General features: G+C 42.9%; 2 protein-coding genes across 6 annotated transcripts; one reads left to right on the plus strand and one right to left on the minus strand.

Moving 5' to 3' along the window:
- Positions 1–21,616: 21,616 nt before the first annotated feature.
- LOC137380822 (leucine-rich repeat and death domain-containing protein 1-like) lies at positions 21,617–23,236 on the minus strand. Its single transcript, XM_068053214.1, has one exon. It carries the CDS (start codon positions 23,234–23,236, stop codon positions 21,617–21,619), a length of 1,620 nt encoding a protein of 539 aa, XP_067909315.1.
- A 1,221-nt stretch (positions 23,237–24,457) lies between these two features.
- On the plus strand, positions 24,458–56,604 carry LOC137380016 (transcription termination factor 1, mitochondrial). 5 transcript variants are annotated; one of them, XM_068051506.1, is made up of 4 exons: positions 24,458–24,742; positions 28,609–28,694; positions 49,811–50,003; positions 55,136–56,604. In XM_068051506.1, the coding sequence occupies exon 4, from the start codon at positions 55,183–55,185 to the stop codon at positions 56,329–56,331; it is 1,149 nt and encodes a 382-aa protein (XP_067907607.1). In that variant the 5' UTR covers positions 24,458–24,742; positions 28,609–28,694; positions 49,811–50,003; positions 55,136–55,182; the 3' UTR covers positions 56,332–56,604. The 5 variants fall into 5 exon arrangements, with proteins under 5 accessions (XP_067907607.1, XP_067907597.1, XP_067907627.1 ...); XM_068051496.1 differs by lacking the exon at positions 49,811–50,003; XM_068051526.1 differs by lacking the exons at positions 24,458–24,742; positions 28,609–28,694 and adding an exon at positions 48,306–48,376.
- Positions 56,605–72,089: the final 15,485 nt, after the last annotated feature.

The raw sequence follows: 72,089 nt of genomic DNA on the forward strand, positions 1-72,089 counted from the left end.
AGGGTACATGACATTTCGGAAGGACAAGCAGCTAGGAAAAGGTGGAGGGGTGGCTCTATTAATTAATGGTGGTATTAGCACAATAGAGAGGGATGACCTAAATTCAGGAAAGCAGGATGTAGAAGCGGTTTGGGTGGAGATAGGAAATGGTAAAGACAAGAAGTCACTCATGGGAGTGGTGCACAGACCTCCTAAAAGTAACCACACAGTAGGATAGAGTACAAAGGAAACAATAATGGAATCTTATCAGAAGGTTATGGCGATAATTATGGGGGGTTTTAATCTACATATACACTGGAAAAATCAGATGGGCAAAAGTAGCCTAGATGAGGAGTTCATGAAATGTTTTCGGGATAGTTTCGTAGAACAGTACACTCTGGAGCCAGAGAGCAGGCTATATTAGACCTGGTATTGTGCAACGAGATATGATTAATTGATGACATCATAGTGAAGGCACCCTAGGTAGCAGTGACCATAACACTGGTACTTTACACTTAAATAAAGGCAATTATAACGGCATGAAAGCAGAGCTAGCTAAAGTGAACTGGCAAATTAGGTTAAGGGATAGGTCAATAGAGATGCGGTGGCAGACATTTAAGGGGATATTTCAGAATACACAGAATAGATACATTCCAACAAGAAAGAAAAATTCTAAGGGGAGGACCCACCATCTGTGGTTAATTCGAAAAGTTAAATGTAGTATCAAATATAAAGAAAAAGCATATAATTGCACAAAGGTGGGTGGCAGGTCAGAATATTGTACAGAATATAAAGAACAGCAAAGAATGACTAAAAGATTGATAAGGAGGGAAAAATTAGAGTACGGGAGAAAGCTTGCTAGAAATATAAAAACAGATAGTAAGTGTTTCTATAGATATTTAAAAAAGAAAAGAGTTAACAAAGTGAGTGTTAGTGAATCTGGAGAATTAATAAGGGAAAATAAGGAGATGACAGATGAATTGAACAGGTATTTTGCAACGGTCTTCACTATCGAGGATACAAACAACATTCCAGAAATAGCTGTAAATCAGGAAATGGAAGGAAGGGAGGAACTCAAGAAAATTACAATCACCAGGGAAGTGGTACTGAGCAAATTGTTGGAGCTGCGGGCTGACAAGTCCCAGGTCCTAATGAACTTCATCCTAGTGTCTTAAAAGAAGTGGCTAGTAAGATAGTTGATGCATTGGTTTTAATTTTCCAAAATTCCCTAGATTTGGGGAAGGTTCCATTAGATTGGAAAAATAGCGAATGTAATTCCTTTATTCAAAAAGGGAGACAGAAAGCAGGAAACTACAGGCCAGTTAGTTTTACATTTGTCATAGGGAAAATGTTGGAAGCTATTAATAAAGACGTTATAGCAGGACGCTTAGAAAAATTCCAGGTAATCAAGCAGAGTCAACATGGTTTTATGAAAGGGAAATCATGTTTAACCAATTTATTGGGGTTCTTTGAAGAAGTAACATGTGTTGTGGATAAAGGGGAACCGGTGGATGTAGTGTACAGAAGGCATTTGATAAGGTGCCACATCAAAGGTGTTACGACCGAGGCGGGAAGAGTGTATTGTTTCTTCTAGTCCCACTTCTCCACAGGTCACAACATATATTTAAATTTTCTCACTTAGCAATATGGTCAACCATATACTGTATTTTCCAAGAATAAAACACACCAACCAACTTTCTTTAATAAACAAAAAAATTATCAGTTTATTATAAACCAAGTCCTAACCAATAATGAAGTAAAACATACACATACAAATTGAAATATTAAAGCCCCTTATTTAGCTTAGCCCCTCACACACAAATCCACATGCACACACATACATACACCGGTTAACTGGAAAAATAAAAGGGATTTTTGTTTAGCGCTATTACAAAAAAAACACAAACAAAAAAAAAGGCAGAATACTTGTCCTTGATTTTGGTTTGGCATCCCAAATGTGTTTAGACGGCTGTCACTGGGATCTTCCGAGAACAGTTCTTTGCAGACGAGGATGAAAATCAGTTTGGGTAGGCTTTCCAAGAAATGCAGCTACAGAGGCTTCAGATAGGTCTTATAGCATAAGTGTGGCAGCAAGGTTTCAGTTTCCACACATTTGATACGCAGGGTTTCTTCAAACCCTGGAAATAGGAAACTGGCACACTAGAAATGCAGGATTTCTTTTCAAGAGCAGGAGATGAGCTGGGTCGTCTTCTGGCATGCAAAACCCAACTGTCTGTTGTAACAGTTCAAACTGTACCTCAAAGTATTCCAGAAGTCAAGCCTCCTGACCTCTATAAATCTTAGAAACATAGAAAATAGGAGCAGGAGTAGGCCATTTGGCCCTTCGAGCCTGCTCCGCCATTCATTATGATCATGGCTAATCATCCAACTCAGTAACATGTTCCTGCTTTCCCTCCCATATCCTTTGATCCCTTTCGCCCCAAGAGCTATATCTAACTCCTTCTTGAAAACACACAATGTTTTGGCCTCAACTGCTTTCTGTGTAAGTGAATTCCACAGGCTCACCACTCTCTCGGTGAAGTAATTTCTCCTTATCTGAGTTCCGAAAGGTTTACCCCGTATCCTTAGACTATGACCCCTGGTTCTGGACTCCCCCACCATCAAGAACGTCCTTCCTGCATCTACCCAGTCAAGTCCTGTTAGAATTTTATAGGTTTCTATGAGAACCACCCCCCCCCATTTCAGTCTTCTGAACTCCAGTGAATATAATCCTAACTGACTCAATCTCTTCTCATACGTCAGTCCCGCCATCCCAAGAATCAGTCTGGTAATCCTTCGCTGCACTCCCTCTATAGCAAGAACATCTTTCCTCAGATAAGGAGACCAAAACTGCACACAATGTTCCAGGTGTGGCCTCACCAAGACCCTGTATAATTGCAGCAAGACATCCCTGCTCCTGTACTCGAATCCTCTCGCTATGAAGGCCAACATACCATTTGCCTTTTTTACCGCCTGTTGCACCTGCATGCTTACCTTCAGCGACTGCTGAACGAGAACATCCAGGTCTTGTTGCATATTCCCCTCTCTCAGTTTATAGCCGTTCTGATAATAATCTGCCTCCCTGTTAATGCTACCAAAGTGGATAACCTCACATTTATCTACATTATATTGCATCTGCCTTGCATTTGCCCACTCACTCAACTTGTCCAAATCACCCTGAAGCCTCTCTGCATCCTCCTCACAACTCACCCTCCCACCCAGTTTTGTGTCATCTGCAAATTTTGAGATATTACATTTAGTTCCCTCATCTAAATCATGAATATATATTGTGAATAGCTGGGGTCCTAGCACCAATCCCTGTGGTACCCCACTAGTCACTGCCTGCCATTTGGAAAAAGACCCATTTATTCCTACTCTTTGTTTCCTGTCTGCCAACCAATTTTCTATCTATCGCAATACACTGCCCCAATCCCATGCGCCTTAATTTTACATGCTAACCTCTTATGTGGGACTTTTGTTGAAAACCTTCCAAAAGTCCAAAGAAACCACATCCACTGGCTCCCCTTCATCAACTCTACTCGTTACATCCTTGAAGAATTCTAGTAGATTTGTCAAGTGTGATTTCCCTTTCGTAAATCCATGCTGACTCTGTCCGATTCTACCACTGTTCTCCAAGTGCTCTGCTATAAAATCTTTGATAATGGACTCTAGAATTTTCCCCACTTCCCACTACGTTAGACTGACTGGTCTATAATTCCCTTTTTTCTCTCTACCTCCCTTTTTAAATAGTGGGGTTACATTAGCTACCCTCCAATCTGTAGGAACTGTTCCAAAGTCTATAGAATCTTGAAAGATGACCACCAATGCATCCACTATTTCTAGGGCCACTTCCTTAAGTACTCTGGGATGTAGATTATCAGGCTCTGGGAATTTATCGGCCTTCAATCGTATCAATTTCCCCAACACCATTTCTCTACTAATACTGATTTCCTTCAGTTCCTCCCTCTCACTAAACCCAGTGTTCCCCAACATTTCTGGTATGTTATTAGTCTCCTTCTTTGTGAAGACAGAACCAAAGTATGCATTTAGTTGGTCAGCCATTTCTTTGTTCCCCATAATAAATTCCCTTGTTTCTGACTGTAACGGACCTAATTTGGCTTCACCAATCTTTTTCTCTTCACATACCTATATAAGCTTTTACAGTCAGTTTTTATGTTCTTGACCCGTCACTTCTTCGTAAACATCTCCCCAAGTCAAAAACAAGCCCTGCTGGGTGATTATTCCACATTACCTTCCAGTAAAACTTGATTACAAACCAAATCCAGGAACCTTCTAGTGACTTACTTTTAAAAAACACAAAGTTCGGCATCTCTTCAAGATTCTAGATGTCCATAATTCAAAAATAAGTCCTTAAAAATATATTTTGCAAAATAGAAAGCACTCACGTAACAAAGGTTATTGCAGAAAATTATAGCTCATGGTGTAGGGGGTAACACATTGGCATGAATAGAAAATTGGATAGCTAACAGGAAACAAACAGTGAGTATAAATGGATAATTTTCTGGTTGGCAAGATGTAACAAGTGGTGTGCCACAGGGATCAGTGCTGTGGCCTCAACTTTTTACAATTTATATAAATGACTTGGATGAAGTGACCAAAGGTATGGTTGCTAAATTTACTGATGACACAAAGATGGGTACAAAAGTAAGTTGTGAAGAGTCTACAAAGGAATATAGATAGGTTAAGTGAGTGGGTAAAGATCTGACAAATGGAGTATAATGTGGGAAAGTGTGAAATTGTCCATTTGGCAGGATGAATAAAAAAGCATATTATCTATAAGGTGAGAGATTGCAGAGCTCTGCGATGCAGAGGATCTGGGTGTCCCAATGTATTAATCGCAAAAGTTTAGTACGCAGGTTCAGCAAGTAATTGGGACAGCTAATAGAATGTTATTGTTTATTGTGAGGGGAATTGAACACAAAAGTTGGGAGGTTATGCTTCAGTTATACAGGGCATTGGCGAGACCACATCTGGAGTACTGTGTACAGTATTGGTCTCCTTATTTAAGGAAAGATGTAAATGTGTTGGAAGAAGTTCAGAGAAGGTTTACTATACTCATACTTGCATTGGGCGGGTTGTCTTATGAGGATAGGTTGGACAGGTTAGGCTTGTATTCGCTGGAGTTTAGGAGAGTAAGAGGTGACTTGATGGAAACATAAAATTCTGAGGGGTCTTGACAGGGTGATGTGGAAATGATGTTTCCCCTTGTGGGAGAATCTAGAACTAGGGGTCCCTATTTCAAAATAAGGAGTGGCCCATTTAAGACGGAGATGAAGAGAAAGTTGTTTCGTTCAGAAGGTCGTGAGTCTTTGGAACTCTTTTCCTCAAAAGGCAGTGGAAGCAGTGTCTTTAAATGTTTTGAAGGCAGAGGTAGATAGATTCTTGATATGCAAGGGGGTGAAAGGTTATTGGGGGTAGGCAGGAATGTGGAGTCCAGGTTAAAGTCAGATTAGCCATGATCTTATTGAATGGCGCAGCAGGCTCAAGGGGCCGAGTGGCCTAATCCTGCTTCAAATTCGTATGTTCATATGTTCGTATGTAACCTGCTGGAAAGCCCCGAACCTGTTCGAAGTTTGGAAACCGGCGTGTCCGCTCTCAGCACTGTCAGGACAGATTCGGGATTTTCTGGAGATTATTTTTTTAAAGCCCACTGGAAAAGCATGAATCTGTCCAAAGTTCAGAAACCACTGTTCCTGCTCTCAGCAACAGTCAGAAAGAGAGAAGAGGGCAGAGAGGGAGAGGGGGGACAGAGAGAGAGAGAATAGGGCAGAGAGAGAGGGAAAATGATACACAGAGAGGGGGAATGATACACAGAGAGGGGGAATGATACACGGTGTGGGGGGGCAAGCAAAACACAGAGGTGGGATGACACATGGTGGGGGGAATGACACATGGCAGTAGCGACACACGGGGGGGGGGGCAGAACAATACATGGGGGGAACGACACACAGAGGGGAGGGAACAATACAGAGGTGGGGATGACACAGAGGCGGGGTACGACATAGAGGTTGGGAACACAGAGAAGGGGGACACAGAGAAGGAGGGAGAAAGAGACAGACAGAGAGAGAGAGGAGGGAGAGAGAGCGATCAAAATCACTCCTGACAGACGGACATCTATCCAGAATACTCTGCATCGCTACAAGAAGTGTGCGGGCAGACACTGACGACCTGTGCAAGCAGAAAAAAAAAATCCCAGGTATCTCACTAAATCAGCGTCAAATCCAACATAGTGAAAAGAAAGTAAGTCAATAAATTTGTCTTCTCATTTAAAGCTTCTGCAATAAAATGCACATTTTTTGTAGTTTTGATTAATAAGATACATTTTTAATGTCTTTATCTTTCCAAAATTGTCTCACCGGCCCCCTATGTAAGATAAAAATTGCAATGTGGCCCTGCACCCCCCCACATGAATAGGTTGATCACCCCTGATCTAACCTGTCACTCTCTGAACTTGCTGCACTCTGTTCTCTCAGGTCCAACCCTATCATTGTCATCAAGGACATGACCCCACTGCTGAACATCAAGCCGTTGTCTCCAGGACTGCACTGATCTCATCTCCTCTGAAAATCTTCCCTCCACGCCTCCTACTCAGTAGCCCCCCCAACCCCAAAAAGTCTACTTCTACTTCCTTCTCAAGTTACACAAATAATTCTGTCCTGGTTTACCCATCGTTTTAGCCTGTTCTTGTCCCACTGTACTGACCTCTTCCTATTTCCACTCTATTTCTTCTCCCTGTTATGAACGCTGGACTTTGTAATGATTAAGTTTTAAAATTGTGACTTTTACAAGTTCAAGATGGAGTCTGGAGGGCCAGGTGACCTCACCTCCACTCATCGAAAGGTTACCAGTACAACAGAGAACACAGATCAAAGACTTACTTCTGAAAAACAGAGACTACAGCCGCTAACACCTGAAGAACAATGGGTTTTGCCCGCCCAGCCTTTTGGGTGATAAAACAAGGAGTCACTAATTGGGAAGATATAAAAGTACCAAAGCAGGAGTTAACACCTGGGAATAATGGAAAGGTCCATGTGGCTTTGTGAGCCCATACTTCTGGTGTCTGCATTTTGGAGCAGAGCAATAAGCTCAACAATAATCTGAGTCCAGATAAATTTAACAGACTTTGTGAAAGAAAACAGGCTGTAAGAAGGGAACCCATTGGGGTGCGGCCTCAAGGGAAGCTGTAAGTAAAGTTATCCAGTGGTGGCAGCTGGATAGATAGAGACAGAGAGAACGCCTGCCCTCTGAAGATATACAGCAAAAGACTGTTGAGATTCGAACATGTTTTGCGAGTCGAAGCTTGTGGAGGAGTAAAGGCCCCACGAGATCATCGGAAATCACATTATTCATGGATGTCCAGGTCAGAAGTGCTCGGCAAAGTGAGTGAAGAGAATATTGATTTTTTAAAGTCTGGGAAAGCCAACCCTTTGCAACTGGAAGAAGTTTGGGACTTTTAACTGCAAAGGATTTCATCATCAAAAGTACTGTGTAATGTGTAAGTATGCTGTGAGATTTTCAAGTGTTTGAATAAGCAAAGAAAATACCTTTATTTGTAATTTGGGGGATCAGCTACTTACAAAGTACTATTTAGTTAATTGGGGATTTCTTTTAGTTGAGTTGCTATAATAAAGATCTTAAAATGTGAAGTCTTGTCATGTAATTTGTTAAATTGGTCTGGGGGTTCATATGTCATATTTTTCACTTTAGCCATCTCGGAGTTCATAAGACTCCCTTCATCCAGTCTCTTCCTGCCCATATCTGGGACTCTTCCGATGCCCTCCGTCACTTTAACAGTTTGCAATTTCCTGGCCCTGTCTCCTCTTCACCATGGATGTCCAATCTCTAGATCTCCATGCCTCACCAGGATGGGCTGAGGGCTCTCAATGCTTCCCTGAATGGGGGCCAAACCAATCTCCATCGACCTCCTCCACCTGGCTAAACTTGTTATCACATTGAACAAATTCTCCTTTAACTCCACTCATTCCCGTTAGAAAAGTGCTGTTTTGGATACCTGCATGGGTCCTAGCTACACCTGCCTTTTTGTGGGATATGTGGAACATTCCTTGTTCCAGTCCTTCTTGGGTGCCCTCCCTCACCTCTTTTTCCAGTACATTGATGACTGAATCGGTACTATTTCCTACTGTTACCCTGAACTTGAACATTTCATCAACTTTGCTTCCAATTTCCACCCTTCTCTCACATGATGTATCTCTCTTTCTTTCCCTTCTTCAAATTCTGTCTCCATTTCTGAGGATAAGCTGTCTACAAATATTCACTATAAGCCCAATGAATCCCACAGCTACCTCGACTACATTTCCTCACACCCTGCTTCCTGTAAGGACTCTTTTCCATTCTCCTAATTTCTCCCTCTCCATTGTATCTGTTCTGATGGTGCAACCTTCTATACCAACACTTCTGATATGTCTTCCTTATTCCTCAACTGAAGTTGACAGGGACCTTGACTGTGTCCATCCCATTTTCCACACTTCTGCTCTCACACTTCCCTTTCCTCCCAGAATCGTGATCGAGTGCCCTTTGTCCTCACCTTCCATCCCACCAGCTCCGTATTCAATGAATCATCCTGCGCTATTTCCACTACTTCCAGCGTGACACTACCACCAAACACAGCTACCCCTCCCCTTCCCTTTCAGCAGTCTGAAGGGACCATTCCCTGTGTGGCATCTTGCTCCACTCGTCAATCACCCCCAACAAGCCCTTCCCTTCCCATGGCACCTTTCCAAGGTTAGGACATAGGTGGAAATAGGAGCAGGAGGAGGTCATTTGACTCATTAAGCCTGCTCTGTCATTCAAACAGATTATGGCTGATCATTTACCTCCACGTTATTTTTCCCCACTGTCCTCATATCCCTTGATGTCATTAGTATCCAGAAATCTATCGATTTTTGTCTTCAACATGCTCAATGATTGAGCGTCCACTGCCCTCTTGGGTAGAGAATTCCACAGATTCACTACCCTCTGAGTAACGATATTCCTCCTCATCCCAGTCTTAAATGGCCTTCCCTTTATTCTGAGACTCTGTCCCCTGGTTCTAGACTCACCAGCCAGAGGAAACATCCTAACCACATTTACCTTGTCATGTCCTGTAAGAATTTTGTAAGTTTCAATGAGATCACCTTGAAACTTTACAGAATATTGGCCCAGTTTCTGCAATCTCTCCTCATAAGACAATCCCACCATCCCAGGCTTTAGTCTGGTGAACCTCCATTGCATTCCCTCTATGGCAATTATATCCTTCCTCAGATAAGGAGACCAAAACTGTACACAATACTCCAGGTGCAGTTTCACCAAGGCTTAGCAAGACATCTTTACTCCTGTACCCAAATCCCCCTTGCAATGAAGGCCAACCTACTATTTGCCTTCTGAATTGCTTGCTGCACCTGCACACTAGCTTTCAGTGACTCAAGGACACCCTGGTCCATTAGGACATCAACACTTCCTAACCTCTCACCATTTAAGAAATTCTCTGCCTTTCAGTTTTTTCTATCAAATTGGATCACTTCACACTTATTCACATTATATTCCATCTGCCATGTTCTTGCCCATTCATTTCACCTGTCCAAATCTGCTTGAAGCCTCCTTGCATCCTCCTCACAACTTACATTCCCACCTAGTTTTGTGTCATTAGCAAATTTGGAAATATTACATTTGGTCTCCACATTCAAATCATTTATATAGATTGTGAACAGCTGTGGCCCCAGCGTGATCCTTGTGGTACCCCATTAGTAACAACCTGACATCCTGAGAATGACTCAATTATTCCTACACTCTGCTTTCTGTCTGTTAACCAATTCTCAATCCATTGCAGTATATTGCCCCCAATCCCATGTGCTCTAATTTTGTTTACTAACCTGTTTGGGACCTATCAAAAGCCTTCTGAAAATACAAATAGACTACATCCACTGGCTTGCCTTTATCTATGCTACACATAACATTCTTAAAAAACTCAAAAAACATGATTTCCCTTCATAAATCCATGTTGCCTCTGCCCAATCATATCATTATTTTCTAAGTGTCCAGTTACCACTTCCTTTATAATAGATTCTAACATTTTCCCTACTACTGACGTCAAAGTACCAAGTTTGTAGTTCCCCATTTGCTCTCTCACTCCCTTCTTAAATAGTGGGGTTACTTTTGCTACTTTAGAGTCTGCAGGGAACCCTTCCAGAATCTACAGAACTTTGAAAGATAATCACCAATGCATCCACTATCTCTATCGCCACTTCCTTCAATACACTGGGATGTAGGTCATCTGGTCCAGGGGACTTATCAACTTTCAATCCAATTATTTTTTCTAGTACTACCTCTTTATTGATACTAATTTCTTTCAGTCCCTCATTTTTACAAGTCCCTTGGTTCCCTAGTATTTCTGCAAGATTTTCTGTGTCTTCCTCTGTGAAGACAGACACTAAGTTATTGTTTAGACTCTCCGTCATTTCCCCATTCTCTGCCACAAATTCTCCTGTCTCCACCTGTAATGGACCCACATTGTCCTTGCTAATCTTTTCCTTGCTAATCTTTTCCTTTTCACATACCTAAAGAAGCTTTTACAATCTGCCTTTATGTTTCTTGCTAGCTTGCATTCATATTCTCTTTTCCCTTTCTTTATCAGTTTCTTGATCCTCTATTGCTGGATTCTAAATTGCTCCCAATCCTCGGGCTTACCTGATGCAACACCTGCCTTTTTACCTCCTCTCTCCTCACTGTCCAACGCTCCAAACACTGCTTGCTGGTGAAAGAATGATTTACATGTACTTCTTGCAATTTAGTATACTGTATTTGCTGCTCACAATGCAGTCTGCCCTACACTGGGGACACCAAATGCAGATTGGGTGATCGCTTTGTTGGACGCCTCCATTCAGCCCGCAAGCATGACCTGAGGTTCTGGTGGCCTGTCATTTTTATTCTCCAACTTGCTCTCACGTTGACCTCACTGTCCTCAGCCTCCTGAAGCTCAACGTACGCTTGAGGAACAGCACCTGATCTTTCAATTAGATACTTTACAGCCATCCAGACTCAACATTGAGTTCAGCAATTTCAGACTGTAATCTCTGCCCCCATTTTGTTTCCTATATCTTTGCGGTTAGGTGAGGAAGGGTCAAAGGGCTTCCCCCATTTCCCTCTCCTTGTTTGACCACAACAGGTTTAATTCTTTCTTAAAGTGGATGTACTGGCCAATTCAGTAGGTGTTTGAATACTTACTTGCTATCATCATAACAAGAACCAACCAGACAGGATATCTTGTGTTTTACAAAGAAAGAAGATAGCTTGATTGTACCTAAACTGAACTAATAAAAATAATAAATTACACACCGACTTTCACTCACACACACATATACTAGAGGTTTACACACAGACAAATAGAAAAAGGGGTATACAGTCTGTGGGATTTGGTGATTCGGCTGGTTTCTAGCTGAATTTGTTGATCCTGAGGCTTTTATTTTGAAGAGGTAGATGACTGGTTCAGTGGGTCTCTTGGAGACAGCGATGCAGATGATTTCCTCCAATGGGGTTTCTGATTATGGCTGGAATATGCAAAGTTAACAGGCAGAGTTCGAAACTTGTAAACTGAAATGGAGAGACCCACTTGGGTCTGCACATATCAGAGTCCAGTTGCTTCTACTGTCTGCTGCAGTAACACACAAGCTTAAAACCACAGATGGGGAGGGGCTTGTCACATGACAGTCACTCAGTGATTCAAACATAGCAGTGATCAATATTTCTCTTCTTGCTAAAAAGAACAGGACTTCCTGGGTCTTGGTTCTTGCTGGGATATGAGCAGCCATTTTGTCTCCCTCCTCACAAGCCTTGCCATGTAGGATGCAGTGTTGGAAATTAGGTGGCCATCCTAAGCTGCCAACAAGAAGATAGCCAGGGAAAGAGTAGGGCCCATTAGGGACCAAAGGGGCAATCTGTGTGTGGGGCCAGAGAACACAGGTGAGGTTTTAAATGATAACTTTTCATGTGTGTTCACTATGGAGAAGGACGATATAGAAGTAGAGATTAGGGAAGGGGATTCTGATATACTTGAACATATTAGCACTGAAAGGGAGGAAGTATTAGCTGTTTTAGCAGGCTTAAAAGTGGATAAATCCCCAGGCCCAGATGAGATGTATCCCAGGCTGTAATGTGAGGCAAGGGAGGAGATTGCAGGGGCTCCGGCATAAATTTTCAAATCCTCTCTGGCCACAAGAGAGGTACCAGAGGATTGGAGGACAGCGAATGTGGTACCATTATTTAAGAAGGGTATCAGGGATAAACCAGGTAATTATGGGCCTGTGAGTCCAACACCAGTGGTAGGGAAACTATTGGAAAACATTCTGAGGGGCAGGATTAATCTCCACTTGGAGAAGCAGGGATTAATCAGGGATAGTCAGCATGGCTTTGTCAGGGGGAGATTGTGTCTAACTAACTTCATTGACTTTTTCGAGGCAGTGACCAGATGTGTAGATGATGTAGCAGTTGATGTAGTCTACATGGACTTCAGTAAGGCTTTTGATAACCAATCTCCCATGTGGGACCTTAACAAGGTAAAAGCCCATGGGATCCAGGGCAATTTGGCAAATCGGATCCAAAATTGGCTTAGTGACAGGAGGCAGAGGGTGATGGTCGAGGGTTGTTTTTGCGAGTGGAAGCCTGTGACCAGTGGTGTGCTGCAGGGATCAGTGCTGGGACCCTTGCTGTTTGTAGTGTACATTAATGATTTAGATATGAATTTAGGAGGTATGATCAGTACGTTCGCAGATGACACGAAAATTGGTGGTGGCATAAATAGTGAGGAGGAAAGCCTTAGATTACAGGACGATATAGATTGGCTGGTAAGATGGGTACAGCAGCGGCAAATGGAATTTAATCCTGAGAAGTGTGAGGTGATCCATTTTGGGAGGACTAACAAGGCATGGGAATATACAATGGATGGTAGGACACTAGGAAGTACAGAGGGTCAGAGGGACCTTTGTGTACTTGTCCATAGATCACTTAAGGCAGCAGCACAGGTAGATAAGGTGGTTAGGAAGGCATATGGGATACTTGCCTTTATTAGCCGAGGCATAGAATATAAGAGCAGGGAGTTTATGATGGAGCTTTATAAAATGCTAGTTAGGCCACAGCTGGAGTACTGTGTACAGTTCTGGGCACCACACTATAGGAAGGATGTGATTGCACTGGAGAGAGTGCAGAGGAGATTCACCAGGATGTTGCCTGGGCTGCAGCATTTCAGCTATGAAGAGAGACTGGAAAGGCCAGGGCTGTTTTCCTTAGAGCAGAGAAGGCTGAGGGGGGACCTGATTGAGGTATACAAAATTATGACGGGCATTGTTAGGTTAGATAGGAAGAAACTTTTTCCCTTAGCGGAAGGGTCAATAACTAGGGAGCATAGATTTAAGGTAAGGGGCAGGAGGTTTAGAGGGGATTTGAGGACATATTTTTTCACCCAGAAGGTAGCTGGAATCTGGAATGCACTACCTTAAGAGGTGGTAGAGGCAGGAACCCTCACAACATTTAAGAAGTATTTAGATGAGCACTTGAAAAGCCATAGCATACAAGGTTATGGGCAAAGTGCAGGAAAATGAGATTAGAATAGTTAGGTGCATTATGGCCGGCACAGACACGATTGGCCTGTTTCTGTGCTGTATAACTCTCTGACAAAGTCATTTTAATTATGCTCTTTTTAAAATTTCTTCAAAAAAGTATAAATTCAGATCTCCAGTCAGGGGATTAAAGAAAATTATTATGCAACAAAGCATATTAGTTTAGAGATACAGCACTGAAACAGGTCCTTCGGCCCACCGAGTCTGTGCCGACCATCAACACCCATTTATACTAATCCTACACTTATCCCATAATCCTACCACATCCCCACCTGTCCCTATATTTCCCTACCACCTACCTCTACTAGTGGCAATTTATAATGGCCAATTTACCTACCAACCTGTAAGTCTTTTGGCGTGACACCTCTCCACCACGCGAAATGAAATGTGACAATAGGAACATTTCATTATGAGGTCACAAATTAAAAAAAATTGTACACATGTACTCATCAGTCTCACTGTCATAGCTATGCTCTGGTTTAGATTTTTTTTTAAAATCTGGGAATGGGCATGAGCAAACTGGGGAACTCCAACTGCTTTGACTGGGCTCAATCAGCTTGTGCTCCAGCATACACTGAATTTCCTCATGTATTTCTACAATACCTTCCTTTTCCAGTTTCTCTATATCAGTGAACTCAACTCTGGATTCAAAGTTGTTCATAACTTTGTGAAGACCATCCGTGCTTTTTGTGGCTTTTCCTTTGGCCATTAGGCCAACAGCTTACTTTGCAGAGCACTTTGCAAACCAATTATCACCGAGTAAAATGGTGTTACAACCAGGTGAGAAAGGTGTCTCGGGGTCTCTTTCAGCCTTCACCTGATCTTATTGTTACAGGATTTAATTTTTTTAAACAGACTGTGTTTTGAGCTCCCCGTTCTTGAATCCTTGTTCACCACTTTTCAACTATAAGGCAAAGAAATGAGCACTAACAGGCCTTCTTAGGTTTAAAGAAGAAAAGTGAATATGCGCCCAGGATAGCATTTATAGTCATCTCATAATCTGATGAACTCTCATCAGGCAACAGTAAATAAACCTCATGGGCTTTTCCTGTTAGTTTGCTTTGCAATAACAGTATCCAGCTGTCTACTGGCCACTTCCAACTGTTTTGCAAGCTTTTCAAAAGATAGAGATGTGTTGTCAAAGCTTTTCGTCTTGCACTCATCAGGACCATCCGCAAGAATACAAATGTAAGAGAAAACCACAACTTTATCCAGTATATCGAACCCGGGTTGCTGGAGCTGTGAGGCTGCGGTGCTAACCACTGCGCCACTTATGCCGTGCACTAGACTGCGCTTGGTCTGATGTGCACAAATTTCTTTCCTTTTTCAATTTGAAACATTTCGCCTGTTTCAGATAAACAAAATAAGTGACAGCCATTTGCTGGTTCATTCCTCAGGGCAATGCCTTGACCAGAGTCAAGCTCAAGTTTAAATTGCAAACAAAGCTTGGTAGTTAACTGTCAGTCACTGTAAACTGGTGCATTTTCCATGGCAATGCCTCTACCAATCAGAGTTCACTTGCCAACCAATCAGCACTCTCTTCTCATAAAGTTGTGTTTCCCTTACATTAGTATTCTTGTGGATGGTCCTGATGAGTGCAAGATGAAAAGCTTTGACAACATATCTCAATTTTCTACAACACTTAAGTTCTGTACTAACAAACAACTTTTGAAAAGAGATGAACTTTGCTATCAACTGTGTTATGACCGAGGCAGGAGCAATGCACTGTCAATTCAGTACCATCACTACACAGGTTGCAGCATATTATTAAAGTTTTCCCACCCAACCAGAAAACAGCCAAATTTAACACGCTAGTAACCCCCAGAATAAAACAGATCAAACCAGGTATCTTTAGACAACAACAAATTAACTATTTATTAAAACTAAATCTTAAACACTATTAAGATAAACCTATGTCTAAAGACCTTATAACTTATTTTAATCTAACTCTCCCATTAACACACATACACAGTCAAAAATCAATGGTTAACCGGTTTAAAAAACCGATGTTTTAAAAAATTAGCTGTTTCTTAAGAATAAATAAATAACTGGGTTGTTAGTCTTTGTGAGTTATGTTCCTGATGGGTGAGATATCTTAATGTAAAAATAATCAGATGTCACTCGAAGTCTCCACGCGGATTTGATGAAAGTCTTTTCTTGATGGGCATTCAAAGCACTGCGGCTGCAGCAGGCGTCAAACAGTTCTTTCCACACAGGGTATAATGACAGGTCTATTATTTGGATTTTTAAAATTGGTAGATTGCAGTCGAAGCTTTACTGCAAATTCCAGAAAACACAATCAGTCAAGAGAGTCAATCTTGAAGCAAAGACTGTTAGATTGGAAGTAAAGAAAAAGGAATTTTGCTACCTCCAGCAATATGAATGTTCTGTTCAAAAGGGTTTTTTCTCCTTAAGCTATTAACACAGCCTGCAGCTCTTTGTAGAATTTCTGCTGAGAGAATTCTCTTCCCTCAAGGCAAGCACGTTTTGCTGGTATCTCTCAAAATTGGTTTTAGCTGTTTTTTTTACACAGTTAAAAGTTACATTACACCATGTGACCACTCCACTCTCCTGCTGTTGCCTAGGTAGTAGGTGCAGCTGTGGCACACTGTGCCTCTTAGTTTTTAAAGGAACATTGTTTTTAAACAGAGTCTTAAAGGCACACCGTTTTTAATCAGAGGAGAAAAAAGGAACACTTCCGTGACAACTGGGAGACGTTTAAGAGCTCAGCACCCGGTCCTGAGCTAGGGGTAACTCCCTCACTAGTGCTGCATTCACTGATTGTATGGGGTCTTCCCCTATTTAGTTCGAACTGCCTTAATTGTCTTTCCTCTTTCTCTTTCTGGAAAGCTCTTGTTCCCTTTTCTCCCTTTCTTTATCCCTTTTCTGATACTCTTTCTCCTTTCTCTTTCTGGAAAGCTCTCTCTTTTTCTCTTTCCTGAAATTCTAATTCTAATCTCCTCTGTTCTAGTTGTACTTTAGCTAATGCTACTTTATCCATTTCAGATTCTATGCCTGTCTTCGGTTCTTCAGTGTCAATTTTAAAATGGTTGGCCACAAGTTTTAAGATTTTGGGTTTCCTAGCTTTTGGACGAATAGTAATCTCTAACTGCCTGGCTACATTCCTCAACTCTTCAACAGATAGGGCTTTTAACTTAGCCCAAGTTACTTTACTCTGTTCTAGGAAGTTATTGGCCTTGAATGTGGACATTTTAGTTATCTAGCACTGAAAACCACAAGAAAATCTGTATTGAAGTTTTTAAATTATTGCTAGGGATCAATTTGGTTTCCTGCTTCCAATTTCCCATTTGTCTTTGCGTTTGATCCCGAATGTGAGCCCCCAAATTTATTTTACGATAAGGTGAGGAGGGGTCGAAGGGCTTCCCTCTTTTCCCTCTCCTTGTTTGACCACAACAGGTTTAATTCTTTCTCAAGTTGAATGTACTGGCCAATTCAGTAGGTGTTTGATTACTTATTTGCTATTATCATAACAAGAATCAACCTGACAGGTTTTCTTGGGTTTAACAAAGATATTGTACCTAAACCGAACTAATATAAATAATAAACTATGCACCAACTTTCACACTCACACACACACAAATAGGTTATAGAGTGGGGAAAGATAAATTGGGTTGAGTTAGAGTCCATAGAGAAATGGGTATACAGTCTGTGGAGTTCGTTGATGCGGCTGGCTTCTCGCTGAATTTGATGGCCCTGAGGTTTTTATTTTTAAGAGGTAGATGACTGGTTCGGTGGGTCTCTCGGATACAGCGATGAGGATGATTTGCTTTAACGGGGTTTCTGATTGTAGCCGGATTATGCAAAAGTCAGTCAACAGGCAGAGTTCTAAGTTTGTAAGCTGAAATGGAGAAAGGGACACCCCCCCCCCCCCCCCCCCAAACTTGGGTCTGCACGTGTCAGAGTCCAGTTGCTTCTACTCTCTGCTGCAGAAAGACACAAGCTTAAAACCACAAATGGGGAGGGGGGGGCTTGGCACATGACAGTCACTCAGTGATTCAAACATAGCAGTTAGCAGTATTTCTCTTCTTGCTAAAAAGAACAGGTAGTTCCCTTAAACTTCCTGGGTCTTGTTTCTTGCTGGGATATGAGCAACCATTTTGTCTCCCTCCTCACAAGTCTTGTAATGTAGGATACAGTGTTGCAAATTAGGTGGTCATCCTAAGTGGCCAGCAAAGTCATTTTCGAACTGTTTTTTAAAAAAATTCTTCAAAAAATATAAATTCAGTGGAATAAAGAAAATGATCATTCAACAAAGCATTGGCGTGACAGCAGGTTTCGATTTTAGTCTTGTTTTTGATTTCAGATAGCAGTTGCTCATCAGTCTGCTATTCACACCTCCTCTAGACACCTTGTTATTTCTTTACTTGATCCGTTATCACTCCCTTTGACCCTCCATCACCACCTCTTTTGTCATTTAATCTCTCCTCTCCCACCCTATCCCAGACATTTCCTTTTGTTTTACCACCCGCACCCCCCCCCCCTTTCACTTGCCTAAGACCTGCTACATTTCTAACTTTTCCCAGTTCTGATGAAAGGTCATCGACCTGAAGTTTTAACTCTACTTCTCTCTCCAGCAGATCTGTCTGACCTGCTTCTGCAGTAATCCTAATGTGGCTTTCCTGGCACTTTGGTAGAACAAAACTAATCGCACTGTCACAATCTCTCCCCATAGCACTGTATATCTTTCCATTTCAAATATTTAAACATTTTTCATAGAATCATAGAAATTTACAGCACAGAGAAGCCACTTGGCCCATTGTGTCTGCACTGACCAACAAGGAATCATTCAATCTAGGTTATGGCACTTCAAGTGTATATCCAAGTACTTCTCAAAGGTCATGAGGGTTTCTGCCTCTACCATCCTTTTGCCAGTGAGTTCTAGATCCACACCACCCTCTGGGTGAAAAGATTTCCCCCCAAATCCTCTCTAAATCTCTTACATTTTGCCCTAAATCTATGCCCCTATTATGGACCCCTCATGTCTATAAAGTTATCAGTTAGGTCTCCCCTCAGCCTCCTCTGTTCCAAAGAAAACAATCCTAGCCTGTCCAATCTTTCCTCATAACTAAAATTCTCCAGTTCAGGCAACATCCTTGTAAATCTCCTCTGTACCCTCTCCAATGCAATCACATCTTTCCTATAGCGCGGTGACCAGAACTGCACGCACTACTCGTGGCCTAACTAGTGCTTTATACAGTTCCAGACAAACCTCCCTGCTCTTGAATATTCTACGCCTCGACTAATAAAGGTATGCCTTATCTAACTGTCCAGCCACCTTCAGGGATCTGTGGACATGCACTCCAAGGTGCCTGTTTCTCTATACATCTCAGTGTCCTACCATTTATTGTATATTCTCGCGGCTTGTTAGCATTCCCCAAATGCATTACTCACACTTTTCTGGATTGAACTCCATTTGCCATTGTTCCACCCACCTGACGACTACATTGATATCTTCCTGCATCTACAGCTTTCTTCTCAACAACCAGGTGGCTACATGGGTATTACCTGCAGACTTCTTAATCACACCCCTGACATTACATATAATTGCATGAAGTTGAGTGGCAGGTCAGATGATTGGTCAGAATATAAAGAATGGCAGCAAATGACGAAAAGGTTAATCAGGAGAAAGAAATTAGAGTATGAGAGGAAGCCAGCTGGAAATGTAAAAACGGATAGTAAGAGTTTCTACAGGTATTTAAAAATGGAAAGAGTAAGTAAAGTGAGTGTTGGTCTTCTAGAGAGTGAGAATGGGGAGCTAGTAGATAATAAGGAAATGGCAGATGAGATGAACAAATATTTTGCGTCTGTCTTCACTATAGAGGATACAAAAACATTCCAATAATGGCTATAAATCAGCAGGTTGAGAGGAACTTGATGATATTACAATCACCAGGGAAGTTCTACTGAGCAAACATACAGAGCTGCAGGCTGACAAGTCCCCAGGTCCTGATGGACTTCATCCTACTCTTGAAAGAGGTGGCTAATGAGGTAGTAAATGTGTTGGTGTTAATTTTTCATAATTCGCTAGATTCTGGAAAGGTTCCATCATACCAGAAAGTAGCAAATATAAACCCTCTATTCAAGAATGGAGGGAGGCAGAAAATAGGTAACTATAAGCCAGTTAGCTTGACGTATGTCGTGGGGAAGGTGTTAGAATCAATGATTAAGGAGGTTATAGCTGGGCACTGAGAAAAACTCAAGGTCATAGGGAATAGTCAGCATGGTTTTGTGAAGGGGAAAATCATGTTTAACTAATTTGTTGGGGTTCTTTGAAGGAGCGACATGCACTGTGGATAAAGGGGAGCCCGCTGATGTACTGTACTTGGATTCCCAGTAGGCAATTGACAAGGTGCCACATAAAGGTTACTGTGCAAAGTAGGAGCTCATCGTGTAGGGGGCAACATATTAGCATGGATAGAAGATTGGCTGGCTGGCAGAAAACAGAGAGTATGCATAAATGGGTCCTTTTCTGATTGGCAGGATGTGACGAGTGGAGTCCCGCAGAGGTCTGTGCTGGGGCCTCAACTTTTTACAAATTACATCAATGACTTAGATGAGGGGAGCGATGGCATGGTGGCTAAATTTTCAGATGACACAAAGATAGGTAGAAAAGATGTTGTGATGAGGACATAAGGAGGTTGCAGACCAATATAGATAGGTTGGATGAGTGGGCAAAAATCCGGCAGATGGAGTATAATGTGGGAAAATGTGAAGTTCACTTGGGCAGGAAGAATAAAAAAGCAGAGTATTACTTAAATGGAGAATGACTGCAGAATTCCAAGGTGCAGAGGGTGCTAGGTGTTCTACTGCATGAGTCACAAGACGTTAGTATGCAGGTGCAGCAAGAAATAAAGAAGGCTAATGGAATGCCATCCTTTATTATGAGAGGAATTGAAAATAAAAGGATGTTATGCTTCAGTTATACAGGGCATTGGTGAGACCACATCTCGAATACTGTGTGCAGTTTTGGTCTTCTTACTTAAGGAAGGATGAAAACACGTTGGAGGCGGTTCAGAGGTTTACTAGATTGATACCTGGAATGAGCGGGTTGTCTTATGAGGAAAGGTTGGACAGACGGAACTTGTTTTCACTGGAGTTTAGAACAGTGAGGGAGACTTGATTGAAGTATACAAGATCCTGAACGGTCTTGACAAGGCGGATGTGGAAAGGATATTTCCTCTTGTGGGTGAGTCCAGAACTAGGGGGCACTATTTTAAAATTAGGGGTCGTCCTTTTAGGACAGAGATGAGGAGATGTGTTTTTTCTCAGAGGGTTGGAACTCTCTGCCTCCGAAGGTGGTTGGGGGGGGGGCGGTCATTGAATATTTTTAAGGTGGAGATAGATAGATTCTTGTTAGGCAAGGGACTCAAAGGTTATCGGGGGTAGATGGGAGTGTGGAATTCGAAACACAGACAGATCAATCATGATCTTATTGAATGGCGGAGCAGGCTTGACAGGCCGAATAGCCTACGTCTGCTTCTAATTCGTATGTTCGCATTCAAGTCCAAATCATTGATATATAGTACAAAAGGCAAGGGACATAGTACTGAGCCCTACAGAACCCAATTGGAAACAGCCTTCCAGTCACAGAAACATCCATCGACCATTATCCTTTGCTTCCTGCCTTTGAGCTAATTTTGGATCCAGCTTGCCACTTTGCTTTGCATCGTATGGGCTTTTACTTTTGTGACCAGTCTGTCATGTGGGACCTCATCAAAAGCCTTGCTAAAATCCACATAGACTACAGCAAATGCACTACCCTTATCGATCCTCGTTACTTCCTCAAAAAATTCAATCACGTTAGTCAGTCACAACCTTCTCTTAACAAATCCATGCCGACGGTCTTTGATTAATCCATGTCTTTCTAAATGAAGATTAATCCTGTCCCTCAGAATTTTTCCAATAATTTTCCTACCACCAAGGTTTGGCTGACTGGCCAGTACTTACTCGGTTTATCCCCTACTCCCTTTTTAAACAATGGTACGACGTTACCCGTTTCCCTTAAAAAATAAAGCAGTAGCCTCTGCCTCAACCACTTCCTGTGGCAAACCATTCATGCTCCAGCAGCTCTCTGTAAAAATTATTTCAATTATTGTTGTAGAGGGCAGTGTCCTTACCTTAAAACCATTCAACTGACAGATTTGCAGTTTCCTCAATGTTGTTAAATGACATATTTGAATTGGAAATAAATCAAAATGATTATCAGAAAAATTAAGGTCCACAATATTCTGTAGGTTTAGGATATCCCATGGAAGATTTTCTATTTGGTTGCTAGATATATCAAGTCGCTTCAGATTGGTTAGTCTGCATAAATTATAGCAAAAGGTGTTAAATTGGTTATTTTGAAGATAAAGAACCTGAAGATTCAACAAAGCAGATATTTGTACTGGAATGCTTCCAATTCTATTTTTGCTCAAATCCAAATGATCCATGTTCCAAAGTTTGCATACATGAACAGGAAATGAAGTAAAGTTATTTGCACTTAGATTGAGGTTTTCCAGGTTCCTCATGCAGCACACATCAGCAAGTAGTTCAGACACATGATTGCCACTAAGATTCAAATACTTCAACTCAGTTATCAAGCATAACGCAGCTGGAAATTGCGAAAGATTGTTGTGACTGAAGTTGATGCTGGTGACTCTAAAACAGTTTTTGAGTTCAATAGGAATTTGTTCCACCATATTATAAGAAATATCTAAAATTGAAAGGTAAGTGACATGTGACAAACCCATTGGCAGAGTTTTCAGTTCATTTTTGCTAGCACAGAATTCTGTCATATTATACAGATTGCCTATCCTTGAAGGTAGGTCTGTGATCTGATTGCCATCGAGTAAAAGTTGTTTAATTCTTACACAATTGGAAAGTTCATTTGGGAGCTCTTGTAATTGATTATTCTTTAGTTGCAGAATCCGTAGTGCCTGCAGTTTCTCTATTTTCTCTGAAAGACTAGTCAATTGATTTCCAGACAATCTAAGTTCTTCAAGATTATCCAAATCAAAACACTGCAACGGCAAAAATGTTAACTTGTTATCATTCAGAGACAGTTCTCTTAAGTTCTTCAGCTCAGAAATTTCCATTGGTAGGCTTTGAAGAGAGTTTCCTGAAAGGCTAAGCTTCTTTAACTCTGGAAGCAGACATATGGCTCTTGGGAAAACAAATATCCTATTATAGTCTAGATTGAGAACACACAAATTCTTCAGCCTGGCTATAGTTTCTGGCAAAGTGGTCAGTTGGTTTATTTTCAAACTCAGCTTTTCTAACGTGATCAACTGTCCAATTGCTGTAGGTAGCTCTGAAATTTTATTTTTATTCAGTAAAAGCTGCCTTATTTGGCTAAATGCAGCAATTTTACTTGGAATAGATGTGATGCTGTTGTGGCTGATATCTAAAACTTTCAGATTTGTAAACTGATAAAGTTTTGATGGAATTGAGGTTAACTGCTTTCCTTTAAGTGACAACATCTCAGGAATAGCCACCACATTGCCATCAACTTCCAAATCATCATTCTCTGGAAATAGTAAATTTGTAGCATTTTCTAGTGAGGCAGAGTCAGATACTTCTGCCCTATCTTCTGAAGCCAAATTAATGCTATTATCGTCTTCATCCATATTTTCTTGACTAATATTTACTTTCGTTTCAAATTTGTTGAGACTGCATTGAGTTGCTTACTTTATCATTGGACAACACTAAAAATAGAAATAAAGTCAGACACTAATGTTCATGCAAGAGTATTACACTTTGTTTAATTTACATTTGACATAAAAACTAATCTGTATAAAACTGCAACATATTTTCAAAGGGTTTGTATAGAAACAACAGAGGCTCCCAGGTTTGTAAATGCCATTCTAAGGTTCCTATCAATATGTGTGAGCTATCTAACATTAACATTCTTTTGTTTTCCCTTCAGTTAGGAGAGTGCCTAGACACCACTTGGCTTCTGCTACCAGTGGGCACCAGAGGGACTGGAGTTTATTATCGAACTAAGTAATAACATTCATATTTAATGTACTATGTTTCCTTTTTTTTAATTTATGATTTGGGTGCAATTGTGTGCCCCTTAAAAATGGGGCACTTTTCTTAAATTCCATTTATTTTGATTGATGACACATGGCAACTCTCCATCCTTGTGGAAAAGTAAGCTGGTGCTGGAGACGTGGTATCACCTTGAGCAGTGGGCCTATTTGATGGATCGATAGGAAAATCAAACAAGAATCAACATAACAAATATCCTTTGGGCACTGAATTGGCCCATTACTTTATAATGGCCAGATTCCAAAAAGTAGTGGAGTTCAATCCTGCCTTGCTGTCATAAACCAGATGCCAACTGGAGAAGGCAGCCACTTCAATAGAATGAAAACCGGAAGTGCAATCCCTCTCATTTATATAAAAAAAATCGAGTGACCTCTCGTGAATTACTAAAAAGAAATCCCCCTTACACCCAACTAACATTTCTGCCAGAGTAAAAACTGAAGATAAATCCCGCTGTCAGCGTCGGAATAAGAATTTTAAAATACAAAAATATTTAAAACCATTGGCAAATTATACCAAGAAGACGAGAATGAACGGCTGGGCCTAGATCCACCGCACAATGGGCAGAGCAGGAATGGGCCAGGCCCGTAATTTACCAGAGATGGGATCCGTATTCCCGGACCGCCTCTCACACCACGTCTCTGAGCCGCCGAGAGACTGAATTTACCCGGTCTTTACCGGATGACGCAGTTAGCCTCGCGCTCCCCTCCCGGGGCGGGGCCTGGTTACCATAGCAACGGGTAAACTCACGCGCTTCGTGTTCACCCCTCCCCCGCCTCCTCCCGCGAGATTAGAGCAAGGCCCTGGAGCAGAGCCAGTTTAAAGATCCAACTGCTGTCTAAATGAAAAAGGCCGAGGACAGGTAGCAAGGGTTTGGTGGCTAAAAACTTTTGAGTGCCATTGTGTCCCCGTTAGGGCCAGCAGTAACGCTTGGCTGTGGCGACTCTGGCAGCTGTCTGTGGACAGCAGTCAGATGTGGTTCTGTTGACGGCCGCCACCACAGTGAGTGGATTTCTGCTCCTCTTTCGGTTGGATACTGTGTTTACGGTGTTGGGTCCAGGGTGATGACCTGAATTCAGACAGAGGTGAGTTGAGGTCGAATCATGTGAAAGAAAAACTTTTAATTGTTCAACTATTTTGTTCGTTGTAAATTTGTTCAGGGACATAGGAACAAAGAGTAGGTCATTAAGCCCCAGCAACCTCTTCAATGAGATTATGGTGTACCAGTAGATAAAGGCCAGAGATTGTAAAAATGGTAAAAAGACAGAGTTAAAGGTTCTGTATCTGAATGTGCCTAACATTTGTTACAAAATGGATGAATTGTTTGCACAGATGGAAATAAATATGTCTGACCCGATAGGCATAATGGAGACATGGTTTCAAGATGACCAAGGTTGGGACCTGAATGTTGAAGGGTATTTGACATTTTGGAAAGACAGGAAGCTAGGGAAAGGTGGTGGGATAGCTCTGTTAATTAGGATGACATTAGTACTGTAGTGATAGATGGCCTTTGCTGGAAAGAGCAAGATGTAGAATCATAAAAGCAAAATACTGCAGATGCTGGAAATCTGAAATAAAAAGAACAAAAGTGCTGGAAAGTACTCAGCAGTTCAGGCAGCATCTGTAGAGAGAGAGTTAGTATTTCAGGTCTGTGACCTTTCATTAGAACTGGCAAAGGTTAGAAAATAATTAGGTTTTAAGCAGGTGGGGTTTGTTGGGGAGGAAAACAAAAGGGAAGGTGTGTGATAGGGCAGAGGGCAGCAGAGATTAAATAACACTGATGTCATGGGGCAAAGGCAAAGAGTGTTAATACTAGTAACATTAATGCTCAAGGGTATCTACTTCAATATAGGGAGTATAGCAAATAAAGCAGATGAGCTGAGGGCACAGATAGATGTGTGGCAGTATGATAATCATAGCTATTGCAGAAACATGGCTTAAGGAGGGACAGGAATGGCAGCTTAATGTTCCTGGTTACAGGGTTTTCAGATGCGATAGAGAGAGAGATAAGAAAGGGGGAGTGGCAATTTTGGTCAAAGAAACAATTACGGCTGTGAAGAGAGATGATACATTGGAAGGTTCAAATGAGCCCATATGGATTGAGCTAAGAAACAAAAAAGGAGTAATAACGCTGCTGAGAGTGTACTATAGACCCCCAAACAGTCAGAGGGAGATAGAAAAGCAGATATGTAGGCAAATCTCTCAAGTGCAGAAACAATAGGGCAGTAATAGGGAATTTTAACTACCCCAATATTAACTGGGATACTTTGTGTGAAAGGAATTGAGGGAGCAGAATTCTTGAAATGTATTCAGGAGAACTTTTTTGCCCAGTATGTAGCAAGTCCAACAAGAGAGGGTGCAGTTTTAGACTTAGTTTTGGAAATGAAGATGGGCAGGTAGTGGCAGTGGGAGAGAATTTTGGTGTTAGTGATCATAATTCAGTCAGTTTTAACATAATTATGGAAAAGGACAAGGATAGAACTGGAGTTCGAATTCTCAATTGGGGTAAGGCTGTTTTTACTAAGCTGAAGATTGATTTATCGAAAGTGGCCTGGAAACAGCTACTTGAAGGTAAATCGGTGTCACAGCAGTGAGAAGCATTCAAAGGGGAGATTCAAGGGGTTCAAAGTAAACCATTCCCACAAAGGAAAAAGGTGGGATGGTCAAATCTAGAGCCCCATGGATGTCTAGGAGCTTACAGGATAAGATAAGGCAGAAAAGGAAAGCTTATGTCTGACACAGCTCAATACTACAGAAAGCAGAGAGGAGTATAGGAAGTGGAGGGGTGAAATCAAAATGGAAATTAGGAAAGCTAAGTGAGTGCATGAAATAATATTGGCAAGCAAAATCAAGGTGAACCCAACAATGTTTTATCAGTACATTAAGAGGATAACTCAGGAGAGAGTAGGACCCATAAAAGACCAAAAGGTAACCTATGTCTAGGGTGGAAGATGTTGGTATTTTTCTGATGAATACTTTGTCTGCCTTCACAAATGAGGCGGATGGTGCAGATATTGTAGTTGAGGAAGAGGGGTGTGACGTATTGGATATGATAAACATAGGGGGAGGGAGTATTAATGGGATTAGCATCCTTGAAAGCTGATAAATCACCAGGGCTGGATAAAATGTACTGCAGGCTGTTAAAAGAAGCAAGAGAGGAAATAGTGGAAGGTCTGACCATCATTTTCCAGTCCTCACTGGATACAGGTGTGGTGCCGGAGGATTGGAGGACTGTTAACATTGTACCTCTGTTTAAAAAGGGAGTGAGGGATAGACCAAATAATTACAGGCCAGTCAGTCTAACCTCAGTAGTGGGCAAATTATTGGAATTAATTCTGAGAGACAGGATAAACTGCCACTTAGAAAGGCATAGGTTAATCAATGATAGTCAACATGGATTTGTTAAGGGAAGATCTTGTTTGACCGACTTGATTGAATTTTTTGAAGAAGTAACAAGGAAGATTGATGAGAATAGTGAAGTTGATATGGTTTACATGGATTTTAGCAAGGCTTTTGACAAGGTCCCACATGACAGATTAGTTTTTTAAAAAAGCCCAAAGGATTCAGGGAAATGTAGCAGGCTGGATACAAAATTGGCTCAGTGGCAGGAAACAAAGGGTAATTGTTGCCGGGTGTTTTTGAGACTGGAGGGCTGTTTCCAGTGGTGTTCCGCAGGGCTCAGTACTAGTACCCCAACTTTTTGTTGTATATATTAATGATTTGGACGTAGGGGGCATGATCAAGAAGTTTGCAGATGCCACAAAGATTGGCCGTGTGGTAGATAGCAAGGAGGCTATCTTCCTGTAGGCGGCAGGAAGACATCGATGGACTGGGCAGGGCAGAAAAGTGGCAAATGGAATTCAACCCGGGGAAGTGAGGTGATGCATTTGGGGAGGTCAAACAATGCAAAGGAATACACAATTAATGGAAAAATACGGAGTGGTATAGAGGAAGTGAGGTACCTTGGTGTGAATGTTCACGGAACACTGAAGATAGCAGGACGGGTCAATAAGGTGGTTAAGAAGGCATATGGAATTCTTTCCTTTTATTAGCCAAGTGAGAGAACACCAGAGCAGGGAGATTATGCTGGAATGGATAACTCATTGGTTAGGCCACAACTTGAGTACTGTGTGCAGTTCTGGTCCCTTGTTACAGAAGAATGTAATTGCACTAGAGAGGGTACAGAGGAGATTTAAGAGGATATTGCCTGGACTGGAAAAATGCAGCTATGAGGAAAGATTGGATAGGCTGGTGGTGTTCTCCTTGGAACAGAGAAAGCTGAGAGGAGATCTGATTGAAATGCACAGAATTGTGAGGGGCCTGGATAGAGTAGATGTGAAGGGCCTAATTACATTAGTAGAGAGGTCAGTGTCTAGGGGACATAAATTTAAAGTGATTGGTAGAAAGATTAGAGGGGAGATGAGGACCTTTTTTTCACCCAGAGGGTGATGGGGGTCTGGAACTCATTGCCTGAAAGGATGGCAGAGGAAGAAACCCTCAACTCATTTAAAAGGTGTCTGGATAGGCCTCTCAAGTGCCGTAACCTGCAGGGCTAAGGACCGAATGCTGGAAGGTGGGATTAGACTGGGTGGTTTGTTTTTTTGGTTGGCGCAGACACAATGGGCCAAATGGCCTCTTTCTATGCTGTAAACTTTTTATGATTCTATTGTACAATTTTGTGAAGATTAATGGCAAGTTAGAGACTGGACAGAATTTAAGAACCAGCAAAGGATGACTTAAAACAAAAAATAGAGGGAGAAATTAGAGTATGAGAGAAACCTAGCTAGAAATATAAAAACAGATAGTAAGAGTTTCTATAAGTGTTTAAAAAGGAAAAGAGTAACTAAAGCGAGTGTTGGTCCACTAGAGAGTAAGTCTGGGGAATTAATAATGGAAAACAAGGAAATAGCAGAAATGTTGAACAGGTATTTTGTCTCCGTCTTCACTGTAGAATTCATGGAAAACTTCTCAAAGAAATTTGAAAATCAAGAGGTGAAAGGCTGCGAGGAACTTGAAGCAATCACCAACAGGGAAAAGGTACTGTGAAAACTATTAGACCTTAAGGCTGACAAGTCCCCAAGACTTGATGGCTTGCATCCTAGGGTCTTAAAAGAAGTGGTTGCAAAGGCATTGGTTATGATCTTCCAAAATTCCTTAGATTCTGGAAGGGTCTTAGTGGATTGGAAAATTGGAAATGTAACATCTTTATTCAAGAAAGGAGGGAGACAGAAAGCAGGAAACTAAAGTCCAATTAGCCTAACATCTATCATAGGAAAAATGCTAGAATCCATTATTAAGGAGTTTATAGCAGGATTCTTAGAAAATCATGATGGGATCAGGCAGAGTCAACATGGTTTTGTGAAAGGGAGATCATATTTAACTAATTTATTAGAGTTCTTTGAAGTTGTTACAAGCAAGGGGAACCTGTAGATGTGGTGTACTTGGATTTCCAAAAGACATTTGATAAGGTGCCACATTTGATAAGGTGCATGGTGTAGGTTTAACATATTAGCATGGATGAAGGACTGGCAAGCCAACAGGGAGCAGAGAGTAGGGATAAATGTTTTTTTTTGAGTTGGCAAGTTGTAACTAATGGAGTGCCCAGGGATCAGTGCTGGGGCCTCAAGTATTTACAATCTATATCAATGACTTGGATAAAGGGACCGGATGTATGGTAGCTAAATTTGCCAATGATGCCAAGATAGGTAAGAAGGTAAGTTGTCAAGAGGAGGTAAAGAGTCTACAAAGGGATATAGATAGGTTAAGCAAGTGGACAAAAATTTGGCAGATGGAGTATAATGTAAAATGTGAACTTTGTCCAAATGTCCACTTTGGCAGGAAGAATAGAAAAGCAGTATACTATTTAAATTGAGAGAGATTGCAGAACTTGGTGGTACAGAGGGAATTGGGTGCCCTGGTACGTGAATCTTAAAAAGTTAGTATGCAGATAAAGCAAGTGATTCGGAAGGCTCATGAAATGTTTGCGTTTATTGCAAGGGGAATGGAATATAAAAGTAGGGAGGTTTTACTGCAGCTGTACAGGGCCTTGATGAGACCACATCTGGAGTACTGTGTAGAGTTTTGGGTCACTTTATTTGAAAAAGGATATAATTACATTAGAGGAGCTTGGAGAAGGTTCACTTAATTCATTCCTGTGATGAAGGACTTATGAAGAAAGGTTGAACAGTTTGGGCCTATACCTGTTGGAGTTTGGAAGACAAAATGACAAAATGTTTCTTCTCTCCTGAATATCCTGGCTTTGATTTTTAAGGTTACGTCCCCTTGTCCTAGATTCTCCCACTTGTGGAAAATGTTTTATTTAACTTGTCAATTCTTTTCAAAATCCTAGAAATGTCAACCAAACCAAATCTTCCATATTCCAGGGAATGCAAGCTTAGTTTATGTAATCTTTTCTCATAACCTTTCGCTATGAAGTCAACAAAAAGGAATGAAACCGGACGGACCACCCGGCATTGACCTATGCACTGGAAACGACGACGGCAAACCCAGCCCTGTCGACCCTGCAAAGTCCTCCTTACTAACATTTGGGGGCTTGTGCTAAAGTTGGAAGAGCTGTCCCACAGACTTGTCAAGCAACAGCCTGATATAGTCATACGAACGGAATCATACCTTACAGACAACGTCCCAGACACTGCAATCACTATCCCTGGGTATGTCCTGTCCCACCAGCAGGACAGACCCAGTAGAGGTGGTGGGACAGTAGTCTACAGTAGGGAGGGAGTTGCCCTGGGAGTCCTCAACATTGACTCCGGACCCCATGAAGTCTCATGGCATCAGAACAAACAAGGGCAAGGAAACCTCCTACTGATTACCACCTACCACTCTCCCTCAGCTGATTGAGTCAGTACTCCTCCATGTTGAACACCACTTGGAGGAAGCACTGAGGGTGACAAGGACACAAAATGAACTCTGGGTGGGGGACTTCAATGTCCATCACCAAGAGTGGCTCGGTAGCACCACTACTGACCGAGCTGGCCGAGTACTAAAGGACATAGCTGCTAGACTGGGTCTGCGGCAGGTGGTGGGAGAAACAAGACGAGGGAAAAACATACATGACCTTGTCCTCACCAATCTGCCTGCTGCAGATGCATCTGTCCATGACAGTATTGGTAGGAGTGACCACCGTACAGTCCTTGTGGAGATGAGGTCCCGCCTTCACATTGAGGATACTGTCCATCATGTTGTGTGGCATCATCACCATGCTAAATGGGATAGATTTCCAACAGATCTAGCGATGCAAAACTGGGCATCCATGAGGCGCTGTGGGCCATCAGCAGCAGCAGAATTGTACTCAACCACAATCTGTAACCTCATGATCCAGCATATCCCCCACTCTACCATTACCATCAAGCCAGGAGACCAACCCTGGTTCAATGAAGAGTGCAGCACCAGGCATACCTCAAAATGAGGTGTCAGCCTGGTGAAGCTACAATACAGGACTACTTGCATGCCAAACTGCATAAGCAGCATGCAATAGACAGAGCTAAACGATCCCATAACCAATGGATCAGATCTAAGCTCTGCAGTCCTGCCAGCTCCAGCTGTGAATGGTGGTGGACAATTAAACAACTAACTGGAGGAGGTGGCTCCACAGATATCCCCATCCTCAGTCATGGGGGAGCCCAGCACATCAATGCGAAAGATAAGGCTGAAGCATTTGCAACAATCTTCAGCCAGAAGTGCCGAGTGGATGATCCATCTCGGCCCCTCCTGAAGTCCCCAGCATCACAAATGCCAGTCTTCAGCCAATTCGATTCACTCCGCATGATATCAAGAAACAACTGAAGGCACTGGATACTGCAAAGGCTATGGGTCTTGACAATATTCCAGCAATAATACTGAAGACCTGTGCTCCAGAACTTGCCACACCTCTAGCCAAGCTGTTCCAGTACAGCTACAACACTGGCATCTACCCGGCAATGTGGAACATTGCCCAAGTCTGTCCTGTACACAAAAAGCAGGACAAGTCCAACCCGGCCAACTACTGCCCCATCAGTCTACTCTCAATCATCAGCAAAGTAATGGAAGCTGTCATCAACAGTGCCAGCAAGCAGTACTTGCTTGGCAATGACCTGCTCAGTGATACCCAGTTTGGGTTCCGACAGGGCCACTCAGCACCTGACTTCATTACAGCCTTGGTTCAAACATGGACAAAAGAGCTGAACTCAAGAGGGGAGGTGAGAGTGACTGCCCTTGACATCAAGGCAGCATTTGACCGAGTATGGCATCAAGGAGCCCTAGCAAAACTGGAGTCAATGGGAATCTGGGGGAAAACTCTCTGCTGGTTGGAGTCATACCTAGCACAAAGGAAGATGGCTGTAGTTGTTGGGGGTCAATCATCTGAGCTCCAGGTCATCACTGCAGGAGTTCCTCAGGATAGTATCCAAGGCCCAACCATCTTCAGCTGCTTCATCAATGACCTTCCTTCAATCATAAGGTCAGAGGTGGGATTGTTCGCTGATTACACAATGATCAGCACCATTCCCGACTCCTCAGATACTGAAGCAGTCTGTGTAGAAATGCAGCAAGACCTGGACAATATCCAGGCTTGGGCTGAGAAGTGGCAAGTAACATTCGTGCCACACAAGTGCCAGGCAATGACCATCTCCAACAAGAGAGAACCTAACCATCTCCCCATGACATTCAATGGCATTACCATTGCTGAATCCCCCACTATCAACATCCTAGGGGCTACCATTGACCAGAAACTGAACTGGAGTAGTCATATAAATACTGTGGCTACAAGAGCAGGTCAGAGGCTAGGAATCCTGTGGCGAGTAACTCATTCCTGACTTCCCAAAGCCTGTCCACCATCTACAAGGCACAAGTCAGGAGTGTGATGGAATACTCTCCACTTGTCTGGATGGGTGCAGCTCCAATAACACTCGAAGCTCGACACCATCCAGGACAAAGCAGCCCACTTGATTGGCACACCGTCCCAAACATTCACTCCCTCCACCACTGATGGACAGTGGCAGCAGTGTGTAACATGTACAAGATGCTTCGCAGCAACGCACCAAGGCACCTTAGACAGCACCTTCCAAACCCGTGACCTCTACCACCTCGAAGGACAAGAGCAGCAGATGCATGGGAACATCACCACCGGCAAGTTCCCCTCCAAGTCACACACCCTCCTGTCTTGGAACTATAGAACATAGAACATTATAGCGCAGTACAGGCCCTTCGGCCCTCGATGTTGCGCTGACCTGTGAAACCATCTGAGCTAAACTATTCCATTTCCATCCATATGTTTATCCAATGACCACTTAAATGCCCTTAAAGTTGGCGAGTCTACTACTGTTACAGGCAGGGCGTTCCAAGCCCCTACTACTCTCTGAGTAAAGAAACTACCTCTGACATCTGTCCTATATCTATCACCACTCAACGTAAAGCTATGTCCCCTCGTGTTTGCCATCACCATCCGAGGAAAAAGACTCTCACTATCCACCCTATCTAACCCTCTGATTATCTTATATGTCTCTATTAAGTCACCTCTCCTCCTCTCTAACGAAAACAACCTCAAGTCACTCAGCCTTTCCTCGTAAGACCTTCCCTCCATACCAGGCAACATCCTAGTAAATCTCCTCTGCACCCTTTCCAAAGCTTCCACATCCTTCCTATAATGCGGTGACCAGAACTGCACGCAATACTCCAGGTGCGGCCGCACCAGAGTTTTGTACAGCTGCAGCATGACCTCGTGGCTCCGAAACTCGATCCCCCTACTAATAAAAGCTAACACACCATATGCCTTCTTAACAGCCCTATTAACCTGGGTGGCAACTTTCAGGGATTTATGTACCTGGACACCAAGATCTCTCTGTTCATCTACACTACCAAGAATCTTCCCATTAGCCCAGTACTCTGCATTCCTGTTACTCCTTCCAAAGTGAATCACCTCACACTTTTCCGCATTAAACTCCATTTGCCATCTCTCAGCCCAGCTCTGCAGCCTATCTATGTCCCTCTGTAACCTACAACATCCTTCGGCACTATCCACAACTCCACCGACCTTAGTGTCATCCGCAAATTTACTAACCCACCCTTCTACACCCTCTTCCAGGTCATTTATAAAAATGACAAACAGCAGTGGCCCCAAAACACATCCTTGCGGTACACCACTAGTAACTAAACTCCAGAATGAACATTTGCCATCAACCACCACCCTCTGTCTTCTTTCAGCTAGCCAATTTCTGATCCAAAGCACTAAATCACCTTCAATCCCATACTTCCGTATTTTCTGCAATAGCCTACCATGGGGAACCTTATCAAACGCCTTACTGAAATCCATATACACCACATCCACGGCTTTACCCTCATCCACCTATTTGGTCATCTTCTCAAAAAACTCAGTAAGGTTTGTGAGGCACGACCTACCCTTCACAAAACCGTGCTGACTATCGCTAATGAACTTATTCTTTTCAAGATGATTATAAATCCTATCTCTTATAACCTTTTCCAACATTTTACCCACAACCGAAGTAAGGCTCACAGGTCTATAATTACCAGGGCTGTCTCTACTCCCCTTCTTGAACAAGGGGACAACATTTGCTATCCTCCAGTCTTCCGGCACTATTCCTGTCGACAATGACGACATAAAGATCAAGGACAAAGGCTCTGCAATCTCCTCCCTAGCTTCCCAGAGAATCCTAGGATAAATCCCATCTGGCCCAGGGGACTTACCTATTTTCACACTTTCCAAAATTGCTAACACCTCCTCCTTGTGAACCTCAATCCCATCTAGCCTAGTAGTCTGTATCTCAGTATTCTCCTCGACAACATTTTCTTTCTCTACTGTAAATACTGACGAAAAATATTCATTTAATGCTTCCCCTATCTCCTCTGATTCCACACACAACTTCCCACTACTATCCTTGATTGGCCCTAATCTAACTCTAGTCATTCTTTTATTCCTGATATACCTATAGAAAGCCTTAGGGTTTTCCTTGATCCTATCCGCCAATGACTTCTCGTGTCCTCTCCTCGCTCTTCTAAGCTCTCCCTTTAGATCCTTCCTGGCTAGCTTGTATCGCCCGCCGTTCCTTCATTGTCGCTGGGTCAGAATCCTGAACTCCCTTCCTAACAGCACTGTGGGTGTACCTACTTCACATGGACTGCAGCGGTTCAAGAAGGCAGCTCACCACCACCTTCTCGAGGGCAATTTGGGATGGGCAGTTAGAGATGGGCAATAAATGCTGGCATAGCCAGTGACACCCACATCCCATGAACGAATTAATAAAAAAAAAAAATCTAACCCTTAGAGTCCTGGCACATCTGTGATGCATTCCTTTCAAGCCCAACATATCTTTTTTGAGGTGCAGCGCCCAGAACTGTACATAGTACTCCAGATAAGGTCCAAGCAGAACTTTGTTTCGCTGTCACAAAACTTCCATTTACATTCTAGCCTTCTAGTTGTAAATTCTAACACATTCTATTAGGCTATTTGATTTTTTTTCTACTTGACTATCACATTTTAGTGATCTGTGTACATGGTCCCTGAAATCTCTTTGGACCTCCACTGATCCTAGCTTTTTGCTAGTGCTGTTGGGGAGGGGTTTAAACAAGCTTGGCAGGGGGATGGGAACCGGAGAGTAGATTCTGACGGGAGAAAATAAAAGTTGGAAATGGAAGGCAGTAAATTAGTGTGTTTGGAAGGCAGAGGAAACAAAGGTTAGAACATAGACAACAAGAGAGTTTGGTAGTGATAAATGGTAAATACTTCAATGCAAGAAGTCTAGGGAAAAGGGCAGATGAGCTAAGAGCACAGATTGACGTGGGAATATGATCTAGCTATTGCTGAGACATGGCTGTTAGAAGGGCAGGAATGCAAACTGAACATTCCTGGTTAAAGGATTTTCAGACAAGATAGGGGGATTAAGAAAGGAGGTGGGGTTGCAATATTGATTAAAGAAACAATTATAGCTGTGAAAAGGGATGATATGGTCAAAGGATCATCAAATGAGGCCGTATGGGTGTAACTGAAAAACGAAAAACAAAAAACGGACAGTCGCATAACTGGGAATGTACTGTAGGCCCCAAATAGAGGGTGATAGAAGAGCAAAAATGTAGGCAAATCTCAAGTGCAAACACCATAGGGCAGTAATAGTGGGGGATTTTAACTACCCTAATATTAACTGGGATAGAAATAGTGTGAAAGGCACAGATGGAGCAGAATTCTTAAATGCACTGAGGAGTATTTGTTTAGCCAGTACGTAGCAAACCCAACAAGGGGGTGGTTCTGGACTTAGTTTTAGGGAATGAAGCTGGGCAGGTGGAAGGGGTATCAGTTGGGTGCACTTTTGTGGAATTCAGTTACATTTAGGGTAGTTATGGAAAAGAACAAAGATAGACCAGGAATAAAAGTTCTCAATTGGGGGGAAAAACTAATTTTACCAAGCTGGGATGGGATTTAGCTAAAATGGACTGGGAAACAGCTATTTGAAGGTAAATCAGTGCCAGATCAATGGAAGGCATTCAAGGAAGAGATAATGAGAGTTCAGAGCAAGTATGTTTGCTTAAAGAAAAAGGGTGGGACTAACAAATCCAGAGCCCCCTGGGTGTCAAAGGGCTTAAAGGAGATGATGATAAAAAAGGGAAGTTTATGATGGATACCAAGGGCTCAATAGTGCAGAAAACCTAGAGGAGTATAAAAGGTGTAGGGGAAAAATTACGAAGGAAATTAGGAAAGCAGAGAGGGCATGAAAAAAATGTTGGCAAGTAAAATCATGGGAAAACCAAAGATTTTTTTATAAATACATATAGGGAAAGAGGATAATTAAAGAAGAAGTAGGGCCTTTTAGGGTAACCTGTGTGTGGAGGCGGAGGATGTGGGTATGGTTCTTAATGAATACATTGCGCATGCTTTCAAAACAGAGGGGGACAATACGGACATTCCAGTCAGGGAGGAGCAGTGTGAAATATTAGATGAAAATAGCATAGTGAGAGATGAAGTATTAAAGGATTAATATATCTTTCAAAGTGGATTAAACCCCAAGCCTGGGTGAAATGTATTCTTGGCTGTTAAGGGAAGTAAGATAAGAAATAACAGGCTCTGGCTGTAATTTTCCAATCCTCTATAGCTCCAGGCGTGGTTCCAGAGGGCTGGAGGATAGCTCATGTTGTACTATTAAAAAGGGAGACGGGGATAGATTGAGTAATTACAGGCCAGCCAGCCTAACCTAGATGGTGGAAAAATTATTGGAAAAAATTCTGAGGGGCAAGATAAATCTTTTTAGAATAATCCAAAGACGTGGATTAATCAAAAATAGTCAGCACAGATTTCTTATGGAAAGGTCGTGCCTGACTAAGATTGATTTTTTTTGTGGAGGCAACAAAGAAGGTCGATGAAAGTAGTGCATTTGATGTAGATTATATGTATTTTAGCAAGGCTTTTGATAAGATCCCACATGGCAGATTGGTCATGAAAGTAACAGCCCATGGGATCCAAGGCAAAATGGCAAGTTGGAGTCAAAATTGACTCAGAGGTAGGAAGCAAAGGGTAAAGGTTGATGGCTTTTTTTGTGACGGGAAGGGTGTTTCCAGTGGGGTTCCGTAGGGATCAGTACTAAATCCCTTGCTTTTTGTGGCATACATCAATGATTTAGACTTGAATGTATGATTAAGAAGTTTGCTGATGATATAAAAATTGGCCACGCAGTGGAGAAGAAAGCTGTAGACTGCTGGAAGATGCAGTGGATTAATCAGGTAGGTGGAACAATAGCAAATGGAGTTCAATCTGGAGAAGTGTGAGATAATGCATTTGGGGAAGGCTAACAAGGCAAGAGAATACACAATAAATGGTAGGAAACTGAGAAGTATAGAGGAACTGAGGGACCTCAGAGTACATGTCCACAGGTCCCTGAAGGTGGCTGGATAGGTAAATAAGGTAGTCAAGGAGGCATACGGGATAATTGCCTTTATTAGCCGAGGCTTAGAATATATGAGCAGGGATGTTATGCTGAAATTGTATAAAACACTGGTTAAGGCTGGAGAAGGGCATGCAGTTCTGGTCACTGCACTATCGGAAAGATGTGATTGCAATAGAGTGGGTACAGAGGAGATTTACGAGGATGTTGCCTGGACTGGAGAATTTTAGGTATGAGAAAAGATTGGATAAGCTATGTTTGTTCTCGATGGAACAGAGAACGCTGAGGGGAGGCCTAGCTGAAGTGTATAAAATTGAGAGGTCGAGATAGAGTGAATAGGTAGGCCATATTCCCCTTGGTTAAGAGTTCATAACCAGGGGACACAGATTTGGGGTAGGAGGGAGGAGGTTCAGAGAGGATTCGAGGGTAAATTATTTTCACTGAGCGAATGCTAGGGATCTGGAATTCATTGAAAGCGTCGTAGAGGCATTTCAAAAGTACTTGGATATACACTTGAGCCGTAGTCTTGTAGGTCGCTTCAGGAGCTGGAAAGTGGGATTAGGCTGGATGGCTGCCTGTTGGCCGGCGCGGATACGATGAGCAGAATGGTCGTCTTCCGTGCTGTAAATTTCTGTGATTCTATAGTTCAATGACTCTTTTCGCTATTTAATACTTGGGATCTATTGTTTTGTGGTTCAAAATCAATGACCTGATGCTTAATCTGCATTGAAATCCATCTGTCACAGTTTTGCCCACTCACCTAATCTGCCAATGACTTTGTAATTTTATGCTGTCGTCTCTATGACTTACAATACAACCAAGCAGTTCAAGGAGGTGGCTCACCGCCACCTTCTCAAGGGCACTTGGGGATGGGCAATAAATGCTGACCTAGCCAGTGATGCCCACATCCTGTGAAAGAATAATAAAAAATAATCTGTCATCTGCAGATTTGAATATATGACTCTATTATATTATCTAAGTCATTCATAAATAGAATGAATTGTTGAGGACCAAGCTCAAACATCAATCTCCTGATCAGTTCAATAATTTGCCTTCAATTCCATGAGCTTTAATTTTAGCTAAGTTTCTTTATGTGGAACCTTATCAAATGGCTTCAGGAAATCCCTCTCCATTATCTTAGTTACTTAATCAAAAATCCAGTTAAGTTTGTTACAAATCCTTGTTGACTCTTTTTAATCAGCTCAAATTTCTCTAATTGCTCAGTCAATCTGTCCTGAATTATAGATTCCATAACTGTCCCATGACAGATGTCAGATTAACAGGCCTATAATTTCCTGGTTCCCCCCTCTCTCATCTTTCTCAAATAATGGAGTTACAATTGCAATTTCCAAATCTAGGAGAACAGTTCCTGATTGAGGTAGTGTTGGAGGATTATGGCTGAAGCATCTGCAATTTACTTGCCTCCTTTCTTTAAAAACCTGGAGAGGAAACCATCTGGTCCTGGGAATTTGTCAGTCTTTAGTGCAGTGATTTTTTTTCTATTCCTGTTTTCTTGTTTAAGTAAAATTTAGTGAGTTCTAGTTCTTGATTCTTCATTAGTTTTCCTGGAATGCTAGGTATACTCCACTACTGCGAAGACTGTCATGATGTAACTATTCAAGTCTGCTGTTTTGTTATTTTTATTTGCATTATTACCTGCATCTGTTTTTAATGGGCCCACATTATCCTTACCTACCCTTTTTCTCCAAATTTGTGATTTTTTTTTTATTCATTCATGGGATGTGGGCATCGCTGGCCAGGCCAGCATTTATTGCCCATCCTTAATTGCCCTTGAGAAGGTGGTGGTGAGCTGTCTTCTTGAACCACTGCAGTCCATTTGGGGTAGGTACACCCACAGTGCTGTTAGGAAGGGAGTTCCAGGATTTTGACCCAGCGACAGTGAAGGAACGGCGATATAGTTCCAAATCAGGATGGTGTGTGACTTGGATGGGAACTTGCAGGTGGTGGTGTTCCCATGCATTTGCTGTCCTTGTCCTTCTAGTTGGTAGAGGTCACGGGTTTGGAAGGTGCTGTCTAAGGAGCCATGGTGCGTTGCTGCAGTGCATCTTGTAGATGGTACACACTGCTGCCACTGTGCGTCGGTGGTGGAGGGAGTGAATGTTTGTAGATGGGGTGCCAATCAAGCGGGCTGCTTTGTCGAGGATGGCGTTGAGCTTCTTGAGTGTTGTTGGAGCTGCACCCATCCAGGCAAGTGGAGGGTATTCCATCACACTCCTAACTTGTGCCTTGTAGATGGTGGACAAGCTTTGGGAAGTCAGGAGGTGAGTTACTCGCCGCAGGAATCCTAGCCTCTGACCTGCTCTTGTAGCCACGGTATTTATATGGCTACTCCAGTTCAGTTTCTGGTCAATGGTAGCCCCTAGGATGTTGAAAGTGGGGGATTCAGCGATGGTAATGCCATTGAATGTCAAGGGGAGATGGTTAGATTCTCTCTTGTTCATTGCCTGGCACTTGTATGGCGCGAATGTTACTTGCCACTTATCAGCCCAAGCCTGGATATTGTCCAAGTCTTGCTGCATTTCTACACGGACTGCTTCAGTATCTGAGGAGTCACGAATGGTGCTGAACATTGTGCAATCATCAGCGAACATCCCCACTTCTGACCTTATGATTGAAGGAAAGTCATTGATGAAGCAGCTGAAGATGGTTGGGCCTAGGACACCACCCTGAGAAACGCCTGCAGTGATGTCCTGGAGGTCAAATGATTGACCTCCAACAACCACAACCATCTTCCTTTGCGCTAGGTATGACTCCAGCAAGCCAATGGTTTTCCCCCTGATTCCCATTGACCTTAGGTTTGCTAGGGCTCCTTGATGCCATACTTGTTCAAATGCTGCCTTAATGTCAAGGGCTCTCACCTCCCCTCTTGAGTTCAGCTCTTTTGTCCATGTTTGAACCAAGGCTGTAATGAGGTCAGGAGCTGAGTGGCCCTGGCGGAACCCAAACTGAGCGTCACTGAGCAGGTTATTGCTAAGCAAGTGCCGCTTGATAGCACTGTTGATGACACCTTCCATCACTTTACTGATGATTGAGAGTAGGCTGATGGGGCGGTAATTGGCTGGGTTGGACATGTCCTGCTTTTTGTGTGCAGGACATACCTGGGCAATTTTCCACATTGCCGGGTAGATGCCAGTGTTGTAGCTGTACTGGAACAGCTTGGCTAGGGGCGCGGCAAGTTCTGGAGCACAGGTCTTCAGTACTATTGCCGGAATATTGTCAGGACCCATAGCCTTTGCAGTATCCAGTGCCTTTAGTCGTTTCTTGATATCATGCGGAGTGAGTCGAATTGGCCGAAGTCTGGCATCTGTGATGTTGGGGACTTCAGGAGGAGGCCGAGATGGATCATCAACTCGGCACTTCTGGCTGAAGATTGTTGCATATGCTTCAGCCTTGTCTTTCGCACTGATGTGCTGGGCTCCCCCATTCATTGAGGATGGGGGATATTTGTGGAGCCACCTCCTCCAGTTAGTTGTTTAATTGTCCACCACCATTCACGGCTGGATGTGGCAGGACTGCAGAGCTTAGATTTGATCCTTTGGTTATGGGATCACTTAGCTCTGTCCATCACATGCTGCTTACGCAGTTTGGCATGCAGATAGTCCTGTGTTGTAGCTTCACCAGCTTGACACCACATTTTGAGGTATGCCTGGTGCTGCTCCTGGCATGCCCTCCTGCACTCTTCATTGAACCAGGGTTTGTCTCCTGGCTTGATGGTAATGGTAGAGTGGGGGATATGCCGGGCCATGAGGTTACAGATTGTGGTTGAGTACAATTCTGCTGCTGATGGCCCAAAGCGCCTCATGGATGCCAGTTTTACATAGCTAGATTTGTTTGAAATCTATCCCATTTCGCACGGTGGTAATGCCACACAGTACGAAGGAGGGACTTCATCTCCAACGACTGTGCGGTGGTCACTCCTACCAATACTGTCATGCATCTGCGGCAGGCAGATTGGTGAGGGCGAGGTCAGGTATGTTTTCCCCTCTTGTTGGTTCCCTCACCACCTGTTGCATACCCAGTCTAGCAGATATGTCCTTTAGGACTCGGCCAGCTCGGTTAGTAGTGGTGCTACCAAGCCACTCTTGGTGATGGACTTTGAAGTCCCCCATCCAGAGTACATTCTGTGCCCTTGTCACCCTCAGTGCTTCCTCCAAGTGCTGTTCAACCTGGAGTTGTACTGACTCATCAGCTGAGGGAGGGCGGTAGGTCATAATCAGCAGGTGGTTTCCTTGTCCATGTTTGACCTGATGCCATGAGACTTCATGGGGTCCAGAGTCAATGTTGAGGAATCCCAGGGCAACTCCCTCCCTACTGTGTACCACTGTGCCGCCACCTCTGCTGGGTCTGTCCTGCCGGTGGGACAGGACGTACCCGGGGATGGTGATGGCAGTGTCTGGGATATTGTTTGTCAGGTATGATTCCGTGAGTATGACTATGTCAGGCTGTTGCTTGACTAGTCTGTGTGACAGCTCTCCCAACTTTGGCACAAGCCCCCAGATGTTAGTAAGGAGGACTTTGCAGGGTCAACAGGGCTGGGTTTGCCGTTGTTGTTTCCCGTGCCTAGGTCGATGCTGGGTGGTCTATTCGGTCTCATTCCTTTTTTATTGACTTTGTAGCGGTTAGATACAACTGAGTGGCTTGCTAGGCCATTTCAGAAGGCATGTGAGAGTCAACCACATTGCTGTGGGTCTGGAGTCACATGTAGGCCAGTCCAGGTAGGAAACAGCAGATTTCCTTCCCTAAAGGACATTAGTAATCCAGATGGGTTTTTACAACAATCGACAATGGTTTCATGGCCATCATTAGACTAGCCTTTTAATTCCTTATTTATTAATTGAATTCAAATTCCACCTTCTGCTGTGGTGGGATTTGAACCCATGTCCCCAGAGCAATACCCTGGGTCACTAGTCTAGTGACAATACCACTAAGCCACCGCCTCCCCATGTTTTGTGTTAATCTTGATATCCCTTGCTAATTTCTTTTCGTATTCCTTTTTGCAGCTATTTCTGTCTATCCTTTGCCATTCTTTATCTCTCTCCCAGTTCTCTGCATCTACGGTATTCTTTCCACTTTTGCATGCTCTTTCCAATAGTTTTTAGTTATCTTTTACCTCTTTAATCAACCATGGCTGTTTTATTTGCAAAGTAGAGCTCTTGTCCTTCAGGGGTATCTCCTGATCCTGTATTAAACTAAAACTTTTTTGAACACCTCTTGCTATTTATCTGTCATTTTAGCCGATAACAATTTTGATCAGTTTGCTGTTGTCACTCTCTGTTTCATCCTGTTAGTTAGCCGTACCACAATCTGGAATTAATAAACGTGTTAAGTTTCAAAAGGAGAAGCTAACATCGAATCTGTTGGACAAAAGTTCCTCTACTGTTAGATTATTAGCTAAGTCATTACTCATTACTGAATCTAGTACGACCTGCCCTCTCGTTGGTTTTAGAACATATTACTCCATAAAACTAACTTGAATGTACTCAAATTCATTACCTTTCTGACTTGCATTTCCCAATCTATATTAAAATTAAAAGTCTCATATTAAAACAACTCTTCGTTTGCTACAAGCCTCTCTAATCTGAGTTAATACATCGTACTACTTCATTACTGCTATCAAGAGGCCTGTAGACAACTCCCATTATAGTTTTAAGTCCTCTTTCATTCCTCATTCGAATCAGAGTCTCTGTTGATTGCTTTCCCTTAGTTATATTGTCACTAGCAGAGACCCGCCAAACATTTGCTGTCAACTTAGTATCTTTATTGCAACAGTACTTCTTTAAATACAGGATTCCTAGATATTCTTTCACGAAAGACTTAACAGAATCAAGACTTTTGAACCTAGGAATATAAATACAAATTTTGTCAAGAATCTGACCTTGTAATTGTTTAAAGTTAGGGAATGTGAAAGTCTAATTAGGAACTGTTTTCTCCTGAGTTGAAAAGGCAAGTTGACATCTGATGGGCTCAATATTATTCGAGGAATAAACACTCTATTTCCTTGAAATCTGCCTGTTGTAATTTTAGCATCTATCATGGAAGAAACCAGCTTCCTTACTACCAATCTTGTTCCATGACAAAGTCCTTGTTTAGGATTCAACTTTCATTGCTATATTATAACTGCTTCCTTGAATCTAAGTTTGTGCAGTGACATGCCCATTGGAGTTAGACTGTGGAGGGTATAGACTGTTACCATCTTCTTTGTCTATAAAATCAATGCTGATGTATTCTTTTATTTCACCTAACAGCTTTTCTAAACCACTTACATTCAAATCTAGTGAATTGTTATTTTTAGCACAAAGAATAGCTTTTGAATAAGAAATTGTATCGAAGGATTGCCCCCACCATTTTGTCACACTTAAACAATTCCATCATCTCATCCACCCGTCCTGTGCCATCCCATCCTGCTCTTGCCATCCCCATCCATTATGGAAACAATCTCTCCAACCAAGGCAACTTTTGTTGTTGGGTTCCCCTCAGTCTTTGCTGTTCATGTTCTCCATCAACCACCATCCTCCCACCCCCCCCCCAATCTGCCACCGCCGCCACTGTCACTAGCTGTTGGCAGCCAGGTGAGCGACAGGTGCTCCAGTCCTCCGTGCGCCCCATATCAACATCAACATCCTAGGGGCTACCATTGACCAGAAACTAAACTGGAGTAGCCATATAAATACTGTGGCTACAAAAGCAGGTCAGAGGCTAGGAATCCTGCGGCGAGTAACTCACCTCCTGACTCCCCAAAGCCTGTCCACCATCTACAAGGCACACATCAGGAGTGTGATGGAATACCCTCCACTTGCCTGGATGGGTGCAGCTCCAACAACATTCAAGAATCTTGACACCATCCAGGACAAAGCAGCCCGCTTGATTGGAACACCATCCACAAACATTCACACACTCCACCACCGACGCACAGTGGCAGGAGTGTGTACCATATACAAGATGCATTGCAGCAACGTACCAAGGCTCCTTAGACAGCACCTTCCATACCCGCGACCTCTACCAACTAGAAGGACAGGAGCAGCAGATGCATGGGAGCATCACTGCCTGCAAGTTCCCGTCCAAGTCACACACCATCCTGACTTGGAACTATATCGCCGTTCCTTCACTGTCGCTGGGTCAAAATCCTGGAACTCCCTTCCTAACAGCACTGTGGGTGTACCTACTTCACATGGACTGCAGTGGTTCAAGAAGGCAGCTCACCACCATCTTCTCAAGGGCAATTAGGGATGGGTAATAAATGCTGGCATAGCCAGCGACGCCCACATCCCATGAATGAATATTTTAAAAAAATGCACTGCCCCACCAAATAAACCCATTAACAGACATGCCTCTTAAAGTGACCAATCAGAAAACTGGTGAGAATCAAAAAACTGCATAGTATTATTGTAGATGACTAATGTTGTAATAGTATCAGTTTTCCTATCCTTTCTAAAGCCCTTTATAATCTGGAATATTTAACTCGATTGTGTTTAGCTTAGTCATGTCTCAGTAATGACCACCATTGCTCGAAAAGGTATGAATTTCTTGAATGCGTTCAAGATGGTTTTATTTATTTTATTTATTTAGAGATACAGCACTGAAACAGGCCCTTCGGCCCACCGAGTCTGTGCCGACCAAGAACCACCCATTTATACTAACCCTACAGTAATCCCATATTCCCTACCACCTACCTACACTAGGGGAAATTTACAATGGCCAATTTACCTATCACCTGCAAGTCTTTGGCGGTGGGAGGAAACCGGAGCACCCGGCGAAAACCCACGTGGTCACAGGGAGAATTTGCAAACTCCACACAGGCAGTACCCAGAATTGAACCCGTGTCCCTGGAGCTGTGAGGCTGCGGTGCTAACCACTGCGCCGCCCAATAATTTTTACACAGTCATACAAAAATTCTTACTGTTTGGCTAAGTGATGGTGCTTTTGCCTCTGAATCTGGAGATTATAGGATCAAACTCCATTCTAAGGCTTGAGCACAGAATCTAGGCTGATACTTCAGTGCAATACTGGAAAGGGATTGATGTACTATTGGAGGTGTCATCTTCTGGATGAAATGTTCCATTGAGACCTGTCTGTCACCCAGTGGACATAACCGATCCAATGGCACTATTGGAAGATGAGCAGAGGAGTTTTCCTGATGTCCTCGCCAACATTTATCCTTCACTTAACAGCACCAAATCTGGTAATTTACTTCATAGCTGTTTGTGGCACCTTCCTTTATGTAAATTGGCCACTGTATTGCCTACACAACAACACTAAATGGATTGGAGCATCCTGTGGTTGTGAAAGAAAGCTGTTAAATGCAAGTTCTGCCAGAACAATTGGAAAATCAGCATATTTTAGCTAACCCAGGGACCACAAACACCGCTGTAATTAATAACGTGCACTTGTCTTCATGTTTGGAGGAATGGCCTTATACAGTCTATACAAAACTGAAAGTTTAGGCAATTAATTATTCATTTTAAAGGTGGAGTAGAGTGTCACCATCTGTAATTTAAGAAAATAACAGGTAACTTAAGCTAATTGAGTGAAACCCAGAGAGCATATTTCAAGGAATCATTAACCCTAGGCTGTTTCTTGTGCACATAGATGTTAACACATATATATTTCACAAGTTCTACTTTGACAAAGCGACTAATGAATTATTTACAATTGAGAAGATGTAATTTAAAATAAATTAAGACAATGGAACAAATTTGGGATCTTTTTGTATATTTATAGCACTGTGCCTTGCCTTCAGTTGTGAGGAAACTGCCATGAGGAATAGAGTGACTCAGCACTTGAATGTGCTGACAGAGCCAGCATGGCTTTAAGGGTAAATCATGTGTGACGAATGTATTTGAATTTTTTGAAGCCGCTAATAAGACAAATAAGGGAATTTCTATGATATTATCTACATGGACTTCCAGAAGGCATTCAATTAGGTTCCACACAAATTATTAGCATATGTGAGAGCGCATGGAATAGGAGGTAGCCTTTTGATGGGTTGAAAAGAAATATGAGACAAAATGGGATGAAGGGTATGTTCTCTGATTGGTGGGATGTGTGAAGTGGTGTTCTTCTGGGGCCTCAATGTTTCACCATATTTATTAACGACTTGTACGAAGGGAGAGGTGTCTATCCAAGTTTACAGATAACGAGTGCTTGCTACTGACCTCAAAGTAAGTCTGGCTGCGAGAATCTCTCTGGTGAGGATTTCAGTTCTAGTGCCATGCAATGGTACTGCAACTGTTTGCAGTGTTCTTTACTGGACATTCACAGGGTCGAGCGGCAGTGATCTCATCAGGCTGTCTAAGCAGCGAATCACATTAAAGGATTTTCACAGACCCCAACAAAGAGAAAACTAAAAGCATTAAAATTAAATCACTTTTAAATTTTTTTAAATCGAGCAGATTAAAGATTGGGACAAACGCATGCAGTGAAGGTAGAAGTTAAAGTATTCTGAATTTTAAAAAATTTAGCTTAAAAATCTACTAATTTAACAGCACTCCACAATTATAATTTTTTCAGAGTCTGTTCATCAAATTTTATTAATCACATCGTCGTTAAAAACCCAGTTACACCTAATGTAACTTTTCAAGGAATTTCAAACAGTGATGTGGGGGCGGGAAAGTTGAACTGATTTCGTGATTGCCGGCTCTGGGAGGAGCCACAGCGCAGCCTGTGTTGGAACCCTGAGTGACAGATGCAACTTCAGGATTACTCTCTCATCTGTGCATGCCTGATATCCTGAAGTTGCAGTCAGTTTCTGAGGGGTATTGACTGCGAACGCTGACAGTTCAGTCAATCCACCACCCCTGCAAAATCTGGTCAATTAAGTTAGTAGGGATAATAAGTAGTGCAGGTGAGAGCAGGAAGTTGCAAAAGGACATAGACCGATTAACTGAGTGAGCAAAACTCTGGCAAGTAGAGTTCAATATAGGTGATTGTGAGGTTATCCACTTTGTACTGATGAAAGATAAATTGGAGTATTTTCTAAATGGTGAGAAATTTGGAATTGCAGAGAGCAAGGAGATTTGGGTGTCCAAGTTCACAAATCATTGCAGACTTGTGGACAGGTACAAAAGGCATCTCCAGGAGATGGGAATACAAAGGGGTCTAAATGATGCTTCAGTGGCATAAAGCTTGGTCACGCTCTATTTGGGGTGCTGTGTTCAGTTTTGGGCAGCACACATCAGGAAGGAAATGCTCGTCTTGGAAGGGTGCAGTGCAGATTTGCCAGAATAATACTGGGGCTGGGTGTATTAAATTATGAGGACAGGTTGCATGATCTTGGCTTGTATTCCCATCAGTATAGAAGATTGATCTAATTGAGCTGTTTTAAAAAAAATAAAATAAAATTGAAAGCATTTGAAACAGATTTAAAAACCTAAATGTTAATGGAAATATGCAACAGAACTATCAGTATATGTACAGAGAAAAAAACAGGTTAAATTCCAGACGAATTATTCTGTTTCCACCTGAAATGTTAATATGCCGTTTTCTCTGTACAGATGTGTATTTCCAGCATTCTCTGTCCTCGATCCTGTATATTTGATCCAAAAAAAAAATCAATGTTTGTATTAAGCCTTCATTGGAGCAGCAGCTTTCACATTAAGGTACATGAGGCACGCTGGTCACGTTCGTAAGCAAGTGTTGGCGTATCTTTATCAGGGGAAGCGTGACACATAATCCTAAAACCCAATTTGTAGCACGCCGCATGCACTGCGCTTGTGCACGGAGACGTATTTTCCCCTTCCGAGCAGGCACCGGAAATTAGTGCTTTTTTCATTGAGTCCCAGTTACAGGCAGGGTTTTCATTGCATCTCTGCAAAGCTGGTGAGTTCTGTCTATTAGAAAACAAACAGGTTTTAGTTGTGGCTAGTTTAGATGTACCGTGCGAAAAATGAAATCTTTGCCGCCCATAATTTACTTTCCACTTTTGCGTTTTCATGGAGCTTCGTCTTCAACAAGGTTCGGTGTATCGACGTGAAGAGGTTTAGAGAGTAAAAGAAACGGATTCCCGTAACGAAAGGAGCCGAGATGTGTAGCGAGGTCAACATAAACAATATGGAACAGAAATGAGATCGGAAGAGGAAAAACGTGTATTTGCAAAGTTTTAGTGGTTAAGGTTTACACTAGTCTTAGTGTGGTGAATAGCCATCGATTTCTCTTTTCACTAATCTATGGCACAGCGAGTTCATTGTGAGAGGACAGTTTTCAGATGCCACACTTGTTTCTCCGGTTTTGAACAAGAATCGTTCACCCCCCCCCCCCCCCCGAAACGTTAACTTGCCTGTTCTTTCCGGAGATGCTGACTGACAACATTTTCTGTTTTTGTTTCAGATTTCTAGCATATAAAGTTTTTTTTTTGCTTCTTGCGCTTAGATTGGCAATGATGCAATTATACCACAATTGGCATTTGTTTTATCGCCATTAGTGCCCTTCTCTCCCATTTTATATAGAAGTTTCTCCACCAGTTATGGGTAGCAATGTATAGTGCACCTATTTCAAGCTAAGAAACACAATTACTATATATAAATATGTCAGTGCTACAATATTAGGTAGTAATAAGGCATTAGTTCACTTCTAAGTTGCCATAAGAACATAAATAGGCCATTTGGCCTATCTGATTGTGGCCTCAACTCCAATTGCTGCCTGCCGCCCCCCCCCCCCCCCCCCACCCCCCATAATCCTTTACTCTCTTGTAAAACAAAAATCTGTCTAGCTCAGCCATGAATATATTCAATGACCCAGTCTCCACTGCTCTCTGGGGAAGAGAATTCCAAAGATTAATGACCCTCTGAGAGAAGAAGTTACTCCTCATCTTTGTCTTAAATGGGAGACCCCTTATTTTGAAACTGCCCCCAGTTCTAGATTTTCCCCCACGAGGAGAAATATCCTCTCAGCATCTGTCCTGTCAAGCCCCCTCAGAATCTTATATGTTTCAATAAGATCACCTCTCATTCTTCCAAACTCCAATGAATATAGGCCCAACCTGCTCAACCTTTCCTCATAAGACAGCCCCTTCATCCCAGGAATCAACCTAGTGAACCTTCTCAGGACTGTCACAAATGCAAATATATCCCTCCTTAAATGAGGAGACCAAAACTCTACGCAATACTCCAGTTGTGGTCTTAATGCCTTGTACAGTTGTAGCAAGACTTCTCTACTTTTATACTCCATTCCCCTTGCAATAACAGCCAACATTCTGTTTGCCGCCTTAATTACTTGCTGTGTTTGCATGCTAACTTTTTGTGATTCATGTACAAGGAGCCGCATGGAAGATGGCAGGATCCCCAAAAACACATTGTACAGCGAGCTCGCCACTGGTATCAGACCCACCGGTCGTCCATGTCTCCGCTTTAAAGACGTCTGCAAACGCGACATGAAGTCCTGTGACATTGATCACAAATCGTGGGAGTCAGTTGCCAGCATCCGCCAGAGCTGGCGGGCAGCCATAAAGGTGGGGCTAAAGTGTGGCGAGGCGAAGAGACTTAGTAGTTGGCAGGAAAAAAGACAGGCGCAAGGGGAGTGCCAACTGTGTAACAGCCCCGACAAATGAATTTCTCTGCAGCACCTGTGGAAGAGTCTGTCACTCTAGTATTGGCCTTTATAGCCACTCCAGGTGCTGCTTCACAAACCACTGACCACCTCCAGGCGCTTATCCATTGTCTCTCGAGATAAGGAGGCTAAAGAAGAAGAGAAGATGTACAAGGACACTAAGATCCCTCTGTACTGCAGTCTCTCTCCATGTAAATAATCTGCTTTTCTATTCTTCCCACCAAAGTGGATAACCTGATATTTTGCCACATTATACTCCGTCTGCCAAATTTTTGCCCATTCACTTAACCTATCTACATCCCTTTGCAGACCCTTTATGTCCTCCTCATGACTTGCTTTCCTTCCCATCTTTGTTGCCAAATTTGCTAACGATACAATCAGTCCCTTCATCCACGTCATTAATATAGATTGTAAAGAGTTGAGGCCCCAGATCTGGTTGTAGCAGTAGGGAAGGTCTTTTTGACAGACTAAGTGAAAATCAGAAGCTGAGTATGATGGTTGGCCTGTAATGTTACCAGCTACTATTATGTATTTAAAGAAAGTGAAGTGTTCTCTCTTCGATCCATTCAGAAACTTGCATTTTCATTCAGGTGTTTTCATGTACTCCAAAACCTTAGTATGCAGGCAGCAAGTCTGCTACATGCTATAAGTGTACATGCATATATTTGTCATAGGATGTGCTACCCACAATTGTCGTCAGATCTTGGGACGTGACAAATCACTTGCCTTCGCGTGTGTTGTTACTGCCAGGTGAGATGCGGTAGATTGTCTGCCCTCTCTTTCTGCCTCTTGGTTGACGGGTGCAGATGTTTTCAGAAGGATTCTCTTGCCAATTTAGTGAATGACGAACTGTTTAATTGCTGTGATTAAGAGATACACACAGACGGGCCTTCATGTAAGGTTTAAAAGAAAAGGAAATAGTGTTTATTGTTAATAGCAATAAATAAAAGTCATAAAAAAAGCTCCAACTCACTCTGTGCATCCAAGAGATTTTTTCTCTCTCTCTCTGTCTGGCACTCTCTCTGTCTGGCGCTCTCGCTCTCTCTAATTGTCCAGGCAGAGACGATTTAAGGTCTTGAAGATGGTCTCTGTCTTTTCCTCTGAAATCAGCGGCTGTTTGGTTTATGTTCAAGACACTGTCAGTGCTGTTTGGGCATATACGGGCAGGGCATATGCATACAGAATGGCTGGAGAAAGAGACCACTAGTTCTCTTCTCATTGTTATCTGCTCATGGACTGTGTGATTCTCATTCCTCTGGAGAAGCAGTCTCTTTCTAATACAAAGCGTTAGCTTGCTGCCATATGACCTCTACTCTCAATCTAGCCAGTTACCACATATGGTCAGATCAAGTTGGGAAATCCTCATTCCAGGTTTATTGTCTTAAGTAATGCGGTAAACAGATTATGCCTGAGAGTAGTTCAGGTAATGGGCATTCACACGCCCTTAAGCTGATTGTTCTGGTGGTTCACTTCCAGACATGCCTGGCTCCTTTCTGATAGTTTTGTAATTTGCAAGGTGAAGTCATGTAAATGTTTGGCCATTTTTGAAAAGGCTGCATTTGCTGACACCGCTACTACTAGGTGATGCTGCAGTGGCACATGCCACTAAAACGTCACAGTCTGCGACTTCAGGCAGCTGCCAGGACTAAAGATTGTGCTGCTCAAATAATCACACTAAGGCAACCTAACCTAAACACATGGCAGCACACAATGGGGGTGGGAGCGGGTGGGGGGGGGTGGCGGCGAGTGGGATGGCTGGGGGGGTGGTGGTGAGCAGAGTGGCAGGGGAGGGAGCGGAGCTTGACGCATGGGTGAATACCCATTAGCGTTGCATTGCTGTACGCATAAAGCACATGGGCAGAAGCCAACCAGGCGCATTGTCCGAAGATGCACACATCACGCAATGATATCATCGGCGCATGCGCTAACCAGTCCTGGCAAGTAGGAGCGCACGCGCAGAGAGCAGGAGTCCATGTGCGCATCTTGGCACAGCCTGATGACGTCAGTGACCGGCTGCGTTGTCAGGAATCACTTTGTTTTGAAAACTGCTATTTAGGTTACTTAAAAATACTGTGGGTCAGTCCTTTTAAAACTTATTTTGTGGTTTCAATCCGCTTAATAAATAGTCATTTGTTGGAGGCCAAACATCTAAGGTCCAGGACAATGCTGCAGCAGCTCCGCAGGGTAGTGTCCGAGGACCAACCATCTTCAGCTGCTACATCAATGACCTCTCCTCCATCATAAGGTCAGAAGTGGGGATGTTCAGTACCATTTTCCACTCCTCAGATACTGAAGCAGTCTGTGCCCACATGCAGCAAGACCTGGACAACATGCAGGCTTGGGTTGATGAGTAGCGAGTCACACATGTCACACAACTGCAAGGCAATGATGATCTCCAACAAGAGAGAATCTAATCATCTCCACTTGAGATGAGCATTACCGTCGCTGAATACCCTACAGTTAGCATCCTGGGGTTACCATTGATTAGAAACTGAACAGGACCAGCCATGTTAAGACCGTGGCTACAAGATCAGGTCAGAGGCTGGTGTTGCAGTCAAGTGAGGAGGGGTCGAAGGGCTTCCCTCTTTTTCCCTCCTTGTTTGACTGCAACAGGTTTAATTCCTAAAGTGGATGTACTGGCCAATTCAGTAGGTGTTTGATTACTTACTTGCAATGATTATCATAAGAACCGGACAGGTCTTCTTGAGTTTAACAAAGAAAGAGTTAACTTTATTGTACCTAAACTGAACGAATAAAAATAATAAACTATGTACCCGCTTGCACTCTCTCACACCCACATTGTAGAGGTTTACACACACACACAAATAGGTTAGAGTGGGGAAAGGAAGATTGGTTGAGTTACAGTCCATAGGAAAAAAAGGGGTATACAGTCGGTGGTGCTTGGTGATTTGGCTGGTTTCTAGTTGAATTTGGTCGTCCTGAGGTTTTTAGTTTGAAGAGGTAGATGACCAATTCGGTGGGTCTCCTGGAGACAGCGATGCGTATGATTTCTTTCCTCTATAGGGGTTTCTGATTGTAGCTGGCGTATGCAAAGGTGGTCATTCAACAGGCAGAGTTCAAAGCTTGTAAGCTGAAATGGGGAGAGAGAGAGGGAGCCGCACTTGGGTCTGCACACAGCAGGGTCCAGAATCTGCTGCTCTGCTGCAGAGAAACACGAGCTTCAAACCACGGATGGGGAGGGGCATGTCACATGACAGTCCCTCAGTAATTCAAGCATAGCTCTTCTTGCTTAAAAAGAACAGTTAGTTCCTTTAAACTTCCTGGGTCTTGGTTCTTGCTGGGATATGAGCAACCATTTTGTCTCTCCTCACAAGCCTTGCAATGGAGGATATTGTGTTGCAAATTAGGTGGTCATCCTAAGCTGCCAGCAAAGTCATTTTTTCAAACTGTTCTTTTTAACATTTATTTAAAAATATATAAATTCAGATCTCCAGTCAGGGGATTAAAGAACATTATCATCAACAAAGCAAGTTGTTGTGACACTGGGAATTCTGCAGCAAGTAATTCACCACCTGATTCCCCCACCATCTACAAGGCACAAGTGTGATGGAATACTCTCCCCTTGCCTGGATGAGTGCAGCTCCAACAACACCCTAGAAGCTCGACAACATCCACAACAAAGCAGCCCCCTTGATTGACACCCCCATCCCCCACCAGCGCACACAGGCAATAGTGTATACAAGATACAATGCAGCAACTTGTCAAGCCTACTTCAAAAGCACCTTCAAAACCCGTGACCTCTACCACCTAGAAAGACAAGGGCAGCAGATGCATGGGAACACCACCACCTGCAAGTTCCCCTCCAAGCCACACACCATCCTGACTTGGAACTATATTGCCATTCCTTCACTGTCACTGGTCAAAAATCTGGAACTCCCTACCAGCACTGTGCGTGGGTGTACCTAAACCAGATGGACTGCAGCGATTCAAGAATGCCGCTTACCAACTTTTTCAAGGGCAATTAGGGATGGGCAACAAATGTTGACATTGCCAGTGATGCTCACATCCCAGGAACGAATAATAGAAAAGTTGATTTCCTAGTTTAGATATTACTTTTAATAAGTTGTCTAGGAAGTTAATATAACTGGACTAGAGATGTCAACATTTAAACATTTATTCAGCATTAGATTTAAAACAGACTTACATTTATGTAGTGCTTTTCATGACTACTGAATGTCTCCACTTTACAACCAATGAAATACTTTTAAAATGTAGGAAATGTGGCAGCCAATTTGTTCTTGGAAAACTCCCACAAATAGCAATGTGATAATGAATTTACTGGAATAAAATTAGAACTCAGCAAGTAAGGCAGCATCTGTGGAAAGAGAAACAGTTAACATTTCAAGTTGATGAAGTTTCATCAGAATTGCAAGATGTTAGAGATGACCATCCTTTTAAGCAAGTACTGAGCCAGGGGAAAGGGACTGTGGAAAGAAATCTGTGATAAAGTGGAGGACAGGCGTTATTAAATAACAGGCATGATGGTAAAAGGCAAAAGGTGGTAGTAATGGGACAAGTATGGAGACTAAAGATGGTTTAGAGGAGTTATAAATGGTTACAAAATTGTGTTTAGTTCCAACACACTTTACTTCTTTAAGTATGAAGTTTCAGGTAAAAATTCCAATCATTGCTTCACCCCTTAATATCGTTTAACCTGATCCACAATGCTTCTATCTCACTTGTACCTGGTTCTACTATGGATAACCCCTCTGTAAGTATCACCGTTAACATAAATAGTCACTCCTCCTGGTTATTCTTTCTATCCCTGTGCAGCAAACAGTATCCTAGTAAATATGCCCAATGCTCTGCTTCATTATTTATCCAAGTCTGCAATGCCAATATGCCATAACCTCCCTGTCAGCATAAACTTCAAGACCTCAATTTTTATTCTTGATTCCTTCAAGGCATTTATGTAAAAACATTAACAAAACAGTAATAGCTTCAAACAATTCATTTTTTAAATTGTTTCATTAACAACAATAATGTTGCTTCTTGTTTTTTCTATGTACATAGGTTTGGAAGACTGTAACCAGGTATATCTGTTGTGGTATTGTAGCGACATGACGGCTCGAGTGGCCACACAAGTAATGCATATGTATCTGTGCAGAACAACACTTCCTCATTTACCAAACTGCTTTTCTGCTGCACAGTTGAAGATATCGTATCTGAGATTCTGTACTTCCAGTCACAATGATTCAACTGAGACAATCCAAAAGCCAGAAAATACAGTTTTGTTACACAATTTGACTGTTTTGGGTGTGGATATTAAGATGGCCAGGAGGAGGCAGCCTGGAGTCTTGAGAAAAGTGATCACCAATGAAGAGGGTGTAGCAGAGTTCTTGACAAACAAGGGTGCCAATCGCAAGACCATTGCCAGCATTATCTCCAGATACCCTCGAGCCATCACACGTTCCTATTGCCAGCTGGAAGAAAGATGGCAGTTATGGCGGAGTATTTTTAAGACAGACTCTGAGATCATATGTGTTATTCAGCGTTCTCCAGAATCTTATTTTCGTTCAAGTGATAATGAAAACCTTGAAAAAAATATCAATTTTCTTTGTTCTCTTGGCTTGACCTCAAAAGACTTGCATCGCATTTTAACTACTGCTCCACGAACATTCTCTAATAGTTTGGAACTAAACAAGCAGATGGTAAAACTTCTGCGAGATGTTGGTGTTAGTTTAGGTGACAAGAATCCAGACAATTTTGTTAAAAGGATTATCACTAAAAATGCTTACATACTTATAAGAAGCACTAAACGGATAAAAACAAACGTAGACTTTTTCACAGAAGCACTTAAACTGAGCAACATTGAACTTATTAAACTACTTCAGGGACATGGTGCCGAAGTTTTGGACCTCTCCAGTGACTACATGAAAAGAAATTTCAAAAATATAAGTGAGCAGTTGCAGTCATTAGGATGCACACCTGAGGAAGTGAAGAAATTCTTTATGGATTATCCACCAGCATTCTATGCCTCGTTTGAAAAACTTTCCAACAAAATAGATTGTCTTCTAGACAGTGAGATTAATATTAAACAACTATTAAAGAAGCCAAGAATATTGGAATTCAGTGCAGACAATTTGAAAAATCGCATAGAGGAGCTAGAAAGGGTTGGATATGACTTTAGAAAACATGGTGTTACCATTTTGGATTCCAGTAAAAGACGATTTGAAGCAAAATTAGAGAAGCTAAATGAAGAGGAATAGCCATTTTGTCTGTCTGCTATGCTGAGTCTTGTACCATTCTATATATCTTAGATGGTCATGCTTGGTCACACTGGTCCTGTAATTTTTAGTGTTACTTTTGCCTCAATTTTATACTGTACATATAACATACTGAGTGACTGTGAGTTCAGTTCAAATTATGCAAAGTGTTCATGGTCATAAATTAAAGAAACTGACTTGTTACTATAGAGTTGGTGTGCTTTAAATGAACTGTGGCATCTGTGTTACAATAATTAAGTAATTGCCCTTCATAGTCTTCCATAAATAATAAAAAATACAATTTCAATTTGGTTCCAAAGTTAGATTTGTTTTCTTCGCTGAAGTGTATCAATATCAGCAATATGGTTGTACAATATGGATCACTCGACTATTGCCCTCTGCGAGTAAGTAGGTGAGCTGTGAACACTTGGAAGGTCCCAGGTTGGAATCTCAATCATAGCTGATATTTTCAGTCAACTTGGTCCACAGTGGGCGTCTAACACTCAAATCAGTTTCCTGGCAATATTTTGATTCATTTCTGGTACTTGTGAAAGAGGAGAGGAATAAGTTATAGAGTCAGAGTTATACAGCACAGAAACAGGCCCTTCGGCCCAACGTGCCTGCGCTGAGCAGCAAGCACCCGTCCAGTCTAGGCCCATAGCATTGTACGCTATGGTGTTTCAAGTGCTCATCTAAATTCTTCTTAAATATTGAATGTTTCTGCCTCTACCACCCCTTCAGGCAGTGTGTTCCAGATTCCAGCCACCCTCTGGGTGAAAAAAATTTTCCTCAACTCCCCTCTAAACCTTCTGCCCCTTACCTTAAATCGATGCCCCTTGGTTATTGACCCCTTCGCTAAGGGAAAATGTTTCTCCCTATCTATCCTATCACTGCCCCTCATAATTTTGTATACCTCTATCAGGTCCCCCCTCAGCCTTCTCTGCTCCAAGGAAAACAGTCCTAGCCTTTTCAGTCTCTCTTCATAGCTGAAATGCTCCAGCCCAGCCAACATCCTGGTGAATCTCCTCTGCACCCTCTCCAGTGCAAACACATCCTTCTTATAGTGTGATGACCAGAACAGTACACAGTACTCCAGCTGTGGCCTAACCAGCATTTTATATAGCTCTAACATAACCTCCCTGCTCATATATTCCATGCCTTGGCTAATAATGGCAAGTATCCCATATGCCTTCCTAACCACCTTATCTACCTGTGCTGCTGTCTTCAGTGATCTATGGACCAGCTCCCCAAGCTCCCTTTGAGCCTCTTTACTCCCTAGGGTTCTACCATCCATTGTATATTCCCTTGCCTTGTTGGTCCTCCCAAAATACTTCACCTCACTCTCTTAGAATTAAATTCCATCTGCCAATGCTCCGTCCATCTATATAATCCTGTAATCTAAGGCTTTCCTCCTCACTATTTACGACGCCACCAATTTGCATGTCGTCTGCGAACTTACTGATCATACCTCCTATATTCACGTCTAAATCATTAATGTACACTACAAACAGTAAGGGTCCCAGCACTGATCCCACTGGTCACAGGCCTTCATTTGTAAAAACAACCCTCGACCATCACCCTCTGCTGCCTTCCATGAAGCCAATTTTGGATCCAATTTGCCAAATTACCCTGGATCCCTAGGGCTCTTACCTTCTTAACCAATCTCCCATGTGGGACCTTATCAAAAGCCTTACTGAAGTCCATGTAGACTACATCAACTGCTTTACCCTCATCTACACATCTAGTCACCTCCTTGGAAAACTTCAATCAAATTTATTAGGCACGATCTCCCCCGACAAAGCCATGCTGACTATCCCTGATTAATCCCTGTCTCTCCAAGTGGAGAGTAATCCTGTCCCTCAGAATTTTTTCCAATAATTTTCCTACCACTGACGTTCAACTCAAAGACCTATAATTACCTGGTTTATCCCTGCTACCCTTCTCGAATAATGTTACCACATTCGCTGTCCTCTGGTACCTTTCCTGTGGCCAGAGAGGATTTGAAAATTTGAGTCGGAGCCCCAGCTATCTCCTCCCTTGCCTCACATAACAGCCTGGGGATTTATCCACTTTTAAGCCAGCTAATACTTCCTCCCTTTTAATGCTAATTTGTTCAAGTCTATCACAATCCCCTCCCTGATCACAACACCTACATCGTCCCTCTTCATAGAGAACACAGATGAAAAGTAATTATTCAAAACCTCACCTATGTCCTTCGGCTCCACACACACATTGCCTCTTTGATCCCTAATGGGCCCCACTCTTTCCCTTGTTATCCTCTTGCCCTTAATATACTTATAAAACACCTTGGGACTTTCCTTTATCTTGTCTGCCAGTGTTTTTTCATGCCCCCTCTTCGCTCTCCTAATTACTTTAAGTACCCCCCTACACTTTCTATACTCCTCTAGGGCTGCTTCTGTTTTCAGCGCTCTGAGTCTGCCATAAGCCTTAATTTTCCTTATCAATTCCTCTATATCCCTTGACATCCAGGGTTCCTTTGACTTGTTGGTCCTACTCTTCACCTTTACGGGAACATGTTGGACCTGAACCCTCACTATTTCCTATCTGAATGGCTCCCACTGGTCTGATATAGACCTTCCTACAAGAAGCTGCTCCCAGCCCACTTTGGCCAGATCCTGTTTTATCATATTGAAATCTGCCTTCCCCAATTCAGTACTTTTATTTCTGGTCCCTCTATGGTCTTTTCCAGAACTACTTTAAATCTTAGAGTTATTGTTACCGTCCCCGAAATGCTCCCCCACTGCCACTTCTACCGCTTGTCCGGCTTCATTCCCTAGGATTAAGTCCAGTACCGCTCCTCCTCTTGTCGGACTGTATGTGCTGACTCAAAAAGCTCTCCTGAATGCACTTGTCCACCCTCCCCTCGCCCCCTCTTTCCCCCCCCCCCCCTTAAGCCTTTTGCACTAATACTATTCCTGTAATATTATTACCCTATTATTTTTACACCTCTGAGATTTGCCTACATATCTGCTCCTCTATCTCTCCCTGACTGGAGGCCTGTAGTACAGTCCCAGCCAAGTGATTGCCCCCTTTTTGTTTTTAAGTTCTTCCCATAAGGCCTCATTAGAGGAACCTTCTAAGATATCATCCCTCCTTACTGCAGTAATTGACTCCTTAATCAACAGTGCAATGCCACCTCCTCTTTTATCCCCTCCCCTATCATGCCTGAAGATTCTATACCCTGGAATATTGAGCTGCCAGTCCTGCCCCATATCATTCCCATGTGTTAATCAACACCCTCAATTCGTCTGCCTTACTAGTAAGACTCCTTGCATTAAAATAGATGCAATCCAGCCTTGCAAGTTGAGGTAAATTTTTTTTTAAAAATCACTGAAATTTAAAAACTCAAGGACAGAATTGTTTTAGTATCAAGTCTTGCAGCTTTATTATAAACTAACTCCAGAGAAATCTTGAAAATATTGATAGAAAAATACAAGGGTCTTCTGCCCTAGTTGTTGGCTAATTGGTAATAAGGGAGCTGGTGAATGCTGCAATCATTGGTTACAGCACAAAAGGAGGTCATTTGGCTCATTGAGTCTGTGCTGGCTGTCTGCAAGAGCAATTTAGCTAGTCCTACTCCCTGGCCTTTCGCTTTAGCCCTGTAGTTTTCCCTTTAGGTGCTTATCCAATTCCCTTCTGAAAGCAATTATTGAATCTGCCTCCACCACCCTTTCAGGCAGTGCATTCCAGATCGTAACCACCCTTCTGGGATTTTCTATCAAATGTGTTCTCATTCCTGACTGTAAGGGACCTATGAGAAATAGGTTAGGACAGAACTGGCCTGGGCCCATAGCTCAAAGTTTTGCATAATTCACACAGTAGCATTCTCGCTTGGAGATACCATGGAGTAGGTTGTTTTTGGAAATAAATAAATAAAACCTCTTCCTGCTGCCATGCAGTAGAACATGCATTAAAATGTAATTTATGGTTTTGAATATATCAATGCTAATTGATGTAATTTTAAAGATTATTATAGCCTGTTTTCTTGACTTTTGGGGCAGGATTTTTTTTTGGTCCATTCATTTGTTGGTGTCATCTTCCTCCCCAGTCACCTAACTTCAACTAGTAAATGGTCAACTAGGGGCATTCCATCAGATGCCCAATATGTATCACCACTTATGGCATTTTCTAATGGAAGTGACAGCTGTTGTAATGTGTAATGTGGCCACCTATATTTGCATAGGAGTATTCAAATACATGAATGACCGGAATACATTATTGGATATAGAATCATTATAGAATCAGAGAATGGTACAGCACAGAAGGCGGCCATTTGACCTAACATACCAGTGCCAGCTCCTTGAAAGAATTATCCAATTAGTCCCACACCTCCGCTGTTTCTCCATAGCCCTGCAAATTCTCCCCTTCAGGTATTTGTCCAATTCCATACTGAAAGATATTATTGAATCTACACCACACTTTAAGGCAGTGCATTCCAGATCATCATAACTCATTTGTGTAATTTTCTTTTTCCTCATGTTACCTCTGGTTCTTTAGCCAATTGGGATGTCAAAGGAATTTGACAGGATCCCTCCAGCACATTTGTCTCTTTAAGACACATGGTGTTGCCCACTCTGTCTATACAGTCTTCTAAATAAGAATTTGGATAGGAGTCTGCCTTCTTTACTGCAGTTACCTTTCTATAGTCTATGTAAGTTTGAGCCGTCCCACCAGGTTTAGGCATCAAGACCACCTGCAAATTCCAGCTGTCCTGACTAGGTTCAACTAAGCTGCCCTTCAGCATGGATTGTACCTCTGCTTCCACTTGGGCCTGTCTGTCTGGACCTAAGTGGCAAAGCTGTTGGTTTAAAGGAATGGTTCCCCCTATACCCACATCATGTCTGGCTAAGGTTGTACATAGAAAGTAGGAGTAGGCCATTTGGCCTTTTGAGCCTGCACCACCATTCAATACAATCATGGCTGTTCGTCCAAACTTAGTACCCTGAGCCCGCTTTCTCCCTGTATCCCTTGATTCCTTTAGCCCTAAGAACTATATCTAACCCTTTCTTGAATATATTTAATGATTTGGCCTCAACTGCTTTCTGTGGTAGAGAATTCCACAGGTTCACCACTCTCTGGGTGAAGAAATCCCTCCTCATCTCAGTCCTAAATGGCTTACTCCTTATCCTTAGACTGTGACCCCTGGTCCTGGACTCCCCCGCCATCGGGAACATCCTTCCTGCATCTAGTCTGTCCAGTCCTGTTAGAATTTTGTAGGTTTCTATGAGATCCCTTCTCATTCTTCTAAACTCTAGCCTAATACAAGCCTAATCGACCCAATCTCTCTTTACGTCAGTCCTGCCGTCCCAGGAATCAGTCTGGTGAACCTTCGCTGCACTCCCTCTATAGCAAGAACATTCTTCCTCAGATAAGGAGACCAAAACTGCATACAATACTCCAGATGTGGTCTCACTAAGGTCTTGTGTAATTACAGCAAGACATCCTTGCTCCTGTACTCTAGTCCACTCGCTATGAAGGCCAACATACCATTTGCCTTCTTAACTGCCTGCTGCACCTGCATGCTTACTTTCAGCGACTGGTGCACAAGGACACCCAGGTCTCGCTGCACCTCCCCCTTTCCCAATCTATCGCTGTTCAGATAATCTGCCTTTCTGTTTTTGCCACCAAAGTTGATAACCTCACATTTATCCACATTATATTGCATATGCCATGTATTTGCCCACTCACTCAACCTGTCCAAATCACACTGGAGCTTCTCTGCATCCTCCTCACAGCTCCCACTCCCACCCAGCTCTGTCATCTGCAAACTTGGACATATTACATTTAATTCCCTCATCTATATCATTAATATATATTGTGAATAGCTGGGGTCCTAGCACTGCTCCCTGCGGTACCCCACTAGTCACTACCTGCCATTCGAAAAAAGACCCGTTTATTCCTACTCTTTTTTCCTGTCTGCCAACCAGTTCTCGCTCCATGTCAGTACCTTACTCCCAATCCCGTGTGCTTTAATTTTGCACGCTAATCTCTTATGTGGGATCTTATCGAATGCCTTCTAAAAGTCCAAATAAACCACATCCACTGGTTCTCCCTTATCTATTCTACTAGTTACATTCTCAAAAAATTCCAGTAGATTTGTCAAGCATGATTTCCCTTTTGTAAATCTATGCTGACTTTGTCCGATCCTGTCATTGTTTTCCAAGTGCACTGCTTTTACATCTTTTATAATGGACTCTAGCATTTTCCCCACTACTGATATCAAGCTAACCGGTCTATAATTCCCTGTTTTCTCTCTGTCTCCGTTTTTAAATAGTGGGGTTACATTAGCTACCTTCCAATCCATTGGAACTATTCCAGAATCAATAGAATTTAGAAAAATGACCAGCAATGCATCTACTATTTCAAGGGCCACTTCCTTAGGCACTCTGGGATGTAGATTATCAGGCCCTGGGGATTTATTGGCCTTCAATGCCATCAATTTCCCCAATACCATTTCCCTACTAATACTGATTTCATACAGTTCCTCCTTCTCACTAGACCCTATGTTCCCCAACATTTCTGGGAGGTAATTTGTGTCCTCATTTGTGAAGACAGAACCAAAGTATGTATTTAATCATCCCAGTTTATCCCTTCAAACTTTTTGAAACATTGTGAAAAGCCTGGTTAGGTCTTTAGGCGCTTTGCCTCTAAGTGTAAAAGCATATTGTCTAATTTTCTTAGCCATTCTGTGTTTGATAATCTGATAGTTGGAGATTCAATCTGAGAATTTCCAAGGCCGCTTCTGCCTCGTCCTCACCATCATTTTCCTTCTCAGCTATCCCGATTACCTGACATACCTGTACTTATCCTCCTTCCTGTGGTAATGTTGCTTTAGCATATTGATGTGACCCAACCTGTTCTTCCGACAATCAGGGGTGTCAATCAAGTAATCTACCTTATCCACTTGTTACTACCAGGTGAGAAATATAGAAAATAGGAGCAGGAGTAGGCCATTCAGCCCTTCGGGCCTGCTCCGCCATTCAAAAAAGATCATGGCTGATCATCTAATTCAGTACCCTGTTCCCGGCTTTCTCCCTATATCCCTTGATCCCTTTGGCATTAAGAAATATATCTATCTCCTTCTGAATATATTTAATGACTTGGCTTCCACTGCCTTCTGCAGTAGAGAATTCCACAGATTCACCACCCTCTGAGTGAAGAAATTTGTCCTCATTTTTGTTCTAAATGGCATACCCCATATCCTGAAGCTGTGACCCCTGGTTCTGGACTCCCCAGCCATCGGGAGCATCCGATGGTGTTGAAAATAGATATTTTCAAAAGACTTGAGGGACAGTGAGGGAAAAATGTCTGTAATTTGCAAATTGTTTCCACAAATCAAATTCATTTAACAAAATAAAAACTGTTTGAGAAATGGCTTTGGTGAAATGTTGCAAATGCACTATAGACATTTAAAGGGTAATACCTCATAGATGTGCCTATTCATACCAATCCAGGTGGAGAGGGGGAGGGATTGGAATACTAACTAGTGACTGTTACATATGAATAGGAAACAACAGCAACAACAACTTTCACTTATATAGCACCTTTATGTATTAAAAAATTCCAAGGCGCTTCACAGCATTATCACACAAAATTTAACACCGAACCACAAAAGATGATATTAGGACAAATGACTGAAAGCTTGGCCAAAGAGGTAGGTTTTAAGGAGCATCTTAAAGAAGAGAGCGGTGGAGACATTTAGGGAGGGAATTCCAGAGCTTAGGGCCTTGGCAGCTAAAGGCACAGCTACCAATGGTGGACTAATTAAAATCAGGGATGTGCAATAGGACAGAATTGCAGGAGTGCAGAGAAATCAGCATGGATTTGTTAAGGGAAGGTTGTGTCTTGATTGAATTTTGTAGGGAAGTAACAAGAAGAATTGATGAGGGTGGTGTGTTTGATGTGGTGTACATGGATTTTGACAAGGTCCCAAATGGTGGACTGGTTAGAAATGGAAGGGCCCATGGGTACAAAGGCAAATGGCAATTTGGATCCAAAGTTGACTGGCAGAAAGCAAACAGTAATGGTTGACAGGTGTTGTTGTGACTGGGAAGTTGTTTCCAGTGGGGTTCCATTGGACTCTGTACTAGATCCCTTGCTTTTTGTGCTATGTATCAATGATTTAGACTTAAATGTAGGGCGCATGATTAAGAAGTTTGCAGATGATACAAAAATTAATTATGTGGTTGAAAGCTGTAGACCGCATATCAATGGACTGATCAGGTGGGCAGAAAAGTGGCAAACAGAATTTAATCTGGAGAACTGTGAGGTAATGCATTTAGGGAGTGTAAACAAAACAAGGGTATACACATGGAAGGATACTGAGAAGTGTAGATGATCAGAGGGACCTTGGAGTGCATACCCACAGATCCCTGAATGTATCAGGACAGGAATGTTAAGGATACTTACCTTTATTAGCCGAGGCATAGAATGGGGAGGTTATGCTAGAACTATATAAAATTGTAGTTAGGCCACAGCTGGAGTACTCTGTACAGTTCTGGCCTTGGATTACAGGAAATATATGATTGTGTTAGGGTACAGAGGAGGTTTGCAAGGATGTTACCAGGATTGGAGAATTTTAGCTATGAGGAAATATTCGATAGGCTGAGGTTGGTTTCTTTGGAACAGAGGCGGCTGTGGGGAGATTTAGTTGAGGTGTATGCAATTGAGGGACCTAGGTAGAGTGGATAGGAAGGAGCTATTTCCCTTAGCAGAGAGGTCAATAACCAGGGGGCAGAGATTTTAAGTAATTGGCAGAACGATTAGAGGGGAGGTGAGAAGGTTTTTCATCCAGAGTGTGTTAAGGGTCTGGAACTCACTGCCTGAAAGGGTAGCAGAGGCAGAAATCCTGATTGCATTTAAAAAGTACTTGGATATGGTCTGGAAGTGCCGTTACCTCACGCCATGGACAAAGAACTGGAAAGTGGGATAAAGCTGGATAGCTCTTATTTGGCTGGTAAAGGCATGACGGGCCAAATAACCTTCTCCTGCATCATAAATTTTCTATGTTTTTATCTCCAAGGTTTGTGGGGCTGGTCAGGGTTATAGAGATAGGGAGGGGTGAGATCATGGAAGGATTTGAAAACAAGGACGAGAATTTTAAAATTGAGGGGCTGCTGGACCGGGAGCCAATATCGGTTAGCAAACTTGGAGGCGATGTGCAAACTAGACTTGTGTGAGTTAGAATACAAGCTGCAGAGTTTGGATGAGTTCAACATTTGAAGGGCGGAAGATGATTTTGAACTGGTAATTAATTCCTTGCTTAGCTGAAATTGTCTTTCAGAAATTAGGACAGTTGGGTCCCCACCTGCAAAAGGAGTCTCCCATACTGAAGAGTTTAAAAATCTCCTGTTTATAGTTTAGCACATTATAAGTGGAAGTTAAAATAAAGCTGAATTCAAGTGAAATCCCTCATGTATTCTCGGTGCCTGCTGAACAGTCCTTTGCAACCACCTAATGAACATTTTCAGTAATGCAGCTAGGAAGGGAATAATGCCTCTGAGCATCCTCTGGCAGGAATTGAAAGGAATAGATTTTCAGCTCCTGGCAAAGTACAGCGTAGAACAAGTAAGGTCTATTGCACCCCTAACCAGCAGTGCAGTGTGCTGACTGAGGGCAATTTTATGTGGTGAGCTCCTTCTAAATTATTCATAGATTCCTGTGCAGATTTGACCTTCTGCAGGGTAATAGTTAAATGCCACTCATAATACTACTGCTAAACACTTTGAACATGTTCATCTGATAAGTGAGAGCCAGCATGGATTTGTGAAGTGTAGGCTATGACTGATTGAACCTGATTGAATTTTTTGAAAAAGAGGTGACTAAAGTAGTGGACAGGGGAATGCCTGGGATGTTATTTATATGGAGTTCCAGGAGGCATTTGATAAAGTCTTTCACAAGAGACAGTTAGCCAAAATTGAAGCTCATGGAATTGAATGCAAATTATTAACCTGGTTAAGAAATCGGCTCAATGTCAGAAGTTAGAGAGTAGAGATAATGGGCAGGTATTCTAATTGGCTCGATATGTGTAGTGGTGTTCCGCAAGGATCTGTGTTGGGGCCTCAACTATTCACTGTATTTAATTACAGCTTAGATGCTGGGATAGGGAACCAGATATCCAAGTTTGCTGAAGACAGAAAGATAGGTGGCTTTGTAAGCTGTGTAAATGAATGCATACAGTTACAAAGAGATATTAATAGATGAAATGAATGGGTAATACTGTGGCAAACAGATTTCAATGCAGGAAGCTGTGAGGTCATCCACTTTGGACCTAAGAGGGATAGATCGGAGTACTTTCTAAATGGTGAAACATTGAAAACAGTGGAGCTCCAGAAAGACTTGGGGGTCCATGTACATTGATCATTACAATTTCATGGATTGGTACAGAAAATAATCAAAAAGGTGAACTATATGCTGGCCTATATATCTAGAGGACTGGAATACAAGGGGTTAGAAGTTATGCTGCAGCTATATAAAGCCCGAGTTAGATCAGACCTGGAGTGCCCTGTTCAGTATTGGGCACCAAACTTTAGGAAGGATATATTGGCCTTGGAGGGAATGCTGTGTAGATTTACCAGAATGATATCTGGACTCCAAGGTTAAATTACGTGGAGAACTTACTCAAACTAGGATTGTATTCCCTGGAATTTAGAAGGTTAAGGGGTGATTTGATTGAAGTTTTCAAGATAGTAAGCAGAGATAATAGCGTTGAAAGAGAGAAACTGTTTCTGCCGGTTGGGGAATCTAGGACCAGGGGACATAGCCTAAAAGTTATCGTCTGGCCTTTCAGGAGGGAAGTTAGAAAACACTTCTTGCAAAGGGTGGCAGAAGTTTGGAACTCTCTTCCGCAGATGGCAATTGATGCTAGTTCAATTGTTAATTATAGATCTGAGATTGATTTTTGTTAACCAAAGATAGTAAAGGACATGGAGCAAAGGTGGATATATGGGGTTAGGTCACAGATCAGCCATAATCTCATTGAATAAAGTATGTACGCCAACCAATATTTCTTCTGACGTGTCTCAATTGTCATGAAAACATGCTATGCTGAATTATGATTTTTAATTCATTGGTTGGAAGCCTGCATTAAACTTTTAAAAGGAAAGCTGGAATCCTAAATACAACTTTTAAAAAGACAGCAGCTAAGATGGCCACTTCAATTTGCATTGAAATACCTAAAATTCCAGGGTATCAAGGTGGAGACACATGTCTGAACAAGCCCTCGTCCAGAACAAAGGCTTGAGCAGTTGAATGAATTATCTGGGATCACCCTTGTTAGCAAGACATTCAAAGCCATCTGGAACATTAACCCTAGTGGAGCCGAACCTCAAGGGGGGTAATCGTTGAAACAATAAGATCTGAGAGAGATTGAAATTTTTAGACTTGGATTTCATTGAAGTGAAAAGGAGAATACACTGAGACAATCATGTGACAGTCTGTCCATCTCTGTGAAAACTTGGAGTATCTTTTGGACACAAGAGACAAGCTTTGAGTGCTAATCAGTGCAGGAGGGGAGGCGGTGGCTTAGTGGTATTGTCACTGGACTAGTAACCCAGAGACCCAGGGTATTTCTGGGATTGGACCCAGGGATTGGACGTCCAATCGCTCTACACCTCCATCCCCCACCAGGATGGTTTGAGGGCTCTCCGCTTCTTCCTGGAACAGAGGCCCAACCAGTCCCCATCCACCAACACCCTCCTCCGCCTGGCTGAACTTGTTCTCACATTGAACAACTTCTCCTTCAACTCCATGCACTTCCTTCAAGTAAAAGGTGTCGCTATGGGTACCCGCATGGGTCCTAGTTATGCCTGTCTTTTTGTGGGATATCTCGAGCATTCTTTGTTCCAGTCCTACTCAGGCCCCCTCCCCCAACTCATTTTCCGGTACATCAATGACTGTATCAGTGCCGTTTCCTGCTCCCGCCCTGAACTGGAAAACTTTATCAACTTTGCTTCCAATTTCCACCCTTCTCTCACCTTTACATGGTCCATCTCTGACACTTCCCTTCCCTTCCTCGACTTCTCTGTCTCCATCTCTGGGGATAGGTTGTCTACTAATATCCATTATAAGCCCACTGACTCCCACAGCTACCTCGACTACACTTCTTCACACCCTACCTCCTGTAAGGACTCCATTCCATTCTCCCAGTTTCTCCGTCTCCGATGCATCTGCTCTGATGATGCTACCTTCCATGACGGTGCTTCTGATATGACCTCCTTTTTCCTCAACCGAGGATTTCCCCCCACTGTGGTTGACAGGGCCCTCAACCGTGTCCGGCCCATTCCCCGCACCTCTACCCTCACCCCTTCCCCTCCCTCCCAGAACCGTGACAGGGTTCCCCTTGTCCTCACTTTTCACCCCACCAGCCTCCATATCCAAAGGATCATCCTCCGCCATTTCCGCCACCTCCAGCGTGATGCCACTACCAGTCGCATCTTCCCCTCCCTTCCCCTGTCAGCATTCCGAAGGGATCGTTCCCTCCGTGACACCCTGGTCCACTCCTCCATTACCCCCACCACCTCGTCCCCGTCCCATGGCACCTTCCCCTGCAATCGCAGGAGGTGTAATACCTGCCCATTTACCTCCTCTCTCCTCACTATCCCAGGCCCCAAACACTCCTTTCAGGTGAAGCAGCGATTTACTTGTACTTCTTTCAATGTAGTATACTGTATTCGCTGCTCACAGTGTGGTCTCCTCTACATTGGGGAGACCAAGCGCAGACTGGGTGACCGCTTTGCGGAACATCTCCGCTCAGTCCGCAAGCAGGACCCTGAGCTTCCGGTTGCTTGCCATTTCAACACTCCCCCCTGCTCTCATGCTCACATCTCTGTCCTGGGATTGCTGCAGTGTTCCAGTGAACATCAACGCAAGCTCGAGGAACAGCATCTCATCTACCGATTAGGCACACTACAGCCTGCTGGACTGAACATTGAGTTCAATAATTTCAGAGCATGACAGCCCCCCATTTTACTTTCATTTTTAGTTATTTTTTCTTCCTTTTTTTTTTACATTCCTTTTTACATTTTTTACAATCTTTTTTTGCATTTATTTCATTTCATCTTAGTTTGTTCAGTTTGCTTACCCACTGTTTTTTTCAGGTTGTTTTTCTTCAGGTTTGCACTTGCTGCTGTTCAATATTCAGTGTATTCATACCTAATCTGTACTAATGCTTTGTCTTTCAACACACCATTAACATATTGTTTGCCTGTTCTCCGTGACCTTTTGGTCAGCTATGTGGCCTGGTCCAATCTGCACCTTCTCCTTTGTTATCTCTTGCCCCACCCCCACCTCACTTGTTTATAATCTGTGACTTTTCTAATATTTGTCAGTTCCGAAGAAGGGTCACTGACCCGAAACGTTAACTCTGCTTCTCTTTCCACAGATGCTGCCAGACCTGCTGAGTGATTCCAACATTTCTTGTTTTTATTTCTCTGGGGACATGGGTTCAAATCCCACCACAGCAGATGGTGGAATTTGAATTCAATTAATAAATCTGGAATTAAAAGCTAGTCTAATGATGGCCATGAAACCATTGTCGATTGTTGTAAAAACCCATCTGGTTCACTAATGTCCTTTACATGTGACTCCAGACCCAGCAATGTGGTTGACTCTTACATGCCCTCTGAAATGGCCTAGCAAGCCACTCAGTTGTATCTAACCGCTACAAAGTCAATAAAAAGGAATGAAACCGGCATCGACCTAGGCACCGGAAACGACAAAGGCAAACACAGCCCTGTCGACCCTACAAAGTCTTCCTTACTAACATTTGGGGGCTTGTGCCAAAGTTGGGAGAGCTGTCCCACAGACTAGTCAAGCAACAGCCTGACATAGTCATACTCACGGAATCATACCTTACAATGTCCCAGACACTGCCATCACCATCCCCGGGTATGTCCTGTCCCACCGGCAGGACAGACCAACCAGAGGTGGTGGTACAGTGGTATACAGTAGGGAGGGAGTGCCCTGGGAGTCCTCAACATCGACTATGGACCCCATGAAGTCTCATGGCATCAGATTAAACTTGGGCAAGCAAACCTCCTGCTGATTACCACCTACCGCCCTCCCTCAGCTGATGAGTCAGTACTCCTTCGTGTTGAACAGCATTTGGAGGAAGCACTGAGGGTGGCGAGGGCACAGAATGTACTCTGGGTGGGGGACTGCAATGCCCATCACCAAGAATGGCTCGGTAGCACCACTACTGACCGAGCTGGCCGAGTCCTAAAGGACATATCTGCTAGCCTGGATATTCGGCAGGTGGTGAGGGAACCAACAAGAGGGGAAAACATACTTGATCTCGTTCTTACCAATCTGCCTACCGCAGATGGATCTGTCCATGATAGTATTGGTAGGACTGACAACCGCACAGTCCTTGTGGAAACGAAGTCCCGCCTTCACTTTGAGGATACCCTCCATCATGTTCGGGGGAACAACCATCGTGCTAAATGGGATAGATTTCGAACAGATCTAGCAATGCAAAATCCATGAGGCTGTGTGGGCCATCAGCAGCAGCATATTTGTACTCAAACACAATCTGTAACCTCATGACGCGGCATATCCCCCACTCTACCATTACCATCAAGCCAGGAGACCAACCCTGGTTCAATAAAGAGTGCAGGAGGGCATGCCAGGAGCAGCACCAGGTATACCTCAAAATGAGGTGTCAACCTGGTGAAGCTACAACACAGGACTATCTGCGTGCCACACTGCGTAAACAGCATACGATAGACAGAGCTAAGCGATCCCATAACCAACGGATCATTTCCTAAAGGACATATCTGCTAGACTGGGTATGCGGCAGGTGGTGAGGGAACCAACAAGAGGGGAAAACATGCTTGATCTCGTCCTCACCAATCTGCAGTCCTGCCACATCCAGCCGTGAATGGTGGTGGACAATTAAACAACTAACTGGAGGAGGTGGCTCCACAAATATCACCATCCTCAATGATGGGGGAGCCCAGCACATCAGTGCAAAAGATAAGGCTGAAGCATTTGCAACAATCTTCAGCCAGAAGTGCCGAGTTGATGATCCATCTCGGCCTCCTCCTGAAGTCCCCAGCATCACAGATGCCAGACTTCAGCCAATTCGATTCACTCCGTGTGATATCAAGAAACGACTGAAGGCACTGGATACTGCAAAAGCTATGGGTCCTGACAATATTCCGGCAATAGTACTGAAGACCTGTGCTCCAGAACTTGCCGCACCCCGAGCCAAGCTGTTCCAGTACAACTACAACACTGGCATCTACCCTGCAATGTGGAAAATTGCCCAGGTATGTCCTGTACACAAAAAGCAGGACAAGTCTAACCCAGCCAATTACCGCCCCATCTGCCTACTCTCAATCATCATTAAAGTGATGGAAGGTGTCATCAACAGTGCCATCAAGCGGCACTTGCTTAGCAATAACCTGCTCAGTGATGCTCAGTTTGGGTTCCTCCAGGGCCACTCAGCTCCTGACCTCATTACAGCCTTGGTTCAAACATGGACAAAAGAGCTGAACGCAAGAGGTGAGTTGAGAGTGACTGCCCTTGACATCAAGGCAGCATTTGACCAAGTATGGCATCAAGGAGCCCTAGCAAAACTAAGGTCGATGGGAATCAGATGGGAAAACCCTCCGCTGGCTGGAGTCATACCTAGCGCAAAGAAAGATGGTTGTGGTTGTTGGAGGTCAATCATCTGAGCTCCAGGACATCACTGCAGGAGTTCCTCAGGGTGGTGTCCTAGGCCCAAGCATCTTCAGCTG

Source organism: Heterodontus francisci, chromosome 2 (genome assembly GCF_036365525.1).
Source record: "Heterodontus francisci isolate sHetFra1 chromosome 2, sHetFra1.hap1, whole genome shotgun sequence".
Taxonomy (NCBI): Eukaryota; Metazoa; Chordata; class Chondrichthyes; order Heterodontiformes; family Heterodontidae; genus Heterodontus; species Heterodontus francisci.

Coding starts and splice junctions, on each gene's coding strand:
- LOC137380822 (XM_068053214.1), bottom strand. CDS start 23,236: ATGGATGAAGACGATAATAGCATTAATTTGGCTTCAGAAGATAGGGCA.
- LOC137380016 (XM_068051506.1), top strand. CDS start 55,183: ATGACGGCTCGAGTGGCCACACAAGTAATGCATATGTATCTGTGCAGA.